General features: G+C 45.4%; 2 protein-coding genes across 2 annotated transcripts in view; both read right to left on the bottom strand.

Moving 5' to 3' along the window:
• The window catches only part of LRRC58 (leucine rich repeat containing 58), a 10,186-nt gene extending 4,380 nt beyond the window's left edge, over positions 1-5,806 (bottom strand). The window contains exons 1-2 of the mRNA XM_075848696.1: positions 4,889-5,806; positions 661-789 (exon numbers count right to left, since the gene is read on the bottom strand). Of these exons, the coding sequence (XP_075704811.1) occupies positions 661-789; positions 4,889-5,334 (575 nt within the window). The 5' untranslated portion in view covers positions 5,335-5,806. The remainder of the gene's footprint in view (positions 1-660; positions 790-4,888) is intronic.
• A 20,534-nt stretch (positions 5,807-26,340) lies between these two features.
• LOC142716415 (follistatin-related protein 1-like) lies at positions 26,341-58,605 on the bottom strand. Its single transcript, XM_075848693.1, has 11 exons — positions 58,539-58,605; positions 56,018-56,163; positions 52,233-52,337; positions 45,482-45,611; positions 45,260-45,292; positions 45,032-45,162; positions 44,367-44,485; positions 37,076-37,188; positions 32,319-32,429; positions 31,434-31,495; positions 26,341-27,650 (listed from the first exon to the last, which is right to left on the bottom strand). Exons 1-11 carry the CDS (start codon positions 58,603-58,605, stop codon positions 27,606-27,608), a joined length of 1,062 nt encoding a protein of 353 aa, XP_075704808.1. The 3' UTR covers positions 26,341-27,605.
• Between the last annotated feature and the right edge of the window lie 13,484 nt (positions 58,606-72,089).

Here is a 72,089-nt window from a genome sequence, read left to right as displayed (position 1 = left end):
CCTGTCCTGTATACCCTCGTTATAATGTCATACCTGGCACTGCCTGATGGTGGCGCTGCCTGTCCTGTATACCCTCGTTATAATGTACAAGTCATACCTGTCACTGCCTGATGGTGGCGCTGCCTGTCCTGTATACCCTCGTTATAATGTACAAGTCATACCTGGCACTGCCTCATGGTGGCGCTGCCTGTCCTGTATCCCCTCGGAGCTTCATGAGCCCTACATTTCTATCAAGGTGGGGGAGGGGTGCTGGGACCCCCACAGATCGCTTCGTCTGGTCTCTATCTTATGCGGGAGACCTCGGGGTCCCTGCTGCTATCAGGCCGGCCATACAGTAGATTGGGACTTATATGTAAGACTATGGCAGGGCCGTCAGCGCTAGTGACACAGTCAGACCGCACACTGACACCTCAGCAGCCCTGTAATACACAGCTCCGGCGGTCTGGTCGCCCTCTAGGTGGCGCTCTTACCATCTAGAAGACTAATATTGACCCAGTTAAGGTCTGTATAATGTATATGGAACGCGCCACCTAGAGGAGGAGGCAGGTATCAGGAAATCACTGGTCTGGTTCTTGAACCCAATGACACGTATTGCGGACTCTGGATGGCGACTTCTGCCCACGTGACCCGCACCTATAGAGGGGGAGGAGGCGGACTTACTGCGCCAGCTGCGGGGGAACGCTCTGTATCCGGTTATCACAAAGCACCAGGCAGCTCAGGTACGGCAGGTTGGCCAGTTCTGGGGGGATGTACGAGATGAAATTCCCCCCCAGGTACAGGAACTCCAGGCTGCAAAAGAAACACAAAATACTGATGAAGAGAAGAGAATCCCACAGAAATGTCTGACGCAGGGGACCCCGGGACTGACCCCCCCCCCCTCCCCCCCAACACACGGAGCTGCCTGGTGCTGGGGGTCTTCAACAACTTATTTTATGCGAATCATGACGTTTAGGGGATTCCTTATTATATATTTTCTGATGCAGAGCTCCAAACCCGCTCTATAGACAGTTACAGGATAACATTACAGATCACTACCTGCAGCCACCACTGAGGGGAGCTCACGACATACAGATATATACAGCTCCCATAGAGTTACATAACATTCTCACAACCTGCAGCCACCACTAGAGGGAGATCGCTACATACAGATATATACAGCTCCCATAGAGTTACATGATAACATTCTGCTTCCTGCAGCCACCACTAGGGGGAGCTCACGACATACAGATATATACAGCTCCCATAGAGTTACATGATAACATTCTCACAACCTGCAGCCACCACTAGAGCTAGATCGCTACATACAGATATATACAGCTCCCATAGAATTACATGATAACATTCTCACAACCTGCAGCCACCACTAGAGGAAGCTCACTACATACAGATATATACAGCTCCTATAGAGTTACATGATAACATTCTGCTGCCTGCTGCCACCACTAGGGGGAGATCACTACATACAGCTATATACAGCTCCCATAGAGTTACATGATGACATTCTGCTGCCTGCAGTTACCACTAGAGGGAGCTCACTACATACAGATATATACAGCTCCCATAGTTACATGATAACATTCTGCTGCCTGCAGTCACCACTAGAGGGAGCTCACTACATACAGATATATACAGCTCCCATAGTTACATGATAACATTCTGCTGCCTGCAGCCACCACTAGAGGGAGCTCACTACATACAGATATATACAGCTCCCATAGTTACATGATAACATTCTGCTGCCTGCAGCCACCACTAGGAGGAGCTCACTACATACTGATATATACAGCTCCCATAGAGTTACATGAAAAGATTCTCACCACCTACAGCCACCAATAGGGGGAGCTCACTACATACAGATATATACAGCTCCCATAGAGTTACATGATAACATTCTGCTGCCTGCAGCAACCACTAGGGGGAGCTCACTACATACAGATATATACAGCTCCCATAGAGTTACATGATAACATTCTGCTGCCTGCTGCCACCACTAGGGGGGAGTTCAGTCCATGTTCTACCTCAATAATAATACTACTACAACTGCAGGGAGATGATGTAACTACTGGATGTCTATACATTGTACACGTCACGTGATGGGGGGGGGGGGGATTAGTTTGTCTCTGATCCAACACTAACAATGAGATGCGTTTAGCGGCCGCTGATGGAGGGGGGGGGGTGTTACTACCTGTATGGGGAGGTCTGTCTGTCCTGTGAGCACCTAGGTGGGGGGCAGATACTTTCCTCATGGCCGCGTCAGTACAGAATTAACGAAACACAAATAAAGGGGAACATAACGTGTGACGGTAAATCACCGAAGCGCTAAAAATCAGACTCCGCCCTTGCGCTATAATAAATCCGAGCCCGTCCTGAACGCGATGTAACGAGTCAGAGATCCAAAAATTACAGAGAAAAAATGACACTTGTTCTGGGAGTGAAATGGTTAAACAGTAGAACGTTCTGGATCAGCTGGAGGAAGATACAAAGTGCCACAATCCTCATCACTTTGGACCCAATGAACCTGGAATCAGCGCAGCGGGGCGGGGGAGGAGCGGAGCGCGGCACGTGTTAACTCTTTCCAGGAAACTCTGCGGAGAACATTCCAGGAAACAAGTTCAGCACATTCCTACATTGTGTCACAAGAAGCAGGAGCAGAGCGCCCCCAGGTGGAGGTCAAGTACAAGCTGCAGTCAATGGCAACGCTACAACTCGGCGATCTAAGGGTATGTTCACACACACTAATTATGGACGTAATTCGGGCGTTTTTGCCCAGAATTACGTCCGAAAAACGCGTCAATTGACGGCGCGTAAATAGACGCCTGCGCCAAAGAAGTGACCTGTCACTTCTTTGGGCGTAATTGGAGCCGTTATTCATTGACTCCAATGAAAAGCAGCGCCAATTACGTCTGTAACTGACGCGGCGTTCAAGCGCCTGCACATGCCGGTACGGCTGAAATGACGGGGATGTTTCCTCCTGAAAACATCCCCGTAATTTCAGCCGTTACGGACGCTGTCGTGTGAACATACCCGAACGGTTACACGCGCTCGGACTGTACGGCGCTGGAGCCCCCCTCATAATGGTCGCCATGGTTCCTCACGGCAGGACAGTCTGGGACAAGCGCCATGGAATCTGTAAGGGGCTCCAACATCACCTCCCGGAGCGGGCAAGAGAGAGCCCTGTGTTATAATCCTGCGGGGCACGGCGGGCAGGAGGAGGGAGCCCTGTGTTATAATCCTGCGGGGCACGGCGGGCAGGAGGAGGGAGCCCTGTGTTATAATCCTGCGGGGCACGGCGGGCAGGAGGAGGGAGCCCTGTGTTATAATCCTGCGGGGCACGGCGGGCAGGAGGAGGGAGCCCTGTGTTATAATCCTGCGGGGCACGGCGGGCAGGAGGAGGGAGCCCTGTGTTATAATCCTGCGGGGCACGGCGGGCAGGAGGAGGGAGCCCTGTGTTATAATCCTGCGGGCAGGAGGGAGCCCTGTGTTATTATCCTGCGGGCAGGAGGGAGCCCTGTGTTATTATCCTGCCGGGCACTGCGGGCAGGAGGGAGCCCTGTGCTATTATCCTGCGGGCAGAAGGGAGCCCTGTGTTATTATCCTGCGGGGCACGGTGGGCAGGAGGGAGCCCAGTATTATTATCCTGCGGGCAGAAGGGAGCCCTGTGTTATTATCCTGCGGGCAGGAGGGAGCCCTGTGTTATTATCCTGCGGGCAGGAGGGAGCCCTGCGGTATTATCCTGCGGGGCACGGCGGGCAGGAGGGAGCCCAGTATTATTATCCTGCGGGCAGGAGGGAGCCCTGTGTTATTATCCTGCGGGGCACGGCGGGCAGGAGGGAGCCCAGTATTATTATCCTGCGGGCAGGAGGGAGCCCTGTGTTATTATCCTGCGGGGTAACACGGCACAGTGTGGACAGGACATAGCGGCCAATGTGCTACATGCTTCATCCAAGGTCCTCCACAGATGCAGTGTCGTCACTGATGAGAAGCGTAGGCGCTCCTTCATAATCATGGATTCAGCTCATCCCTGTGACCGGGTCTAGAATGTGACGTCAATTGTTCTCCACGGGAAAGTCGCCATCAACGCTGCGCCCCAAATATTCCGTTCTTACAACTTTCTTTTCTATAGAGAACAATGTCCCCGTTTAGTCCCAGTCCCTGTCCCTATATTCTGCGCCCTCCCACAATTCCATGTTCTTCCCCATCTGTTCATCCTGAGCCACCGGATTCATGAATAGAATAGCAGAATTCCAGTGGAGACTGACACCACCACAGGCCGAGCTGCAGGAAAGAGACCTGTGGAGGATTCTATGCCTGTCAGGGTGGGAGGAAAGTTGGGTGACAGCCCCGATGACCGCTGGAGCGGCAGATATGAAGACAAATTCACCGGTGCGGCATTAACCCCCCATTATGAGGTGGAGTGTCTCCGGGTGCACACGGGATGGAGAGCGACAGATTGTGCGGCGGACGGCGTGACGGTGAGAACAGGTCCCAGCTCCGCTCACATGGGAAAACAACGTCTGTGAATGCTGGGAGTTGTAGTAGCTGGACATGCAAAACCTGCCGTCACTTTAAGGCGAGACACAAAAAGCGATCGGAATTGTTTGACCCAATAATCGCACCTGGTCCCGCCAGAGAGCGGTCTATATAGTCCTGGCGGCTGCCTGTCCCGATACCGCTTCTTAAAGGGCCACACCCCTCCGACCATACACCGACTCTGGGTTTTTTGGACAGAATAATCGCAGCGAAAAAAAATCTCAACCAGTCCGAGATTCTAGAATATCCATGAGGGACGTTAATGAAGGAGGTCGGAGCATGCTGAGAGTTGTAGTTACACAACAGCCGCCCCTTATACTACATCCCCCATCATTGACCCCGCGAGCTCATACTGCACCTGGTCACGTCCTCGATCTCCGCCGGGATGCTCTTCAGCCGGTTGCCCCCCAGGGACAGGGTCTTCAGGGTCCGGATCTGGAGCAGTTGGGTCGGGAATTCCTCAAACTGGTTCCCGCTGAGGTTGACGACCTCCAGCCTCATGGCGCCCAGATCTTTGGGCAGCGAGAACTCGTCCAGGCGGTTGTTCTTGGCCAGTAGGATCTTGAGCTTGGTCAGCGCCAGGATCTCCTCCCCGATGTAGGCCAGGCCGTTACTGCTGATGTCCAGGAGGTGAAGCTGGGAGAAGTGGGCCACAGAGGGCGGCAGGACCACCAGGCGGTTGTGGGGCAGCAGCAGCTGCAGAACCTCTTGCCTCCGCTCCTCCGTCATCTGCTCCAGGTTCTCCAGGCCCAGGCGGGACAGGTTCAGGGTGCTGTCACCCTCCGCAGGCTCCGGCCCCTCCATGGCTGCTGGGGGACAGTTGTGGGGTAACTATAGCACCAGGGGACAGTCACACAAGTTATGGAGGCTCTGCAGCCGGAGGACCCCACAATGTACCGCCCTCCAGGGGTCTCTATAGTGTCAGGGGCCACAGGTTCCTGGCAGCTCCCCCTCCCAGCATGACCGGGAGACCCTGTAGCTGGCGGCTGCGAACACAATTCCTCCCGGGGCTTCTCTTGTACAGCGCGGGGCCAAAAGTCAGGACAAGCGCCCGGCTGGAAGCTCCGGAGCCACAACACGGACACCGGCCCCGCGATCCCCTCGGCTGCAGCAAAGTCCCCGGAATCTTCAGCAAGTCCACCCGAGCTCAGCCCCGGAACCTGGATACCCGCCGCCGCCTGCACCGCCGGAGCTGAGGCCGCTGGACGGGACCCCGGAACCTGGATATGGGGGAGGGTATAAGAGCCGGTCCGGGACACTGCAGTCATTATACAGGGGAGGGGCGGACGCAATGACGTCAGCGGGGCGGTCACATGGGGAGGAGTGATACAATGTAACAACGTGACGGCCGCAAAACGTTACTCAGCACAATTTCAGCGGTCACCTGACAGATGCCGCTTATCACCCATATAATACTGACAAATGCCGCTTATCACCCGTATAATACTGACAGCTGCCGCTTATCACCTGTATAATACTGACAGCTGCCGCTTATCACCTGTATAATACTGACAGCTGCCGCTTATCACCTGTATAATACTGACAGCTGCCGCTTATCACCTGTATAATACTGACAGCTGCTGCTTATCACCTGTATAATACTGACAGCTGCCGCTTATCACCTGTATAATACTGACAGCTGCCGCTTATCACCTGTATAATACTGACAGCTGCCGCTTATCACCTGTATAATACTGACAGATGCCGCTAATCACCTGTATAATACTGACAGCTGCCGCTTATCACCTGTATAATACTGACAGCTGCCGCTTATCACCTGTATAATACTGACAGCTGCCGCTTATCACCTGTATAATACTGACAGATGCCGCTTATCACCCGTATAATACTGACAGATGCCGCTTATCACCCGTATAATACTGACAGCTGCCGCTTATCACCCATATAGTACTGACAGATGCCGCTTATCACCTGTATAATACTGATACCTGCCACTTATCACCTGTATAATACTGACAGCTGCCGCTTATCACCTGTATAATACTGATACCTGCCACTTATCACCTTTATAATACTGACAGCTGCCGCTTATCACCTGTATAATACTGATACCTGCCACTTATCACCCATATAATACTGACAGATGCCGCTTATCACCCGTATAATACTGACAGCTGCCGCTTATCCCCCGTATAATACTGACAGCTGCCGCTTATCCCCCGTATAATACTGACAGCTGCCGCTTATCACCTGTATAATACTGACAGCTGCCGCTTATCACCTGTATAATACTGACAGCTGCCGCTTATCACCTGTATAATACTGACAGCTGCCGCTTATCACCTGTATAATACTGACAGCTGCCGCTTATCACCTGTATAATACTGACAGATGCCGCTTATCACCAGTATAATACTGACAGCTGCCGCTTATCACCCATATAATACTGACAGATGCCGCTTATCACCCGTATAATACTGACAGCTGCCGCTTATCCCCCGTATAATACTGACAGCTGCCGCTTATCCCCCGTATAATACTGACAGCTGCCGCTTATCACCTGTATAATACTGACAGCTGCCGCTTATCACCTGTATAATACTGACAGCTGCCGCTTATCACCTGTATAATACTGACAGCTGCCGCTTATCACCTGTATAATACTGACAGCTGCCGCTTATCACCTGTATAATACTGACAGCTGCCGCTTATCACCTGTATAATACTGACAGCTGCCGCTTATCACCTGTATAATACTGACAGCTGCCGCTTATCACCTGTATAATACTGACAGCTGCCGCTTATCACCTGTATAATACTGACAGCTGCCGCTTATCACCTGTATAATACTGACAGCTGCCGCTTATCACCTGTATAATACTGACAGCTGCCGCTTATCACCTGTATAATACTGACAGCTGCCGCTTATCACCTGTATAATACTGACAGCTGCCGCTTATCACCTCTATAATACTGACAGCTGCCGCTTATCACCTGTATAATACTGACAGCTGCCGCTTATCACCTTTATAATACTGACAGCTGCCGCTTATCACCTGTATAATACTGACAGCTGCCGCTTATCACCTGTATAATACTGACAGCTGCCGCTTATCACCTGTATAATACTGACAGCTGCCGCTTATCACCTGTATAATACTGACAGCTGCCGCTTATCACCTGTATAATACTGACAGCTGCCGCTTATCACCTGTATAATACTGACAGCTGCCGCTTATCACCTGTATAATACTGACAGCTGCCGCTTATCACCTGTATAATACTGACAGCTGCCGCTTATCACCTGTATAATACTGACAGCTGCCTCTTATCACCTGTATAATACTGACAGCTGCCGCTTATCACCTGTATAATACTGACAGATGCCGCTTATCACCTGTATAATACTGACAGCTGCCGCTTATCACCTGTATAATACTGACAGCTGCCGCTTATCACCTGTATAATACTGACAGCTGCCGCTTATCACCTGTATAATACTGACAGCTGCCGCTTATCACCTGTATAATACTGACAGATGCCGCTTATCACCTGTATAATACTGACAGCTGCCGCTTATCACCTGTATAATACTGACAGCTGCCGCTTATCACCTGTATAATACTGACAGCTGCAGCTTATCACCTGTATAATACTGACAGCTGCCGCTTATCACCTGTATAATACTGACAGCTGCCGCTTATCACCTGTATAATACTGACAGCTGCCGCTTATCACCTGTATAATACTGACAGCTGCCGCTTATCACCTGTATAATACTGACAGATGCCGCTTATCACCTGTATAATACTGACAGCTGCCGCTTATCACCTGTATAATACTGACAGCTGCCGCTTATCACCTGTATAATACTGACAGCTGCAGCTTATCACCTGTATAATACTGACAGCTGCCGCTTATCACCTGTATAATACTGACAGCTGCCGCTTATCACCTGTATAATACTGACAGCTGCCGCTTATCACCTGTATAATACTGACAGATGCCGCTAATCACCTGTATAATACTGACAGCTGCCGCTTATCACCTGTATAATACTGACAGCTGCCGCTTATCACCTGTATAATACTGACAGCTGCCGCTTATCACCTGTATAATACTGACAGATGCCGCTTATCACCCGTATAATACTGACAGATGCCGCTTATCACCCGTATAATACTGACAGCTGCCGCTTATCACCCATATAGTACTGACAGATGCCGCTTATCACCTGTATAATACTGATACCTGCCACTTATCACCTGTATAATACTGACAGCTGCCGCTTATCACCTGTATAATACTGATACCTGCCACTTATCACCTTTATAATACTGACAGCTGCCGCTTATCACCTGTATAATACTGATACCTGCCACTTATCACCCATATAATACTGACAGATGCCGCTTATCACCCGTATAATACTGACAGCTGCCGCTTATCCCCCGTATAATACTGACAGCTGCCGCTTATCCCCCGTATAATACTGACAGCTGCCGCTTATCACCTGTATAATACTGACAGCTGCCGCTTATCACCTGTATAATACTGACAGCTGCCGCTTATCACCTGTATAATACTGACAGCTGCCGCTTATCACCTGTATAATACTGACAGCTGCCGCTTATCACCTGTATAATACTGACAGATGCCGCTTATCACCAGTATAATACTGACAGCTGCCGCTTATCACCCATATAATACTGACAGATGCCGCTTATCACCCGTATAATACTGACAGCTGCCGCTTATCCCCCGTATAATACTGACAGCTGCCGCTTATCCCCCGTATAATACTGACAGCTGCCGCTTATCACCTGTATAATACTGACAGCTGCCGCTTATCACCTGTATAATACTGACAGCTGCCGCTTATCACCTGTATAATACTGACAGCTGCCGCTTATCACCTGTATAATACTGACAGCTGCCGCTTATCACCTGTATAATACTGACAGCTGCCGCTTATCACCTGTATAATACTGACAGCTGCCGCTTATCACCTGTATAATACTGACAGCTGCCGCTTATCACCTGTATAATACTGACAGCTGCCGCTTATCACCTGTATAATACTGACAGCTGCCGCTTATCACCTGTATAATACTGACAGCTGCCGCTTATCACCTGTATAATACTGACAGCTGCCGCTTATCACCTGTATAATACTGACAGCTGCCGCTTATCACCTGTATAATACTGACAGCTGCCGCTTATCACCTCTATAATACTGACAGCTGCCGCTTATCACCTGTATAATACTGACAGCTGCCGCTTATCACCTTTATAATACTGACAGCTGCCGCTTATCACCTGTATAATACTGACAGCTGCCGCTTATCACCTGTATAATACTGACAGCTGCCGCTTATCACCTGTATAATACTGACAGCTGCCGCTTATCACCTGTATAATACTGACAGCTGCCGCTTATCACCTGTATAATACTGACAGCTGCCGCTTATCACCTGTATAATACTGACAGCTGCCGCTTATCACCTGTATAATACTGACAGCTGCCGCTTATCACCTGTATAATACTGACAGCTGCCGCTTATCACCTGTATAATACTGACAGCTGCCTCTTATCACCTGTATAATACTGACAGCTGCCGCTTATCACCTGTATAATACTGACAGATGCCGCTTATCACCTGTATAATACTGACAGCTGCCGCTTATCACCTGTATAATACTGACAGCTGCCGCTTATCACCTGTATAATACTGACAGCTGCCGCTTATCACCTGTATAATACTGACAGCTGCCGCTTATCACCTGTATAATACTGACAGATGCCGCTTATCACCTGTATAATACTGACAGCTGCCGCTTATCACCTGTATAATACTGACAGCTGCCGCTTATCACCTGTATAATACTGACAGCTGCAGCTTATCACCTGTATAATACTGACAGCTGCCGCTTATCACCTGTATAATACTGACAGCTGCCGCTTATCACCTGTATAATACTGACAGCTGCCGCTTATCACCTGTATAATACTGACAGCTGCCGCTTATCACCTGTATAATACTGACAGATGCCGCTTATCACCTGTATAATACTGACAGCTGCCGCTTATCACCTGTATAATACTGACAGCTGCCGCTTATCACCTGTATAATACTGACAGCTGCAGCTTATCACCTGTATAATACTGACAGCTGCCGCTTATCACCTGTATAATACTGACAGCTGCCGCTTATCACCTGTATAATACTGACAGCTGCCGCTTATCACCTGTATAATACTGACAGATGCCGCTAATCACCTGTATAATACTGACAGCTGCCGCTTATCACCTGTATAATACTGACAGCTGCCGCTTATCACCTGTATAATACTGACAGCTGCCGCTTATCACCTGTATAAGGGTATGTGCACAAACAAAATCAAAAACGTCTGAAAATACGGAGCTGTTTTCAAGGGAAAACAGCTCCTGATTTTCAGCCATTTTTTGAGGACGCTTTTGGTGCTGTTTATCTATAGAGTCTATGAAAAATGTCCCAAGAAGTGACATGCACTTCTTTTTCGCGGGTGTTATGGAATAAATATATGTATAATGTATCTGGGGCCCCAAGGAGTGAAATGTTATAGAGGAGAGCATGTGAATGGGTATTTTAGAAAGGGTAAGAGAAGAAATAGTTTGCAGCTGCTCTGCTGTCTCTTTTGAAATTGCGAACAGATGGCGGTCAATCACTTGACCAACCCCCCTAAGCATAAAAGGGAATACCTTGTGTTCCACCAATGGGTTTTATTGAATATACAGATGACTCATATGTTATGGAATGTTTTTGTGTGATGCTATAAAAGCGACCACTACGGTTAAATAAAGTCAGAAGTATTTTGCCTTGAGAAACGTCTCAGTGTATCTGTTACTTCTCCGAGCAGCTCGCCCCCCCCCCCCCCCCACCTGATTTGAACCTGCATGGAGATCAAGGCGTAACGTGACTCAAATTGCGATCACAGAAATTGGCGCCCGAACCAGGGACTTGACCAGAAGGACGGCACCCCACCTAGGGGATCTCCCGGGACTTGAATGGCGACCACCCGGACGAAGGAACGTGCAGACCACAGCTGCAGCAAGGTAAGAAGACTTAATTCTTACAAACTCTGCTCTGCACCTTCCTGTCTGGTAGGTCACCTTCCCGGTAGTACTCCTGAGGAATAGAGGGGCCACATGAGGGTATTTTTAGTGTAAAAATCTGGTCAAGTCTATATGTAATCCTACCCTCAGGATAAAGTGCCTGATCTCCATGGCAGTATTTGTATGAATGTTGTAGGAACCCAGTTTTGTGTCACAAATGCATTTTAGAATAAGGAAATTGTTTTTGGAAAAAACTTCCGATAATCCGGCAAATTACCAGAAACATGTGTACATGCTTCAGGTGACTACGGGGATTATGATAGGCTAAATTTTAGCCTGAAAATCGAAAATTTTGTGCAATCTGATAATCTGGCAAAATACCGAAAATGTGTGTACAGCATTGAGGTACTTGCGGGGATTATCATGCACTGATTTTCAGCTCAAAATTCCAGAATTTTCTGCAATCCGATAATCCGGCATGTCAAATGAACAGCTTGATTTTACGTTTGCCTTATTATTTGGATCAGGAATATTTGTCATATTACTGTTATGGTGTGGAGGATATCTCCTTGAGTGGTGTTTAAAGTGAATAAGAAGAAAGTAAGCTAGTTATAAAAGGAATTTAATTCTCTGGCCAGAGTAGAAGAAGGTTTAAAAGGGTTTTGAGGGGATTAGTGTGGGACTTTCCCTAACAGCCAATAGCCATAGTGTTTGTTAGTGAAGATAAAAACTGAGAGAGAAGGGTAAGAGTCCCCTCCATCATAGCAGGGCTATGGGAAACAGTCACGGCAAACGAGAGTTTGAGGTATGGCATATGGGTGAGCAAGCACCTGTTAAAAGGGTGTAAGCTTACTAGGGGATCGTAAATCCAGAAATTCACCTATCAGGAAAACTACCCCCTACATAACTTAGGGTCTGCTTTTAGGCGACCACTTATAACTAGACAATGGGGAACTGGTGTCCCTATTAAGTACGGAGACTAGAAACGGTCTAAAACAGATGAGAATGGAATTCGTCTGTCAGCTAGAATCTGTAATAAGAGTCAATGGGGAACTTGGTGTTCCTATGACGAGATGAGCACCCACAAGGACTGACAGCCAAACAGGCAGTAGCAGAAAGAGAAGGTAAAAAGGCAACGCAGGGAACAAAAAAATAAATAAATAAATAAAAAAAAAAATAAAAAAATTAATGAAAGCATGTGGTCTAGAATCCCATGGACGGTTAGACGCAGAAAAATGGAATGAATGTTGTGACACAAAACGTGGATGGTTGAAAGATAAAAAGTTACAGGGGAAAGCAGAAGCATGGAGAAAAGTGTCAGAAGAAGTAGTACGAGGAGGTTGTCAGAGGAAATTCATATTTTATAAAGTAAAGTTTAAAGCAAAGGAAGTGATAGAAGTAGTAGCTGTTTTAATGTTGCAAATGACCTTATAGTAAATTCCCATATGGTATAATTTAGAATCAACTAGTGTGACAAGAGAAGGGGGAGGTGGAGAACAGCTGCTAGTGAGATAAGAAATGTCATCTTGTTCTTGAAATGAATGGACACAACATTGAATGCTGATATAGATATTTTGTATGACTTTGTGTCATATTGTATGTATTAGAAAACAGGACCAGCCGACGCCCGGTAATGGCGTCCGTACCTCATGTTGAGTGTGTCCTCATTGTTGGTGGGAAACCCCCTGCGCACTGTTTCCAATGGGAGAGGCTGCCCCCCCCTGCCCCTGATGTGGCCACGCCCGGCCCATCCAAATCAGTATGAAATAATCACCTTGTTAATTTTGTCATTTGTAGTGTCTTTTCTATTTACAGAAGTTCCAGTTTTAGTTCACTGATGAAACAACACGTAATTATAAGATAGAGATGGTGGCCGACAGATTGTACTGTTAAACATTAACGTAGATAATTTCTATACAATGGTGTGATGAATGATTGCAGATACGTATGTTGTTTTGCCGGCATTGAAAGTGTTAAGTTGTGAGAAGTTGTGAGAAGCTGTGAGTGTGTGACCCCCCTCCCTCCCCCCTAAAGTGTGCTGTGTTTGGGAGGAGGAGGAGGGGGGCTGACTGGGTGCAGTCTGCAGGGCTGATGAGACAAAGGGATCTCAATATGCACTGCTGAGATATATATATATCAGTAATGTCTACAAACCGAAATACATTTCTTCTCTTTTGCGCATGCGCTGTTGGTTATAAAAGTTACGATATTTATGTGTTATGATGTGATCAGATTTCATGTGTTTTGATAATTCAGATGTATTAAACTATAGATACGGTGAGACACGGGGTTTTGAAAATGTATGTGCCCCCCACCGTTATACTGTTTATTGGTTTGCAGTAATTAATGTTATCAGAGATAATATTTTCTGTTTAATTGAATAACTAACTACAATTGTTTTATTTTTGATTTCACACATGAGTTATGTCATTGTAAAGATCAAATGTTTGTCAGGAAAAAGTCATTTTTGTTTCAGGCTGTTGTACATTACAGGGGGTTAAATTAGTGTTATGTTGAGATGTAGTTTTGAACTCTGCTACATCACTCTCGCAGAGTCCACAAAGGGGGGAAGGGTGAAGGAACTGATCAGGTACAATTTTGGTTTATGTGTAAGAGACCATCCCCCTCCAGCAAAGTTACACAGGAGGCGAGGTGACATCACTCACACGAGTCTTTATGGATTTAGATGAGGGAGAAGGCAAAACAAAACTTGTATATTACTGCTATTCTAACTCAAGTACAACCTAAGCATTTGTCCACTTCAAGACATTTGAGATTAACCTGTGCTCTTCTTCTTCCTGAGCAGGTTACTTTACACCGCTGTACTACATTGAACGCAGCTACCTTACTGCCTTTGGAGCAAGGGGGAGAAGACGTAGGTAAAGTATGGTCACAATTTTTGCCTGAAACTGATGAACATGATTTTATGGCCCAGGAAACAGTGGGGTTTGCACATGTAAAAGATACCCCACTCCAAAACCCAGACCTAATACTCTTTGTGGATGGTTCAAGGTATTGTGTAGAAGGATCTTTTCTTACAGGATATGCAGTAACCACCGAAGATGTAGTCCTAGAAGCAGCCTCCTTACCAGCGTCCCGCTCAGCACAAGAAGCGGAGCTTAAGGCCCTGGCAGCAGCATGCCAACATGCAGAAGGAAAGACAGCAAATATATACACTGACTCTCCATATGCTTTTGGGATTGCACACGATTATGGCCCCATATGGAAGGCTAGACAATTTTTGACCTCTGCAGGTACACCTGTAAAGAATGCAGACTTTGTAAAATACTTGATGGAGACCCTGATGTTACCCACAGAAGTAGCAGTAGTAAAAATTAAAGCTCACACTAAGGTGAGTTCACCAGAGACAAAAGGGGAAATGCCCTGGCAGACGAAGCGGCAAAGCAAGCATCACAGAAGCTACCCGTGTTAGCAGCCGTATGTCAGATAAAAGATCCAGAGGAAACAAGACCAGCTGTAAGCCCGGAACTACTGCAAAAACTTCAAGGACAAGCAACAGAAGAAGAAAAAGACAAGTGGACGGCCCAAGGAGCAACGCTACGAAAAGATGGCCTCTGGCAGTGCCAGAATAAACTGTGCCTGCCTAAGACAATGTTCCCAATGATGGCCCAGATAACACATGGAGCGACTCACCAATCAAAAACGGCAATGATGGACTTGGTTAACAAAACCTGGTATGCTCCAGGGTTTAGTGTGATGGCCAGCAGTTTTACACAAGGATGCATGATCTGTGCAACACATAATATTGGAAGAACTGTAAAAGTACCACAGAAGCACACACCCAGACCTATATATCCGTTCCAGAGACTACAGATAGACTATATTCAATTACCAAAAGTCGGTACCTATGAGTATGTGCTTGTTTGTATTGATCTCTTTTCAGGATGGCCAGAAGCTTTTCCAGTAACCAAAGCTACAGCCGTAGCCACAGCAAAGAAACTGATCAACGAGGTGGTGTGCAGATATGGAGTTCCAGAGGTGATCAAGAGCGACAGAGGAACTCATTTTACGGGTGAAATCATGAACTATGTGTTGTCAGCTCTAGGCATAAGTCAAGCCCTACATACACCATACCATCCACAGAGCAGTGGGAAGGTTGAGAGACTAAATGGGACTCAAATTGAAAATCCAAAAAGCAATGGTAGAAAACGGGAAACCATGGACCGAGTGTCTACCATTAGCCTTGTTCTCAGTAAGATACACGCCCACAAAAAGAACAGGTCTCAGCCCATATGAGATCTTATTTGGGTCGGCTCCCAGATTAGGATGTTATTTTCCACAGGTGCTCCAAATGCAGTATGGTAGACTAACAGATTATGTGTCAACCCTGAACAAACAAGTGACTAAGGTGTATGCACAAGTCTTTGCTTCCATTCCAGGTCCTGATTCAGTTGACGTATAAGCTAGAACCAGGAGATTGGGTCGTTGTCAAAAGACACGTGAGGAAGAGCCTTGAGCCACGGTTTGATGGTCCTTTTCAAGTCCTACTCGTTACAAGCACCTCAGTGAAGCTCGAAGGAAAGGCAAGCTGGATTCACGCCAGTCATTGTAAAAAGGTTCTTCAGCCAGAAGAATGAAGATCTTTGCGGTTGTTGCGGCGGTTGTTGCGTGTGCTCTTATACAAAAAGGCAGAACTGCTACTCCTGTACACGTAATCAGTACAGAATCACTGGAACAGTTCAGGACAGGGTGGGCGAATGCCACAGTGGATAGAAAGCAGGGTAACTACACCTGTAAGGCCAATGCCCCGTGTTATACTACAAATGTGACTACAACCGAAGGGACTTGGAGAAAAGGACCACATGGAGGGACTGTGTACCTTCACATAGACAAAACAGCCAACATTAGCATACAAGAAGAGACGGCTGTTGTTTTGTTGTTATGAACCAGATTTACAGTATCTACAGAAATGTACAACCAGTAAAAATAGAAATGAAATGATAAATAAGATTTATGAAAGATGCAACAAGGAGAGGCTCAACTCTACGATTGTAATAAAAGAAACTGATGGGATGATATTATGTATGAATAATAGCCAAATAAGAAATAGAAGATATTTTGTATTCTTGATAACAATTTTAAGAGATAGTTTTAAGCCACATATAACAGTACAAAGTCTGGAAAGAATCCCACACACTTGTAAGAGCGCTGTAACCCAACAGCAGAAAGAGAATGTACACTTCAATATTTCCTTCCCTGAATCCCCCAGCTGTCATAGACAAAAAAGAGAATGGTATGACCCGCTATTAGGAGGGGTAGGAACGGGATTAGGAGTATTGAATGGGATACAGTTAGAAACAGTTATGAACAAATGAAACTCAGTGGGAGACGACACATCTACTGCATTAAGGAGAGGTGCCTCATGGTTACCTACTACCTTTGCCATACAACAGAAAGGGTTAGCTATAGATGAACTGTTTCTGAATGTTTTTAATGAAAGTATGCTAACCGAATATACAACATTACAGAATGTATCAACTTTTGTAAATTGGACAGTATGTACGCTTAAAACGATGTGGCGACAAGAACAGATGAATAATTTTAAGAATAAATTGTTTAGTAGTCATGTTAGGCAATGGACAGACATTCTGCCCATAGGAGAGAGAAATGATACGTGGTTATTGTTACAGCCTGAGTATACTGAGTGTACACCTAAATGGTGCGCAGGAAGACTAATAGCATTCAATGTGAAAAATCCTACTCTATTATGCAAATGTATTGTTATGCCAATGGTAATGATTGATCCGGTGACATTATTAGGACAATATTGGATGCCAGAAATAAAAGGAACACACATAGACTCTCAAAATAAGACGAGGAATATAGATTTGTGCCAATTAACAGAGCAAGGATATGTATGTAATCAGCAGTCAGGGATATATGAACCCTGTCTAATGCAGCACCAGGATAATGTATGCGCACTCACTATAATCCCACAAGCTAACCTACAGGTTTATATTGAAGTAGGTCCACAGCATGTATGCTTAATAACTAACAACAAGCAGACCCTTAGCCAGTTTAATCTCACAGGACCATTTTCAGGATGTCTATACAATGTGACGCATTTGACTTGGGGGAACCAAACTATAGTGTTCCTGCCTACTTTAGAAGAAATAATGTCCACTGTATGGGTACCTGAACCTTTGCCCTATGGAAATTTTAGTTTGCCACTGGAAAAGTTAAAACAAGTGTTACAAAAGTCTAAAGATGTAAAGAAATTGATAGCAGCCCATAATGTAACTCTAAGTAAAGTGAAAGTATTGGCTACAATAGCAGCTAAGGAAGTAATAAATTTATCGTCAGCAATAAAAGATGCCAGTGCCCATCACTGGTATGACATATTTACAGGATTTTCCCCCACTGCCACTAAGATACTGCATGTGTTATTCCAACCCTTGATATGTTTCATAATATTGTTTATATTGCTTACATGTTTCAATTGTTATACATTTTGCAAAATAAGGGAAGCATTCAGTCAGAGGCCTATACATTATGATGAAAGAATGTTGTGAGATTACCCCACCTACATACCTGTGTGAATCAAGTGAAGAAATGGATCGAAGCCTTGCTATCAGGAGATAGAAGTAGCATTGGAATTTAGGTGTTGGTAAAATCACAAAAGGAGGGATTGTTATGGAATAAATATATGTATAATGTATCTGGGGCCCCAAGGAGTGAAATGTTATAGAGGAGAGCATGTGAATGGGTATTTTAGAAAGGGTAAGAGAAGAAATAGTTTGCAGCTGCTCTGCTGTCTCTTTTGAAATTGCGAACAGATGGCGGTCAATCACTTGACCAACCCCCCTAAGCATAAAAGGGAATACCTTGTGTTCCACCAATGGGTTTTATTGAATATACAGATGACTCATATGTTATGGAATGTTTTTGTGTGATGCTATAAAAGCGACCACTACGGTTAAATAAAGTCAGAAGTATTTTGCCTTGAGAAACGTCTCAGTGTATCTGTTACTTCTCCGAGCAGCTCGCCCCCCCCCCCCCACCTGATTTGAACCTGCATGGAGATCAAGGCGTAACGTGACTCAAATTGCGATCACACGGGCGTCTTTTTACCTGCCGTTAATTGAAAACGAGGCGTAAAAAAACTTCAAGCAAAAACCGTCTCGCTGGAAAAAGAAGCGACATGCCCTTTCTTCGGGCGTTTATGTCTCTGACCTCCTATTGACAACAATGGGAGGCAGGGAAAGCGTTTTTAGCTGCGTTTTTGTCCGCGGCGCTCAACGGCCGCGGGCGAAAAACACCACGATAAATGCGGCTAACAGCATGCAGGCAGAGCAAAATCTGCCTCAAAATTACAGACGATAGGGCTGTATGTGGGGGGCTATATGTGCAGCACTATCTACAGGGTCTCTATGTGGGGCACTGTCTAAATGGGGGCTCCATGTGCAGTACTATCTACAGGGGGCTATCTACAGGGGGCTATTTACAGGGTCTCTATGTGGGGCACTATCTACAGGGGGCTCTATGGGGGGGCCCTAGCTAGGGAGCACGGTGTGTGTGTGTGTGTGTGTGTGTGTGTGTGTGTGTTTGTGGGACACAGTGTATGGTGATATTATAATCAGGGACAGTGTATGGTGTTGTTATAATCAGGGACAGTGTGTGGTGATATTATAATCGGGGACACAGTGTATGGTGATATTATAATCAGGGACACAGTGTATGGTGCTATTATAATCAGTGACACAGTGTATGGTGCTATTATAATGGGGGACACCGTGTATGGTGCTATTATAATAGGGGACACAGTGTATGGCGCTATTATAATGGGGGACACCGTGTATGGTGCTATTATAATCTTGGACACAGTGTATGGCGCTATTATAATGGGGGACACCGTGTATGGTGCTATTATAATAGGGGACACAGTGTATGGTTATATAATCAGGGACACAGTGCATGGTGATATTATAATCAGGGACACAGTGTATGGTGCTATTATAAATCAGGGACACAGTGTATGGTGCTATTACAATTAGGGACACAGCGTATGGGGATATTATAATCAGGGACACAGTGTATGGTGCTATTATAATCGGGGACACAGTGTATGGTGATATAATCAGGGACACAGTGTATGGTGATATTAAAATCAGGGACAGTGTATGGTGCTATTATAATCAGGGACACAGTGTATGGTGCTATTATAATCAGGGACACAGTGTATGGGGGTATTATAATCAGGGACATAGTGTATGGTGCTATTATAATCGGGGGCAGTGTATGGTGCTATTATAATCAGGGACACAGTGTATGGGGGTATTATAATCAGGGACATAGTGTATGGTGATATTATAATCAGGGACAGTGTATGGTGCTAGTATAATCAGGGACACAGTGTATGGTGCTATTATAATCAGGGACACAGTGTATGGGGGGTATTATAATCAGGGACATAGTGTATGGTGCTATTATAATCGGGAACACAGTGTATGGCGCTATTTGATTTGGGGGTACAGTGTCTGGCACCATGAGAATTTTGTCTTTGTTATAGATGCAGAAATGTTTGAAAAGTGAGAAGCTGAAGATATCTGAGCGGGAAACTGCAGAAATGGGCTGTGATCGGGAGAAGTCATCATAGAGGTCTGGACCGGACGGAGAAGAAAAGAGAAAAAGAACTAGAATCTGAGACGTCACCTGTGAGTCACTTAATGTAAATGTTTATTCTGCCTCTAATCAGCACTGTAGTCACTGTATGATCTGCAGCGAGATGATGGGTGATATGATTTTTTTTTGTGAGGCTGCCAGTGATGTAGAACAGGCTGGGGGGGGGGGGGCTTTACATTTTTGCCTCAAGCAGCAAAAAAGCTAGAATCAGCCCTGCCCATAGCAGTACCCCACCCCCACCGTGCTGGCGTCTGAGTCGAAGTGGAGCTCTGTGCCCGTTACTGATCCATCCACGGGCCCATCTATCCGGTCCGTCAGCAGTCCCTCTCATCTCATCCGTCCATAAAACCTGTGAATAATCCGTCTTCAGATATTTCTTGGCCCAGACGTCTTGTTCGGGGGTGGTCGGGTTTCGGGCTCTTACCTCGGCCGTGTCTCTGACCACCTTGTACTTCTGGCCCCTCCAGGGAGGTCGCAGTTCTGGAATATGGCGGCCCTGGAGGATAATGGGATCCCGGTCGCATCCCGTTCTTTCTTCTCAAATCTTTCCAGTCAATTTGCGTTTTTCCCCCACACGTTTCTTGCGACCCCGATGACGATTTGTAACTAAACGTTTGATGATTTTGTGATCTCCCCCAATATCTTGGCCATTTCCAGAATGCTGCTCGTCCCTCTGAGAGACTTATAACAAGTTTTGACTTTTCAGAGTCCGTTCATTCTCTTTTTTGGCCTATTTTGCCAGCGGAAAACCAGCTGCCTAAGCGCTCGTCCACACACAACGGAATTGCTGCAGAAATCCCATTGAAAAACGCAGACATTCCGCTGTGGCAAAAACGCACCATCAGCGACCAATCAATCAGTGACCAATCAGTGACCAATCAGTGACCAATCAGCAACCAATCAGTGACCAATCAGCGTCATACACTTCTCATTGTTCCAGCCCAGCTTCTTTCACTGCACAATCACACTAACAATGAGAAGGGTATGACGCTGATTGGTCACTGATTGGTTGCTGATTGGTCACTGATTGGTCACTGATTGGTCAGCCTCATACACTTCTGTACAACTCCCACTTGGTCAAAAGTAAACACGCCCAGTTGGTCTTTAAGAAACTCATTAGCATAAATCTAAACTAGCTCATAACTTGCTCAAAAATTATCGTGTTTCAAAATAAAAACCACTGTTGTTCTCTACATTACAGCGCTGATCACATTATATAGGAGATAGGGCACTTATAATCTGGTGACAGCCTCTTTATTACTAGGACCACTGTTCTCTACATTACAGCGCCGATCAGATTATGTAGGAGACAGGGCACTTATAATGTGGTGACAGAGCCTCTTTATTACTAGGACCACTGTTATCTACATTACAGCGCCGGTCACATTATGTAGGAGACAGGACACTTATAATGTGGTGACAGAGCCTCTTTATTACTAGGACCACTGTTATCTACATTACAGCGCCGATCACATTATGTAGGAGACAGGGCACTTATAATGTGGTGACAGCCTCTTTATTACTAGGACCACTGTTATCTACATTACAGCGCCGATCACATTATGTAGGAGACAGGCGGGCACTTATAATGTGGTGACAGAGCCTCTTTATTACTAGGACCACTGTTATCTACATTACAGCGCCGATCACATTATGTAGGAGATAGGAGGGCACTTATAATGTGGCGACAGCCTCTTTATTACTAGGACCACTGTTATCTACATTACAGCACAGATCACATTATGTAGGAGACAAGGCACTTATGTGGTGACAGCCTCTTTATTACTAGGACCACTGTTCTCTACATTACAGCGCCGATCACATGATGTAGGAGATAGGGGGGCACTTATAATGTGGTGACAGCATCTTTATTTCTAGGACCACTGTTCTCTACATTACAGCGCAGATCACATTATATAGGAGATAGGGCACTTATAATCTGGTGACAGCCTCTTTATTACTAGGACCACTGTTCTCTACATTACAGCGCCGATCACATTATGTAGGAGACAGGGCACTTATAATGTGGTGACAGAGCCGCTTTATTACTAGGACCACTGTTATCTACATTACAGCGCCGATCACATTATGTAGGAGACAGGCGGGCACGTATAATGTGGTGACAGAGCCTCTTTATTACTAGGACCACTGTTATCTACATTACAGCGCAGATCACATTATATAGGAGACAGGGCACTTATAATCTGGTGACAGCCTCTTTATTACTAGGACCACTGTTATCTACATTACAGCGCCGATCACATTATGTAGGAGATAGGGGGGCACTTATAATGTGGCGACAGCCTCTTTATTACTAGGACCACTGTTATCTACATTACAGCGCCGATCACATTATGTAGGAGACAGGGGGGCACTTATAATGTGGTGACAGCCTCTTTATTACTAGGACTACTGTTATCTACATTACAGCGCCGATCACATTATGTAGGAGACAAGGCACTTATGTGGTGACAGCTTCTTTATTACTAGGACCACTGTTCTCTACATTACAGCGCCGATCACATGATGTAGGAGATAGGGGGCACTTATAATGTGGTGACAGCATCTTTATTACTAGGACCACTGTTCTCTACATTACAGCGCAGATCACATTATATAGGAGACAGGGCACTTATAATCTGGTGACAGCCTCTTTATTACTAGGACCACTGTTCTCTACATTACAGCGCCGATCACATTATGTAGGAGACAGGACACTTATAATGTGGTGACAGCCTCTTTATTACTAGGACCACTATTATCTACATTACAGCGCCGATCACATTATGTAGGAGACCGGGCACTTATAATCTGGTGACAGCCTCTTTATTACTAGGACCACTGTTCTCTACATTACAGCGCCGATCACATGATGTAGGAGATAGGGGGGCACTTATAATGTGGTGACAGCCTCTTTATTACTAGGACCACTGTTCTCTACATTACAGCGCCGATCACATGATGTAGGAGATAGGGGGGCACTTATAATGTGGTGACAGCATCTTTATTACTAGGACCACTGTCCTCTACATTACAGCGCAGATCACATTATATAGGAGATAGGGCACTTATAATCTGGTGACAGCCTCTTTATTACTAGGACCACTGTTCTCTACATTACAGCGCAGATCACATTATATAGGAGATAGGGCACTTATAATCTGGTGACAGCCTCTTTATTACTAGGACCACTGTTCTCTACATTACAGCGCCGATCACATGATGTAGGAGATAGGGGGGCACTTATAATGTGGTGACAGAGCCGCTTTATTACTAGGACCACTGTTATCTACATTACAGCGCTGATCACATTATGTAGGAGATAGGGGGGCACTTATAATCTGGTGACAGAGTCTCTTTAGCCTTACTGACATACACACAGTCTTACACCTGGATTCCATAATAACCCAGCCATTTTTCTTTACTCGCCGTGACTGGGCTGAACCTGTACTGGATCTGAGCATTCTCATGAATTGAACCCCTCTCAGACCAGTCCGACCTCCAAAAAGGAACCAGCACTTGGACTTTATTGGATTTGTCGGCTTCATATCAGTAGGAAATGTCGTTTTTAACCACAAACAACGAACAGACGAGTGTGAAGCCGGGGAACTCCGCTGTCCTGTGTTATAAAGGTCAATGTCTCGTCCTCTGAGGGCATCCAAACACCTGAACTATTTCACCCCTTGGCGCGCAGGTACATCGGGTGTTCAGGAAGGTTTTTGTAAATGTCCTGACCTTGCAGCTGTTCTCTGTTATCAGCCATTATCACATGATCACGATCCAATACTATAAAAGTGAATACAGCCGGTGGCTTTTATAGTGAAGGTGTTTTATCTGGCAGTATCGGGTCGTGGACGTTACCAGATAATCCCAGATGGGAAGCTACAGGGGAGCGGTTACCCATAGCAACCAATCAGATTACTGATGGCCAGGAGGGAAGCTGCAGAGACTCCTCCTGGCCAACTGCGAGCTGATCAAATGCGTCATACTGCTGCTCCAGCTGCTGAAACTCCTCAGCAAACTGCAGCTCTCAGAAGCGCAGAGACTCCTGCCCGGCCCCAGGCCAGTCAGCAGCTGATAGAGCGCGGCGCGTTCAGCGTCTAATGAGCGGCTTTCCTGCATGATGCCGTCTTCAGTAATCTATGGCCGACTGGTAATAAAACCGCCATGTTGTTAATCATCCGGCTCTGTCACAGTCTTTTCGCTCCGTCTCCTGCCAGTTCAGCTGTTCGCTATGTAGGAAGTTAAAATTGAAATAAACCGTGTGTAACTGCCGGGGTGTATAGGGATATATAGGGGTATATTGGGATGTATAGGGGTATATAGTGATGTATAGGGATATATAGGGGGTATATAGGGTGTATATAGGGTGTATATAGGGGTGTATAGGGGTGCTAGCGATTTACCCAGAAACCAAGACAATACGGGGCATGGAATAGACTCCTGGGCACCTGAACAAATCCAATGAACACACAACCAGACAGCCCGGCATGTTCCATGGGATGGAGTGTTATCCCAGTAGGCCACGGTGGAAGAAGAAACACAGACTTCTGGGTAAGTAGAAGATTTTTTTTTTCCAAGTTGCGTTTTTAGCATCGGAATCGCTGGGAATCCACCGCAAAAAATGCAACAACTGCTGTTTGTTGCAGGATTTACCTCCCTATTGAATTAAATGGGGAAAACCCGAAACAAATAAGCAGCGTGTGAAGGAAATTTGTTTTATCTCATCCACGTTGCAGCTACTGTATTTTCTGTGTATTTTCCGCAGTATTTACACAACGTGTGAACTGACCCACCTCCTTAGTCATCAAAAGTCCATCCAGTATAAATCAGAACATAGTCGAGCTGCGGTATTTAAATTGTACTGAGGGGGAGGAGGGAGATGCAGCTGCAGCTTCGTTCTGTGTCTGTGAGACTGCGCTATGATAGGGGAGGAGGAGATGCAGAGTAGAGACATCTGATTGGCTCAGAACATACAGGTCTCCGACATCACACTGGAAGAGCCCGCCCCCTCAAATATGCAGGAACCAGAGGAAAATACCAAAAATCTGCAGGTTACAACAACCTTCTTGTCCTTCGTCTTGATCGATGATCGCCGGTCTGGACACGTGACTTCTTCACACTGCTTTATGCTTCTCACGGATTAGATAAGGGACATTCTGCAGAAAAGTCACCGAGTCCAGCAGAACCTCTGACCCCCAGTCTGTCCATAACCTGTGACCAACCCTCCCCCTCCTCATCATCACCCAGCAGGTAATCCACAGCCCAGCGCAGAAATGTAACCCTTTTAATTCCAGCCATATTTTGGTATTTATTTATATCATGAGTTTCTTATATGTTGTCAGAAAAGACCTTCATGGGACATTGTTAGTATTATTAATATTTTTACACTACCGGCCGCTGTGATCTGCTGCAGCGGTGACGGGTCTATAAGACCTAGCGACTCCCTCCACTACGCAACTCTAACCCCCAAGATCAGAACACTCTCCTGAAATATTCCGTGCTTCTAGAGAACCCTGCTGCTTCCACTATGTAACTCTCATCCCCATGATCAGAACCCTCTCCTGAAATACTCTGTGCTGCTAGAGAACCCTGCTGCTTCCCCTATGTAACTGTCATCCCCATGATCAGAACCCTCTCCTGAAATACTCTGTGATACTGGTGAACCCTGCTGCTTCCACTTTGTAATTGCCATTGTGTGACCTCCCACAAGATCAGCACACTGCTCTCCTAAAATACTCTGTGCTGCTAAAGAACCCTGCTGCTTCCACTATGCAACTCACCCCCAAGATCAGAACACTGTCCTGAAATACTCTGTGCTGTTAGGAAACCCTGCTGCTTCCACTACTCTCACCCCCAAGATCAGAACTCTCCTGAAATACTCTGTGCTGCTAGAGAACCCTGCTGTTTCCACTATGTAACACTCATCCCCATGATCAGAACACTCTCCTGAAATACTCTGTGCTGATGGGGGACCCTGCTGCTTCCACTTTGTAATTGCCATTGTGTGTCCACCCACAAGATCAGCACACTGTTCTCCTAAAATACTCTGTGCTGCTGGATCCCCTGACTCCTTGCAATGATGATTGAAAAGAATAGCGACACACGCGGATCTTTTACTAGTTTTTTTATTTGGTTGTTAAAGAATAAAAAAATACCAATATAAAAACAAATACGGGGTGAAGTATATGCAAAAAAGGCAGCGCCTGGCACACGGAACCGCGGCGGGCAGCGCGGCGCTCAGACGTGGCGACGCAGGCAGTGAATACAATGATTATCTATATATGAGTGCACTGGTCCTGCAGGGGGCGTCACGGGGGATGGGGGCTTCTACTGGTGATTTCATCTAAAATGTGAACCGTGATTGGTCGCTGGTAAGAGATCCTTAACCCCTTCACCGCTATGAACCATTTCAGGACGATAAAGGAGCCCTCCGGATTACAGTGACCCCCCACACCCCTAAACAATAGATCTGCCCTCCCCCACCAGGGGCGGGTATATGATTGCACGATGACGGAAGCTGAGCGAAGACTCCGCGATCTCAAAATAACGGCTGCGTGACGCCCAAAGCGCGGAACAATACAGGGGGAGTGTCGCTACGGCTACAAGATCAACCTAAATATCAATAACACAGAACATAAAATACAGTCTGGACGCAGGTCCCACAAATCATAGCACCTTAAAGGGGGAGGCCAACGGCGGGTGGTTCATCCTGGCGATGTGCGGACCGGAAACGTTCTGAGGAGCAAGGGGTTAACCGGGCGTTGTGGGCGGCGCTGCGGGGGTCGGCTCCAGGTATCGGGGTCTTTGGTAAAATGTCAGCACTCGGCTTGGTCAGAGTATTTCTAAACGCACCCAGAACCATCGCACTGCGCCAAAGAGGCGCTCAGGAAAGAACGTCACCCAGTCCACGCACATGGCACAGACCACCCGGACCCTCGTACCATCCCGCCTTGTAAACCTGCTGTCTATATACTCCGCCTATATATATACTCCTCCTACGGGCACGTGGATACAGTAATACTATAGGAGGGACACGGCAATAAGGCGCTCAGCAGCCGGAATATTCCTGCAGCGAGACGATGGAGCAAATAATAAGAACAGCAGCCGCCATGTTGCTGGAGTCGCGGCGGGATCGCTGAGCGCTTTACTGCCTCTCATATCAGGGACGGTTCGGGAATCGTGAAGTGGCGGTTTTTTGGTGGGGGTCATATCCACAGCCCTGACCCTCCGTTTGTGTTTGCCCTATGACCTACAAAAGGTTTCATTTTATTTCTCATTGATAAAAGCGAAGAACAGATTCTCCGGCCCGTCCCTATAGACTAAGAAATGGAAGAGGGGGCGGCAGGCCGAGCGGAGGGGGGTCTTCTCCACCTCAGATGTCCTTGCTGCTGACCGGCTTGGATTTCTCAACTGTCTCCTGTAAGAAAGAATAGAAAAGGTAAGAGATCTAAATATCAGGGAGGATCGGTCAGTGTATATATATATATATAATAATATCAGGGAGGATCAGTCAGTATATATATAATAATATCAGGGAGGATCAGTCAGTATATATATATATATAATAATATCAGGGAGGATCAGTCAGTATATATATATATATCAGGGAGGATCGGTCAGTATATATATATCAGGGAGGATCGGTCAGTATATATATATATATCAGGGAGGATCGGTCAGTATATATATCAGGGAGGGTCAGTATATATATATCAGGGAGGATCAGTCAGTATATATATATATATATATATATATATATATATCAGGGAGGATCAGTCAGTATATATATATATATATATATATATATATATATATATATCAGGGAGGATCAGTCAGTATATATATATATATCAGGGAGGATCAGTCAGTATATATATATATCAGGGAGGATCAGTCAGTATATATATATATATATCAGGGAGGATCAGTCAGTATATATATATATATCAGGGAGGATCAGTCAGTATATATATATATATCAGGGAGGATCAGTCAGTATATATATATATATCAGGGAGGATCAGTCAGTATATATATATATATATATATATATATATATCAGGGAGGATCAGTCAGTATATATATATATATATATATATCAGGGAGGATCAGTCAGTATATATATATATATCAGGGAGGATCAGTCAGTATATATATATATCAGGGAGGATCAGTCAGTATATATATATATATATATCAGGGAGGATCAGTCAGTATATATATATATATCAGGGAGGATCAGTCAGTATATATATATATATATCAGGGAGGATCGGTCAGTATATATATATATATATCAGGGAGGATCAGTCAGTATATATATATATATATCAGGGAGGATCAGTCAGTATATATATATATATATCAGGGAGGATCAGTCAGTATATATATATATATATATATATATATATCAGGGAGGATCAGTCAGTATATATATATATATATATATATCAGGGAGGATCAGTCAGTATATATATATATATCAGGGAGGATCAGTCAGTATATATATATATCAGGGAGGATCAGTCAGTATATATATATATATATCAGGGAGGATCAGTCAGTATATATATATATATATATATATATATCAGGGAGGATCAGTCAGTATATATATATATATATATATCAGGGAGGATCAGTCAGTATATATATATATCAGGGAGGATCAGTCAGTATATATATATATATATATATCAGGGAGGATCAGTCAGTATATATATATATATATATCAGGGAGGATCAGTCAGTATATATATATATATATATATATATATATCAGGGAGGATCAGTCAGTATATATATATATATATATATCAGGGAGGATCGGTCAGTATATATATATATATCAGGGAGGATCAGTCAGAATATATATATATATATATCAGGGAGGATCAGTCAGTATATATATATATATATCAGGGAGGATCAGTCAGTATATATATATATATCAGGGAGGATCAGTCAGTATATATATCAGGGAGGATCGGTCAGTATATATATATATCAGGGAGGATCGGTCAGTATATATATATCAGGGAGGATCAGTCAGTATATATATATATATCAGGGAGGATCGGTCAGTATATATATATATATATCAGGGAGGATCGGTCAGTATATATATATATATCAGGGAGGATCAGTCAGTATATATATATATATATATATCAGGGAGGATCGGTCAGTGTATATATATCAGGGAGGATCGGTCAGTATATATATATATATCAGGGAGGATCGGTCAGTATATATATATATATCAGGGAGGATCAGTCAGTATATATATCAGGGAGGATCAGTCAGTATATATATATATCAGGGAGGATCGGTCAGTATATATATATCAGGGAGGATCAGTCAGTATATATATATATATCAGGGAGGATCAGTCAGTATATATATATATATAATAATATCAGGGAGGATCAGTCAGTATATATATATATCAGGGAGGATCAGTCAGTATATATATATATATCAGGGAGGATCAGTCAGTATATATATATATCAGGGAGGATCAGTCAGTATATATATATATATATCAGGGAGGATCAGTCAGTATATATATATATATAATAATATCAGGGAGGATCAGTCAGTATATATATATATCAGGGAGGATCAGTCAGTATATATATATCAGGGAGGATCAGTCAGTATATATATATCAGGGAGGATCAGTCAGTATATATATATATATATCAGGGAGGATCGGTCAGTATATATATATGTATCAGGGAGGGTCAGTAGATTTATATATATATAAGGAAGGATCGGTCAGTATATATATCAGGGAGGATCAGTCAGTATATATATCAGGGAGGATCGGTCAGTATATATATCAGGGAGGATCAGTCAGTATATATATCAGGGAGGATCAGTCAGTATATATATATATCAGGGAGGATCAGTCAGTATATATATATATATCAGGGAGGATCAGTCAGTATATATATATATATATCAGGGAGGATCGGTCAGTATATATATATATATCAGGGAGGGTCAGTAGATTTATATATATATATAAGGAAGGATCGGTCAGTATATATATCAGGGAGGATCAGTCAGTATATATATATATATATATATCAGGGAGGATCGGTCAGTATATATATATATATATATCAGGGAGGATCAGTCAGTATATATATATATATCAGGGAGGATCAGTCAGTATATATATATCAGGGAGGATCGGTCAGTATATATATCAGGGAGGATCAGTCAGTATATATATCAGGGAGGATCAGTCAGTATATATATATATATCAGGGAGGATCAGTCAGTATATATATATATATATCAGGGAGGATCGGTCAGTATATATATATATATATCAGGGAGGATCAGTCAGTATATATATATATATATCAGGGAGGATCGGTCAGTATATATATATATATATCAGGGAGGATCAGTCAGTATATATATATATATCAGGGAGGATCAGTCAGTATATATATATATATATCAGGGAGGATCGGTCAGTATATATATATATATATCAGGGAGGATCAGTCAGTATATATATCAGGGAGGATCAGTCAGTATATATATATATATCAGGGAGGATCAGTCAGTATATATATATATATATCAGGGAGGATCGGTCAGTATATATATATATATATCAGGGAGGATCAGTCAGTATATATATCAGGGAGGATCAGTCAGTATATATATCAGGGAGGATCGGTCAGTATATATATATATATATCAGGGAGGATCAGTCAGTATATATATATATCAGGGAGGATCAGTCAGTATATATATATATATATATCAGGGAGGATCGGTCAGTATATATATATATATATCAGGGAGGGTCAGTAGATTTATATATATATATAAGGAAGGATCAGTCAGTATATATATCAGGGAGGATCAGTCAGTATATATATATATATATCAGGGAGGATCAGTCAGTATATATATATATCAGGGAGGATCAGTCAGTATATATATATATATATATCAGGGAGGATCGGTCAGTATATATATATATATATCAGGGAGGGTCAGTAGATTTATATATATATATAAGGAAGGATCGGTCAGTATATATATCAGGGAGGATCAGTCAGTATATATATCAGGGAGGATCAGTCAGTATATATATATATCAGGGAGGATCAATCAGTATATACATGAGCTGCAAAGCCTGGTATATAGATCAGCAGTTGTGGCTGCGTACCTGGTGCTTCCTTAGCTCGTCCACGTATCGGTTCATATCTCCCTCTGCTTGGCCGTCTTTTCCTGGAAACAGTCAGTAATTTATTAGTGGAGCGGCCGCTAATCAGGAACTTCTACCCTCCATAAATCACATCAGTGCCAGGAAGGGGGCTCTAAAGCCGTGTCACTGTAGATTGTCAGAATCTCACACATTCAAACCTTCCAGTGTCAATGTAGCACCCCATAGTGCACAACACTGGACAGATCACCCCCGCGTATTACATGGACGTGCCCCCCTAAAAGAAAACAACCCCTTTACAGAGAACCAGTCACCTCTCCTGGCATGTCAGGATTAGTACATACCTAAATTACCCATGAGAACAATTCTGGAGCATATCTGTTCCTCTGTTGTTCCTCCTGACATTTATGAATACATTGACAGCTGGGTGTTATCAGTTGGGGGGGTGTCCCTATACAGTCTGAGATTATGAGCACTGATTGGTCAGTGTCAGACTCAGTATCTAGGGACACGCAACTTGGACAAGGGGAAGGACAACACCCAGTTGTCAATATATTTTAAAAAAATTCTAGGAGGAATAACAGAGGAACGGCGCAACATACAGTTCTAAGAAAAGATGCTCCAGAATTTAGTAAAATAGTCGTCCGGAGGTGACAGATCCTTAAAGCAGAATTTATCTCTAGTGCAGATCAGGGGTGTCGTGTGACGTTCTAACAAATCAACACAACTGCCCCCCCTGATCTGCCGCCACATAGAGCCAGTCAGGGGGGGCAGGAGAACGACTGCAGCCGCCGGACTACCCAGACTACAGCGACCGCGGGGAGAAGTGCCGCGTACCTCCAGATATGACTGCAGCGTTACATTATATATTATCTCACTGTCCTTTACCTTCACATGACATGGCGGTGCAAACCCAGTTCCCACAGGCGCAGACGCAGCGATTACACTGAACCTGAGTCTCTGCTCCGTCCTCGTAAGTCTCGTCTTCAAGGGCGCATTCTGTAGAGCAGAAATAGTCAGAGCGTGAATATACAGCGGTCACAGGAGGAGTATACAGCGGTCACGGGGAGAGTATACAGCGGTCACGGGGAGAGTATACAGCGGTCACGGGGAGAGTATACAGCGGTCACGGGGAGAGTATACAGCGGTCACAGGGAGAATATACAGCGGTCACGGGGAGAGTATACAGCGGTCACGGGGAGAATATACAGCGGTCACGGGGAGAGTATACAGCGGTCACGGGGAGAGTATACAGCGGTCACGGGGAGAGTATACAGCGGTCACGGGGAGAGTATACAGCGGTCACGGGGAGAGTATACAGCGGTCACGGGGAGAATATACAGCGGTCACAGGGAGAATATACAGCGGTCACGGGGAGAGTATACAGCGGTCACGGGGAGAGTATACAGCGGTCACGGGGAGAGTATACAGCGGTCACAGGGAGAGTATACAGCGGTCACAGGGAGAGTATACAGCGGTCACAGGGAGAGTATACAGCGGTCACGGGGAGAGTATACAGCGGTCACGGGGAGAGTATACAGCGGTCACGGGGAGAGTATACAGCGGTCACGGGGAGAGTATACAGCGGTCACGGGGAGAGTATACAGCGGTCACGGGGAGAGTATACAGCGGTCACAGGGAGAGTATACAGCGGTCACAGGGAGAGTATACAGCGGTCACGGGGAGAGTATACAGCGGTCACGGGGAGAGTATACAGCGGTCACGGGGAGAGTATACAGCGGTCACGGGGAGAGTATACAGCGGTCACGGGGAGAGTATACAGCGGTCACGGGGAGAGTATACAGCGGTCACGGGGAGAATATACAGCGGTCACAGGGAGAGTATACAGCGGTCACAGGGAGAATATACAGCGGTCACGGGGAGAGTATACAGCGGTCACAGGGAGAATATACAGCGGTCACAGGGAGAATATACAGCGGTCACAGGGAGAATATACAGCGGTCACAGGGAGAATATACAGCGGTCACAGGGAGAATATACAGCGGTCACAGGGAGAGTATACAGCGGTCACAGGGAGAGTATACAGCGGTCACAGGGAGAATATACAGCGGTCACAGGGAGAATATACAGCGGTCACGGGGAGAATATACAGCGGTCACGGGGAGAATATACAGCGGTCACGGGGAGAATATACAGCGGTCACGGGGAGAATATACAGCGGTCACGGGGAGAATATACAGCGGTCACAGGGAGAGTATACAACGGTCACAGGGAGAGTATACAGCGGTCACAGGGAGAGTATACAGCGGTCACAGGGAGAGTATACAGCGGTCACAGGGAGAGTATACAGCGGTCACGGGGAGAGTATACAGCGGTCACGGGGAGAGTATACAACGGTCACGGGGAGAGTATACAGCGGTCACGGGGAGAGTATACAGCGGTCACGGGGAGAGTATACAGCGGTCACGGGGAGAGTATACAGCGGTCACGGGGAGAGTATACAGCGGTCACGGGGAGAGTATACAGCGGTCACGGGGAGAGTATACAGCGGTCACGGGGAGAGTATACAGCGGTCACGGGGAGAATATACAGCGGTCACGGGGAGAATATACAGCGATCACGGGGAGAGTATACAGCGGTCACGGGGAGAGTATACAGCGGTCACGGGGAGAATATACAGCGGTCACGGGGAGAATATACAGCGGTCACGGGGAGAATATACAGCGGTCACAGGGAGAATATACAGCGGTCACAGGGAGAGTATACAGCGGTCACAGGGAGAATATACAGCGGTCACGGGGAGAGTATACAGCGGTCACAGGGAGAATATACAGCGGTCACAGGGAGAATATACAGCGGTCACAGGGAGAATATACAGCGGTCACAGGGAGAATATACAGCGGTCACAGGGAGAATATACAGCGGTCACAGGGAGAGTATACAGCGGTCACAGGGAGAATATACAGCGGTCACAGGGAGAATATACAGCGGTCACAGGGAGTATATACAGCGGTCACGGGGAGAATATACAGCGGTCACGGGGAGAATATACAGCGGTCACGGGGAGAATATACAGCGGTCACAGGGAGAGTATACAACGGTCACAGGGAGAGTATACAGCGGTCACAGGGAGAATATACAGCGGTCACAGGGAGAGTATACAGCGGTCACAGGGAGAGTATACAGCGGTCACAGGAGGAGTATACAGCGGTCACGGGGAGAGTATACAGCGGTCACGGGGAGAGTATACAGCGGTCACGGGGAGAGTATACAGCGGTCACGGGGAGAGTATACAGCGGTCACGGGGAGAATATACAGCGGTCACGGGGAGAGTATACAGCGGTCACAGGAGGAGTATACAGCGGTCACGGGGAGAGTATACAGCGGTCACGGGGAGAGTATACAGCGGTCACGGGGAGAGTATACAGCGGTCACGGGGAGAGTATACAGCGGTCACGGGGAGAATATACAGCGGTCACGGGGAGAGTATACAGCGGTCACGGGGAGAGTATACAGCGGTCACGGGGAGAGTATACAGCGGTCACGGGGAGAGTATACAGCGGTCACGGGGAGAGTATACAGCGGTCACGGGGAGAGTATACAGCGGTCACGGGGAGAGTATACAGCGGTCACGGGGAGAGTATACAGCGGTCACGGGGAGAGTATACAGCGGTCACGGGGAGAGTATACGGCGGTCACGGGGAGAGTATACAGCGGTCACGGGGAGAGTATACAGCGGTCACGGGGAGAGTATACAGCGGTCACGGGGAGAGTATACAGCGGTCACGGGGAGAGTATACAGCGGTCACGGGGAGAGTATACAGCGGTCACGGGGAGAGTATACAGCGGTCACGGGGAGAATATACAGCGATCACGGGGAGAGTATACAGCGGTCACGGGGAGAGTATACAGCGGTCACGGGGAGAATATACAGCGGTCACGGGGAGAATATACAGCGGTCACGGGGAGAATATACAGCGGTCACGGGGAGAATATACAGCGGTCACAGGGAGAGTATACAGCGGTCACGGGGAGAATATACAGCGGTCACGGGGAGAGTATACAGCGGTCACAGGGAGAATATACAGCGGTCACAGGGAGAATATACAGCGGTCACAGGGAGAATATACAGCAGTCACAGGGAGAGTATACAGCGGTCACAGGGAGAATATACAGCGGTCACGGGGAGTATATACAGCGGTCACGGGGAGAATATACAGCGGTCACGGGGAGAATATACAGCGGTCACAGGGAGAGTATACAGCGGTCACAGGGAGAGTATACAGCGGTCACAGGGAGAATATACAGCGGTCACAGGGAGAATATACAGCGGTCACAGGGAGAGTATACAGCGGTCACAGGGAGAATATACAGCGGTCACAGGGAGAATATACAGCGGTCACAGGGAGAATATACAGCGGTCACAGGGAGAATATACAGCGGTCACGGGGAGAATATACAGCGGTCACGGGGAGAATATACAGCGGTCACGGGGAGAGTATACAGCGGTCACAGGGAGAGTATACAGCGGTCACAGGGAGAGTATACAGCGGTCACAGGGAGAATATACAGCGGTCACAGGGAGAATATACAGCGGTCACAGGGAGAATATACAGCGGTCACAGGGAGAATATACAGCGGTCACGGGGAGAATATACAGCGGTCACGGGGAGAATATACAGCGGTCACGGGGAGAATATACAGCGGTCACGGGGAGAATATACAGCGGTCACGGGGAGAATATACAGCGGTCACGGGGAGAATATACAGCGGTCACAGGGAGAATATACAGCGGTCACAGGGAGAATATACAGCGGTCACAGGGAGAATATACAGCGGTCACAGGGAGAATATACAGCGGTCACAGGGAGAATATACAGCGGTCACAGGGAGAATATACAGCGGTCACAGGGAGAATATACAGCGGTCACAGGGAGAATATACAGCGGTCACAGGGAGAATATACAGCGGTCACAGGGAGAATATACAGCGGTCACAGGGAGAATATACAGCGGTCACAGGGAGAATATACAGCGGTCACAGGGAGAGTATACAGCGGTCACGGGGAGAGTATACAGCGGTCACGGGGAGAATATACAGCGGTCACGGGGAGAATATACAGCGGTCACAGGGAGAATATACAGCGGTCACAGGGAGAATATACAGCGGTCACAGGGAGAATATACAGCGGTCACAGGGAGAATATACAGCGGTCACAGGGAGAATATACAGCGGTCACAGGGAGAATATAAAGCGGTCACAGGGAGAATATACAGCGGTCACAGGGGGAATATACAGCGGTCACAGGGAGAATATACAGCGGTCACAGGGAGAATATACAGCGGTCACAGGGAGAATATACAGCGGTCACAGGGAGAATATACAGCGGTCACAGGGAGAATATACAGCGGTCACAGGGAGAATATACAGCGGTCACAGGGAGAGTATACAGCGGTCACAGGGAGAATATACAGCGGTCACAGGGAGAGTATACAGCGGTCACAGGGAGAGTATACAGCGGTCACAGGGAGAGTATATAGCGGTCACAGGGAGAGTATACAGCGGTCACAGGGAGAATATACAGCGGTCACAGGGAGAATATACAGCGGTCACAGGGAGTATATACAGCGGTCACAGGGAGTATATACAGCAGTCACAGGGAGAATATACGGGGTTCCACTTACTTTTCTCTGGGGGGTTATATGTGGGGTTCAGACACTTCAGGAACTCATTGAAGCTCAGTTTCCAGTCGGCGTTCTCGTCTGACAGCTCGATCAGGGCCTCCACACACAGACCTCTGAGAATAAAGGACAAACCACCCAGGTTATTATCTATTCTGTCATGTAATTGTAAAGGTTCTGCCAGACACAGCTTCTGTGTCGACGCCCGTGGTTAATCAGTCTGCACCTGATCCTAGGTCTGCTAGAGTGACTCGATCATCTACCACTCAGGCTGGTAGGCTGAGGAGTGGGAGAACCTATCACAGCCCCACCCTCGGTCTATGTATACCTGCATTTGCTTCTTGTCTTTGCCTGTGATTCTCTCTTGTTTCCTGGCTCTGCTGTTCCTGCTGTTACTATTGACCTCTGATTCAAATTGACCCTGGCTTTACTGACTACTCTCCTGCTCTGCGATTTGTACCTCGTGCACTCCTGGTTTGACTCGGCTCATTCACTACTCCTGTTGCTCACGGTGTTGCCGTGGGTAACTGCCCCATTTCTCTTAGCTTCTGTGTACCCTTGTCTTGTGTTGTCTGTCGTGCACTTATTGAGCGTAGGGACCGTCGCCCAGTTGTACGCCGTCGCCTAGGACGGGCCGTGCGAGTAGGCAGGGACTGAGTGGCGGGTAGATTAGGGCTCACTTCTCCGTCATTACAGTAATATTGTACCCCCTACAGTGTCTTACATAAACCCCCTTATGCCTCATCTTCTGTCATCCACCCAATATACCAAACATCTAGAACGGCGCCAGTGACTTTTTGTCATTGTTTTTGCTGCTTTATTATTGCGGTTTTTTTTGTTGGTAAAAGTTACAAATATATTTTCTTGACATTTTAACAAAACAAAAAACACCCAAAATAATAATAATAAGAAGAGATGCCGCCGCATGCCACAAAGATTTCAATTGAACCCTATTACTGCCTGAATATGTGGCCGCTGCACTGGTCAGATGGCTCATTTTTTGGTTTGACCTCCTCACATTTACAGCCATAACAACGATTACTTCTTATTTTTACATGGGCGCAGCTGCATGAGATCTGGTTTTGTAATTTGCGGACTGTCGTTTTTCTAGGCTCCATTTTGCTTACACCTATAGTGGTTTTCCATGACCGGGCAGCTGATTAATTATCCACAGGATAGGTCATCAGTATATGATCGGTGCGGGTCCGATACACAGACCCCGCACCGATCAGCTGCTCCGACTGCCTCCGGGCGCCAGATGTTATGGAGGGTACACAGTAGTTGGAGCAGGAAGCAGTTGGCTCCGTGCACTGCAGCTCAACCGCTATTCTGTGACCGGCGCCATCTGCTTCCGGCATGGACGTCCGGTGCCCGGAGGAAGCTGCAGCAGCTGATAGGTGCGGGGTCTCGGCTTCGGACCCGCACCAATCATATACCGATGACCTAGCGTGTGGATAGGTCATCAGTTGTCTGTTCGTGGACAACTCCTTTAAGTAAGTGTTTAAGTTATTATGGCTTCAATTCAGAAAAAAAAACAAATGCACCATTTTTATTTTCGCAATTTACCGATTATCATAACTGATAAGTTCACTGTATTGTATGGGCTGTTCTGGTTACGGGGAGACCGGCTATGATTATGTTATTTACAGTTTTCTGATGTTTATGGACAAAAATTGTGTTTTTGCGCCATTGTTTTAAGTAACTTTTCAAAAAAAACTAACTTTTTTACTTTTCTTCTTTTTTCTACCTGTGGCCGATATATATATATAATTGCAGGGAGAATATACAGCAGTCAGAGTTCTCCACTAGGATTCTCTAGGTATTATGCTAGTACGGCATTAACATTATAGTCTGGGCAATCTTGCCCTTTTCCAACATGGCGATGATTGCTTCAGTGTCTGATGATGCCGCGCCTCTGCTGTGCACACGTGGTGAAGTAATCAGGTACTCTGGGCACATGTGCTTGAGTGTTCATTTACTTCGCCTGTATGTGCAGGAATGTCATCCTGTGATTGGAGCATGTGATCGCGTTCCCTCCTCTATATACTCAGGACTCCTCACTTACTGTTACCCCTTGAAAAACCTGACGGTGAAACGTACGGCGGGGGTGTCTTGGTGTGGTCTGTGAGTGACTCGTTTAGGGGCAGACATGCAGAATATGGGTTGGTATTTGACGTGGATCTGATCCTGACTTTATATACTTTTTATATCTTGGATCAGTCTCTCTGACACGGTGTCCAGTGCGTACACATTTAGTATACCGGTAACTATTGAGGTATTCTTGTAGTGTTTGATTCCATGGATGTCTAATATGATATATTTCTTGCTCCTAGATGTCACTACCACATTTTTATTATGTGTTGTTTTATATTGTATGTGATGGTCTATGTATTGGTTAGTGCTTTACTTGTACTATGTATGGTTGTGTTCAGATGGCACTGGTTTCTTTGGGTGCTCGAGGTAGGGTCCCAACCCGGGTGTAGGTTAAGAATTTGTACTCGGCACACCTTGCTTGTGTTACAAAAATATATATTTTTATTATGGATGCCAGAGGCTGCATGTGCGACGTCGACGTTTCGGTCAGACAGACCTTCGTCGGGCACTGAGCCGTGCTGGGGACTGGATCGGTACAAAATATGATGCGTATATAGCGCTGCTGTGGTCAGTAACCGGCGGCTTACCGCTCTGTGTTGAGCGCCAACACAGAGCGGTAAGCCGCCGGTTACTGACCACAGCAGCGCTATATACGCATCATATTTTGTACCGATCCAGTCCCCAGCACGGCTCAGTGCCCGACGAAGGTCTGTCTGACCGAAACGTCGACGTCGCACATGCAGCCTCTGGCATCCATAATAAAAATATATATTTTTGTAACACAAGCAAGGTGTGCCGAGTACAAATTCTTAACTTACTTGTACTATGGTTATCTACACTTCTAGTATTGTTGTCTATGTTTTCATAGGTATTATATATATATATATTACAGTACATTATGCTTGTGAAGAATACTATTGAAGTTATTAGGGCAGAAAAATCTCATAGACAGTAGTGCAGCCTGTGGTCACTATTAGTGTTTCTGCCTCCCATAGACAGTAGTGCAGCCTGTGGTCACTATTAGTGTTTCTACCTCTCAGACAGTAGTGCAGTCTGTGGTCACTATTAGTGTTTCTACCTCTCATAGACAGTAGTGCAGCCTGTGGTCACTATTAGTGTTTCTTCCTCCCATAGACAGTAGTGCAGCCTGTGGTCACTATTAGTGTTTCTTCCTCCCATAGACAGTAGTGCAGCCTGTGGTCACTATTAGTGTTTCTACCTCTCATAGACAGTAGTGCAGTCTGTGGTCACTATTAGTGTTTCTACCTCTCATAGACAGTAGTGCAGCCTGTGGTCACTATTAGTGTTTCTGCCTCCCATAGACAGTAGTGCAGCCTGTGGTCACTATTAGTGTTTCTGCCTCTCATAGACAGTAGTGCAGCCTGTGGTCACTATTAGTGTTTCTTCCTCCCATAGACAGTAGTGCAGCCTGTGGTCACTATTAGTGTTTCTACCTCTCAGACAGTAGTGCAGTCTGTGGTCACTATTAGTGTTTCTACCTCTCATAGACAGTAGTGCAGCCTGTGGTCACTATTAGTGTTTCTTCCTCCCATAGACAGTAGTGCAGCCTGTGGTCACTATTAGTGTTTCTTCCTCCCATAGACAGTAGTGCAGCCTGTGGTCACTATTAGTGTTTCTACCTCTCATAGACAGTAGTGCAGTCTGTGGTCACTATTAGTGTTTCTACCTCTCATAGACAGTAGTGCAGCCTGTGGTCACTATTAGTGTTTCTGCCTCCCATAGACAGTAGTGCAGCCTGTGGTCACTATTAGTGTTTCTGCCTCTCATAGACAGTAGTGCAGCCTGTGGTCACTATTAGTGTTTCTTCCTCCCATAGACAGTAGTGCAGCCTGTGGTCACTATTAGTGTTTCTACCTCTCATAGACAGTAGTGCAGTCTGTGGTCACTATTAGTGTTTCTTCCTCCCATAGACAGTAGTGCAGTCTGTGGTCACTATTAGTGTTTCTTCCTCCCATAGACAGTAGTGCAGCCTGTGGTCACTATTAGTGTTTCTTCCTCTCATAGACAGTAGTGCAGCCTGTGGTCACTATTAGTGTTTCTACCTCTCATAGACAGTAGTGCAGCCTGTGGTCACTATTAGTGTTTCTACCTCTCATAGACAGTAGTGCAGCCTGTGGTCACTATTAGTGTTTCTTCCTCCCATAGACAGTAGTGCAGCCTGTGGTCACTATTAGTATTTCTACCTCCCATAGACAGTATTGCAGCCTGTGGTTACTATTAGTGTTTCTGCCTCCCATAGACAGTAGTGCAGCCTGTGGTCACTATTAGTGTTTCTTCCTCCCATAGACAGTAGTGCAGCCTGTGGTCACTATTAGTGTTTCTTCCTCCCATAGACAGTAGTGCAGCCTGTGGTCACTATTAGTGTTTCTACATCCCATAGACAGTAGTGCAGCCTGTGGTCACTATTAGTGTTTCAACCTCCCATAGACAGTAGTGCAGCCTGTGGTCACTATTAGTGTTTCTGCCTCCCATAGACAGTAGTGCAGCCTGTGGTCACTATTAGTGTTTCTGCCTCTCATAGACAGTAGTGCAGCCTGTGGTCACTATTAGTGTTTCTTCCTCCCATAGACAGTAGTGCAGCCTGTGGTCACTATTAGTGTTTCTACCTCTCATAGACAGTAGTGCAGTCTGTGGTCACTATTAGTGTTTCTGCCTCTCATAGACAGTAGTGCAGTCTGTGGTCACTATTAGTGTTTCTGCCTCTCATAGACAGTAGTGCAGCCTGTGGTCACTATTAGTGTTTCTCCCTCCCATAGACAGTAGTGCAGCCTGTGGTCACTATTAGTGTTTCTGCCTCTCATAGACAGTAGTGCAGTCTGTGGTCACTATTAGTGTTTCTGCCTCTCATAGACAGTAGTGCCGCCTGTGGTCACTATTAGTATTTCTTCCTCCCATAGACAGTAGTGCAGCCTGTGGTCACTATTAGAGTTTCTGCCTCCCATAGACAGTAGTGCAGCCTGTGGTCACTATTAGAGTTTCTGCCTCCCATAGACAGTAGTGCAGCTGCCTGTGGTCACTATTAGTGTTTCTACCTGCCATAGACAGCAGTGCAGCCTGTGGTCACTATTAGTGTTTCTGCCTCCCATAGACAGCAGTGCAGCCTGTGGTCACTATTAGTGTTTCTGCCTCTCATAGACAGTAGTGCAGCCTGTGGTCACTATTAGTGTTTCTACCTCCCATAGACAGTAGTGCAGCCTGTGGTCACTATTAGTGTTTCTACCTCCCATAGACAGTAGTGCAGCCTGTGGTCACTATTAGTGTTTCTGCCTCCCATAGACAGTAGTGCAGCCTGTGGTCACTATTAGTGTTTCTGCCTCCCATAGACAGTATTGCAGCCTGTGGTTACTATTAGTGTTTCTACCTCCCATAGACAGTAGTGCAGCCTGTGGTCACTATTAGTGTTTCTGCCTCCCATAGACAGTAGTGCAGCCTGTGGTCACCATTAGTGTTTCTGCCTCTCATAGACAGTAGTGCAGTCTGTGGTCACTATTAGTAATTCTTCCTCCCATAGACAGTAGTGCAGTCTGTGGTCACTATTAGTGTTTCTTCCTCCCATAGACAGCAGTGCAGCCTGTGGTCACTATTAGTGTTTCTACCTCCCATAGACAGTAGTGCAGCCTGTGGTCACTATTAGTGTTTCTGCCTCCCATAGACAGTAGTGCAGCCTGTGGTCACTATTAGTGTTTCTGCCTCCCATAGACAGTATTGCAGCCTGTGGTTACTATTAGTGTTTCTACCTCCCATAGACAGTAGTGCAGCCTGTGGTCACTATTAGTGTTTCTGCCTCCCATAGACAGTAGTGCAGCCTGTGGTCACTATTAGTGTTTCTGCCTCCCCTAGACAGTATTGCAGCCTGTGGTCACTATTAGTGATTCTACCTCCCATAGACAGCAGTGCAGCCTGTGGTCACTATTAGTGTTTCTGCCTCCCATAGACAGTAGTGCAGCCTGTGGTCACCATTAGTGTTTCTGCCTCCCATAGACAGTAGTGAAGCCTGTGGTCACTATTAGTGTTTCTGCCTCCCATAGACAGTAGTGAAGCCTGTGGTCACTATTAGTGTTTCTGCCTCCCATAGACAGTAGTGCAGCCTGTGGTCACCATTAGTGTTTCTTCCTCCCATATACAGTAGTGCAGCCTGTGGTCACTATTAGTGTTTCTTCCTCCCATAGACAGTAGTGCAGCCTGTGGTCACTATTAGTGTTTCTGCCTCCCATAGACAGTAGTGCAGCCTGTGGTCACTATTAGTGTTTCTTCCTCACATAGACAGTAGTGCAGCCTGTGGTCACTATTAGTGTTTCTACCTCCCATAGACAGCAGTGCAGCCTGTGGTCACTATTAGTGTTTCTGCCTCTCATAGACAGCAGTGCAGCCTGTGGTCACTATTAGTGTTTCTTCCTCCCATAGACAGTAGTGCAGCCTGTGGTCACTATTAGTGTTTCTACCTCTCATAGACAGTAGTGCAGTCTGTGGTCACTATTAGTGTTTCTGCCTCCCATAGACAGTAGTGCAGCCTGTGGTCACTATTAGTGTTTCTTCCTCCCATAGACAGCAGTGCAGCCTGTGGTCACTATTAGTGTTTCTTCCTCCCATAGACAGCAGTGCAGCCTGTGGTCACTATTAGTGTTTCTTCCTCCCATAGACAGTAGTGCAGCCTGTGGTTACTATTAGTGTTTCTTCCTCCCATAGACAGCAGTGCAGCCTGTGGTCACTATTAGTGTTTCTTCCTCCCATAGACAGTAGTGCAGCCTGTGGTCACTATTAGTGTTTCTGCCTCCCATAGACAGTAGTGCAGCCTGTGGTCACTATTAGTGTTTCTGCCTCCCATAGACAGTAGTGCAGCCTGTGATTGGAAAAACAACACAGCGGGTCAGATTGCAGCGCTTTGTCGTTTTTTCTATTGTTCTGTGTATACATAAAATGCTAATTCAGAGCAGTGGTGCCAGGCAGCTCCAGTGGGCCCCGGCATCAGCCCTACATTTGCGGGTGCTGACGCCGGTCCTGTGCCACATGCGGCTCCTCATTAGTGTGTGGTCTCAGTGTGGGGACAGTCTGATGTAACTACTATTCAGGGTCGTCAATGGTCAGACGCCAAGACGCCATGTACTGCGGTAATGGTGCTTGGCGCGGTCCTGCGGGAGGACAGGGACATATAGCGGCTGTAAACACATAAGGCTCTCACTTCAGGATCTTGTTGGTCTCCTGGTCCATGTAGGTGGTCATGTTAATGGCCGTCTGGTTCTGTTCTAAGAATTTCAGGAACTCGGAGGAGTCCAGGCGGGAGTCGCCATCGTCGTAGCTCTGGCGGCAGAAAACACACATTTATTTCATCAGGATTATTAAATAAAATGCAGATTTACAACACACGGAAAATTCCTCTAATCCAGCAAGATTCCGGAGAAAGGGGTCCTAACAAGTCTCCTAGATAGAGTAATCGATAAAAATGTAACAGAAAGGTCCAGGACAAGAGTCGAATCATTCCATGTGATTCGCTGCTGGAGACTAGATAGGCAGGACTAGGCCACTGACCATAGCAGAGGGAAGAGAGTATATACATTATTATCAGAGGTAGGAGTATATACATTATTATCAGAGGTAGGAGTATATACATTATTATCAGAGGTAGGAGTATATATACATTATTATCAGAGGAAAGAGCTGTAATACTGCTGGAGACTAGATAGGCAGGACTACATCATTGACACTAGCAGATATTAGGACGGTTTACACACACTCTGCTCTATTGTTTCTACTGTATAAAGCTCCCGACCTCTCGTCATCCTTCAGTAGACAGTCATAGTCCCTGTAATAAAAGCGGAAGGATTAGGATTTCATGACAGTTCTTACCTTGAAGTATTTTTCCAGGATCTCGCTGTAGTTGTTTCCCTTGGAGAACCAGCCGTCGGGGATGATCTCCGTCTGCAGCCACTGGATGACGCGTCTACGCAGCTCATCGCGGTCAGACTGGTAACACACGACTGTGCACAGCAAGGACGCAATAATAAGGGAGTGGGTGAGCGATGAGTTATTATGGACAATGACAGCAGATATATTATAAAGAGGCAGGAGCGGTACCTGGGCTGGCGGCAGGAGCGTCCGATGTCTTCTCTGCTCAAGAAAATAAGAGACAATCATTTATAAAGGGAGTGATGATCTGCAGACTTACGATGTTAGCCGATATGAGGACCACGTACAGGATTAATAACATTTACAATCTGTCATCTGCCCAGATAGAATAATATCCCCTATAATAACACAACATGTTCATAGTGACTGCAGCGCCGGAGCCTTCTGTACCTTTGCAGTGTCCATCGTAGTCCACCTGGATCTTGGAGCCGGTCAGGCAGGCGTCGCGGTGGAGCTCGCAGTGATTAAGGTAAGTCTTGCCATTGCTGCCGCAAACCGGTCTCTTGTGGGACTTACATTTCTAAAAAAGGAACCGAAAACAATGTCAATTACTCTAAACTTCTAAAAGAAAATCTATGTACAATACAACTATACAATACAATGGTCTAAACACTCAGAACTATATACCAGACCCGGGAGAAGATCCCTGTATTATATACCGGACCCGGGAGAAGATCCCTGTATTATACACCAGACCCAGGAGAAGATCCCTGTATTATATACCAGACCCGGGAGAAGATCCCTGTATTATATACCGGACCCGGGAGAAGATCCCTGTATTATACACCAGACCCAGGAGAAGATCCCTGTATTATATACCAGACCCGGGAGAAGATCCCTGTATTATACAGCAGACCGGGAGAAGATCCCTGTATTATATACCGGACCCGGGAGAAGATCCCTGTATTATATACCGGACCCGGGAGAAGATCTATATATTATACACCAGACCCAGGAGAAGATCCCTGTATTATATACCAGACCCGGGAGAAGATCCCTGTATTATACAGCAGACCGGGAGAAGATCCCTGTATTATATACCGGACCCGGGAGAAGATCCCTGTATTATATACCAGACCCGGGAGAAGATCCCTGTATTATATACCGGACCCGGGAGAAGATCCCTGTATTATACACCAGACCCAGGAGAAGATCCCTGTATTATACACCAGACCCGGGAGAAGATCCCTGTATTATATACCAGACCCGGGAGAAGATCCCTGTATTATACACCAGACCCGGGAGAAGATCCCTGTATTATATACCAGACCCGGGAGAAGATCCCTGTATTATACACCAGACCCGTGAGAAGATCCCTGTATTATACACCAGACCCGGGAGAAGATCCCTGTATTATATACCAGACCCGGGAGAAGATCCCTGTATTATATACCAGACCCGGGTGAAGATCCCTGTATTATACAGCAGACCGGGAGAAGATCCCTGTATTATATACCGGACCCGGGAGAAGATCCCTGTATTATACACCAGACCCAGGAGAAGATCCCTGTATTATATACCAGACCCGGGAGAAGATCCCTGTATTATATACCGGACCCGGGAGAAGATCCCTGTATTATATACCGGACCCGGGAGAAGATCCCTGTATTATACACCAGACCCAGGAGAAGATCCCTGTATTATATACCAGACCCGGGAGAAGATCCCTGTATTATATACCGGACCCGGGAGAAGATCCCTGTATTATATACCAGACCCGGGAGAAGATCCCTGTATTATATACCGGACCCGGGAGAAGATCCCTGTATTATATACCAGACCCGGGAGAAGATCCATATATTATATACCAGACCCGGGAGAAGATCCCTGTATTATATACCAGACCCGGGTGAAGATCCCTGTATTATATACCAGACCCGGGAGAAGATCCCTGTATTATATACCGGACCCGGGTGAAGATCCCTGTATTATACAGCAGACCGGGAGAAGATCCCTGTATTATATACCGGACCCGGGAGAAGATCCCTGTATTATATACCAGACCCGGGAGAAGATCCCTGTATTATATACCAGACCCGGGTGAAGATCCCTGTATTATACAGCAGACCGGGAGAAGATCCCTGTATTATATACCGGACCCGGGAGAAGATCCCTGTATTATATACCGGACCCGGGAGAAGATCCCTGTATTATACACCAGACCCAGGAGAAGATCCCTGTATTATACACCAGACCCGGGAGAAGATCCCTGTATTATATACCGGACCCGGGAGAAGATCCCTGTATTATACACCAGACCGGGAGAAGATCCCTGTATTATATACCAGACCCGGGAGAAGATCCCTGTATTATATACCAGACCCAGGAGAAGATCCCTGTATTATACACCAGACCGGGAGAAGATCCCTGTATTATATACCAGACCCAGGAAAAGATCCCTGTATTATACACCAGACCCGGGAGAAGATCCCTGTATTATATACCGGACCCGGGAGAAGATCCCTGTATTATACACCAGACCCGGGAGAAGATCCATATATTATATACCGGACCCGGGAGAAGATCCCTGTATTGTATACCAGACCCAGGAGAAGATCCATTTATTATATACCGGACCCGGGAGAAGATCCCTGTATTATACACCAGACCCGGGAGAAGATCCATGTATTATATACCAGACCCAGGAGAAGATCCATTTATTATATACCAGACCCGGGAGAAGATCCATATATTATATACTAGGCCCGGGAGAAGATCCCTGTATTATACACCAGACCCAGGAGAAGATCCCTGTATTATACACCAGACCCGGGAGAAGATCCCTGTATTATACACCAGACCCGGGAGAAGATCCCTGTATTATACACCAGACCCGGGAGAAGATCCCTGTATTATACACCAGACCCGGGAGAAGATCCCTGTATTATACACCAGACCCGGGAGAAGATCCCTGTATTATACACCAGACCCGGGAGAAGATCCATGTATTATACACCAGACCCAGGAGAAGATCCATTTATTATATACCGGACCCGTGAGAAGATCCCTGTATTATACACCAGACCCGGGAGAAGATCCCTGTATTATATACCAGACCCGGGAGAAGATCCATATATTATATACCAGACCCGGGAGAAGATCCCTGTATTATACACCAGACCCGGGAGAAGATCCCTGTATTATATACCAGACCCGGGAGAAGATCCCCGTATTATACACCAGACCAGGGAGAAGATCCCTGTATTATATACCAGACCCGGGAGAAGATCCCTGTATTATATACCAGACCCGGGAAAAGATCCCTGTATTATATACCAGACCCGGGAGAAGATCCCTGTATTATATACCGGACCCGGGAGAAGATCCCTGTATTATATACCAGACCCGGGAGAAGATCCATATATTATATACCGGACCCGGGAGAAGATCCCTGTATTATATACCAGACCCGGGAGAAGATCCATATATTATATACCGGACCCGGGAGAAGATCCCTGTATTATACACCAGACCCGGGAGAAAATCCCTGTATTATACACCAGACCCGGGAGAAGATCCCTGTATTATATACCAGACCCGGGAGAAGATCCCTGTATTATATACCAGACCCGGGAGAAGATCCCTGTATTATACACCAGACCCGGGAGAAGATCCCTGTATTATATACCGGACCCGGGAGAAGATCCCTGTATTATACACCAGACCCGGGAGAAGATCCCTGTATTATACACCAGACCCGGGAGAAGATCCCTGTATTATACACCAGACCCGGGAGAAGATCCCTGTATTATATACCAGACCCGGGAGAAGATCCCTGTATTATACACCAGACCCGGGAGAAGATCCCTGTATTATACACCAGACCCGGGAGAAGATCCCTGTATTATACACCAGACCCGGGAGAAGATCCCTGTATTATACACCAGACCCGGGAGAAGATCCATGTATTATACACCAGACCCAGGAGAAGATCCATTTATTATATACCGGACCCGTGAGAAGATCCCTGTATTATACACCAGACCCGGGAGAAGATCCCTGTATTATATACCAGACCCGGGAGAAGATCCATATATTATATACCAGACCCGGGAGAAGATCCCTGTATTATACACCAGACCCGGGAGAAGATCCCTGTATTATATACCAGACCCGGGAGAAGATCCCCGTATTATACACCAGACCAGGGAGAAGATCCCTGTATTATATACCAGACCCGGGAGAAGATCCCTGTATTATATACCAGACCCGGGAAAAGATCCCTGTATTATATACCAGACCCGGGAGAAGATCCCTGTATTATATACCGGACCCGGGAGAAGATCCCTGTATTATATACCAGACCCGGGAGAAGATCCATATATTATATACCGGACCCGGGAGAAGATCCCTGTATTATATACCAGACCCGGGAGAAGATCCATATATTATATACCGGACCCGGGAGAAGATCCCTGTATTATACACCAGACCCGGGAGAAAATCCCTGTATTATACACCAGACCCGGGAGAAGATCCCTGTATTATATACCAGACCCGGGAGAAGATCCCTGTATTATATACCAGACCCGGGAGAAGATCCCTGTATTATACACCAGACCCGGGAGAAGATCCCTGTATTATATACCGGACCCGGGAGAAGATCCCTGTATTATACACCAGACCCGGGAGAAGATCCCTGTATTATACACCAGACCCGGGAGAAGATCCCTGTATTATACACCAGACCCGGGAGAAGATCCCTGTATTATATACCAGACCCGGGAGAAGATCCCTGTATTATACACCAGACCCGGGAGAAGATCCCTGTATTATACACCAGACCCGGGAGAAGATCCCTGTATTATACACCAGACCCGGGAGAAGATCCCTGTATTATACACCAGACCCGGGAGAAGATCCATGTATTATACACCAGACCCAGGAGAAGATCCATTTATTATATACCGGACCCGTGAGAAGATCCCTGTATTATACACCAGACCCGGGAGAAGATCCCTGTATTATATACCAGACCCGGGAGAAGATCCATATATTATATACCAGACCCGGGAGAAGATCCCTGTATTATACACCAGACCCGGGAGAAGATCCCTGTATTATATACCAGACCCGGGAGAAGATCCCCGTATTATACACCAGACCAGGGAGAAGATCCCTGTATTATATACCAGACCCGGGAGAAGATCCCTGTATTATATACCAGACCCGGGAAAAGATCCCTGTATTATATACCAGACCCGGGAGAAGATCCCTGTATTATATACCGGACCCGGGAGAAGATCCCTGTATTATATACCAGACCCGGGAGAAGATCCATATATTATATACCGGACCCGGGAGAAGATCCCTGTATTATATACCAGACCCGGGAGAAGATCCATATATTATATACCGGACCCGGGAGAAGATCCCTGTATTATACACCAGACCCGGGAGAAAATCCCTGTATTATACACCAGACCCGGGAGAAGATCCCTGTATTATATACCAGACCCGGGAGAAGATCCCTGTATTATATACCAGACCCGGGAGAAGATCCCTGTATTATACACCAGACCCGGGAGAAGATCCCTGTATTATATACCGGACCCGGGAGAAGATCCCTGTATTATACACCAGACCCGGGAGAAGATCCCTGTATTATACACCAGACCCGGGAAAAGATCCCTGTATTATACACCAGACCCGGGAAAAGATCCCTGTATTATATACCAGACCCGGGAGAAGATCCATATATTATATACCGGACCCGGGAGAAGATCCCTGTATTATATACCAGACCCAGGAGAAGATCCCTGTATTATATACCAGACCCGGGAAAAGATCCCTGTATTATATACCAGACCCGGGAGAAGATCCCTGTATTATATACCGGACCCGGGAGAAGATCCCTGTATTATATACCAGACCCGGGAAAAGATCCCTGTATTATATACCAGACCCGGGAAAAGATCCCTGTATTATATACCGGACCCGGGAGAAGATCCCTGTATTATACACTAGACCCGGGAAAAGATCCCTGTATTATATACCAGACCCGGGAGAAGATCCCTGTATTATATACCGGACCCGGGAGAAGATCCCTGTATTATACACCAGACCCGGGAGAAGATCCCTGTATTATACACCAGACCCGGGAGAAGATCCCTGTATTATATACCGGACCCGGGAGAAGATCCCTGTATTATATACCAGACCCGGGTGAAGATCCCTGTATTATACACCAGACCCGGGAGAAGATCCCTGTATTATACAGCAGACCGGGAGAAGATCCCTGTATTATATACCAGACCCGGGAGAAGATCCCTGTATTATATACTAGACCCGGGAGAAGATCCCTGTATTATATACCAGACCCAGGAGAAGATCCCTGTACTATATACCAGACCCAGGAGAAGATCCCTGTATTATATACCAGACCCGGGTGAAGATCCCTGTATTATATACCAGACCCGGGAGAAGATCCCTGTATTATACACCAGACCGGGAGAAGATCCCTGTATTATACACCAGACCGGGGAGAAGATCCCTGTATTATACACCAGACCCGGGAGAAGATCCCTGTATTATATACCAGACCCGGGTGAAGATCCCTGTATTATACACCAGACCCGGGAGAAGATCCCTGTATTATACAGCAGACCGGGAGAAGATCCCTGTATTATATACCAGACCCGGGAGAAGATCCCTGTATTATATACCAGACCCGGGAGAAGATCCCTGTATTATACACCAGACCCGGGAGAAGATCCCTGTATTATACACCGGACCCGGGAGAAGATCCCTGTATTATACACCGGACCCGGGAGAAGATCCCTGTATTATACACCGGACCCGGGAAAAGATCCCTGTATTATACACCGGACCCGGGAGAAGAGCCCTGTATTATACACCGGACCCGGGAGAAGAGCCCTGTATTATATACTAGACCCGGGAGAAGATCCCTGTACTATATACCAGACCCAGGAGAAGATCCCTGTATTATATACCAGACCCGGGTGAAGATCCCTGTATTATATACCAGACCCGGGAGAAGATCCCTGTATTATACACCAGACCGGGAGAAGATCCCTGTATTATACACCAGACCGGGGAGAAGATCCCTGTATTATACACCAGACCTGGGAGGAGATCCCTGTATTTTATACCCATATCCCGGGTTATGCTGATTTCTCACCTCTATACACAGGCAGGTGGGATCTCCCTTCTCGGTCACCGCGCACTCTCTTCCAGCGCCGCAGAACACATTGGCGCACACCTTCGACTTGCTTTTTGGTTCTTCCTGTTTGAAGAGAGAAATACAATGAGAAGAGAACGGACCTTCATCTGGAGGATATTATTTCTATTATTATTGGGGTGCAGTAGCGGCTGGCGTGACCCTGTAAAGTGGAACCAGGGGAGAGAATCCTGCGTTATATTCATATTATCGACCAGTCTGAGGGGCTGCAGTACTATGAGCAGCCTGTGGGTGGCAGTATAGGAGGCAGGAAGGGACCGCACCGACCTCCGGGAACTACAAGGACTCGCAGCATTTCCCGGTATTGAAGAATCTCATCACATCCTGTACAGAATATCCGGGACATATGGCGGTGATCTTGGGGGCTCTCATACACCCCCCCCCCCCTTCCCCAGATCCTGTATTCTATCGGGAGGGGAGATACAATTGTATCCAGTGAATCCTCCGTCAGCTAAACAAAGCACAAAAGCGATACACTGCAACAAACCCACTGAAGTTTATGGAATTTACGGAAACAACCAAGCACCGGGACTACCCAAGATTACAGACATAAACCTATAGGTACATGCAGGAAAAAGGTCTAAATGATATACATATTAATATATGCTATATTGCAGCCTATATATAAAGGCTAGACCTCGATGAAACCAAGTGACTCTTGGTGTGTTGCCCTAAATAACTAGTATAAACCTAAAAGCGTATAGGGCACAATTAACACAAGTAGATAGGAAAAATAGAACAATTTTATTGAGAAAATACAACATTAAAAGATGGGTCGTACTGAGCAAAAGCACAGAGACGTCTGACACTTGCAGAGAACATACAAACACAAGGGGATACCTGACAATGTCAAAAATATATATTCTTGATCTGGGTGCAAATGGCCTGATCACATTGATAATTTTGTTATGCGTTATGTGTGGATAGGGTGTAAATTTAACCAGCACATGGGTTATCAACAATGAATGAACAACTATGGTCCAGAAATGACAATGATGTGCTAGCAATACAGGATACAGGCAAGTTAGGTGGAAAAAAACCAAAGCAAAGAAGCATGTAACATACCCATTGTGGTCCTCTGCTTGGAGAGAACGTCAGTCCCGACGCGCGTTTAGGCGAAATGCCTTCGTCCGGGGGTGTCGTCTCTCCAGCAGGAAGCTCCTCATTTAAAGTGTGTGGCCAACCAATCATAAGCGTATCTGACATCACATGGGACCGTAGGTGTGTGTACAATGGCGTCAAGTGCCGGGGGCGGGGACGCCCGTCATTCACCTCCGAACGCGCGTCATCAAGGGGGCGTGACCCAGCGGCGACTGACGCCGAAGAGACACGCCCACCCCAATAGAGACGCGCAGGACTGGGGGAAGCGGGGGCTCCTTCCCGACTCAAGCGCACAGGTAAACACTACTAAAATTGAGGTATCCCATGAGATGTTGTAAACACAGGACCGGGTGGCAAAGAGGAGAAAGAGAGTGTAACAGAGGATTTAGCATGAGTCAGTAAATCCTCATATATTGAATTGGATGCGGTGGATATAGATATGTTTAAAAAGTAAAAGATGTATGTTGCTATATAGCTCCGAAGGTAATATTTAGACAGCAGATTATAATGATGTATACCATATACCGATCTTTGCCGTATAGTACATAAATAGGTGTGTCATACTGACGACCAATTGTAGGTCTCGTATATATATATATCGATCATGGCCGTATAACAACATGTACAAGGTCATAACGAACCAGGCACATATATATCCAAAACACTATGTGTAGATTAAAAATGTATATATATGACTTGTTGTAAAAATATGTAAAGACATTGAAGTAATAAATATAAGTATAAATACTATGTGAAAAGAGTTTTTCTTTTTATTGTATTTGCTCTTTTTTGCCTCTTCTCATGTCTATATAGTATATACATAAAATTGAAGATTAAAAAGTGAGGGGCAAAAAAGGTGAAAATGTATGATATGTCGATATGATGTTGAGTTTTGACATAAATAGAGTGCAAAAAATGTGTATATATATATAGGGAAGTGCATGTGCAAACATATAATGTATATGTTATGATTCTAAAATATATATCATGATGATTGTGAAGCGTATATGTGTGAAGTATGTAGATAAAAAGTGATAATATTACAGAGACTGAATGAGCGGCCCTAGTCAGGGATGATGGGAGTGATACATTGTGAGTGAGATTAGATTGTCAGCTCCTGGGGTCAGGGATGATGGGAGTGATACATTGTGAGGGAGATTAGATTGTCAGCTCCTGGGGTCAGGGATGATGGGAGTGATACATTGTGAGTGAGATTAGATTGTCAGCTCTTGTTCTCAGGGATGATGGGAGTGATACATTGTGAGTGAGATTAGATTGTCAGCTCCTGGGGTCAGGGATGATGGGAGTGATACATTGTGTGTGAGATTAGATTGTCAGCTCCTGGGGTCAGGGATGATGGGAGTGATACATTGTGAGTGAGATTAGATTGTCAGCTCCTGGGGTCAGGGATGATGGGAGTGATACATTGTGAGGGAGATTAGATTGTCAGCTCCTGGGGTCAGGGATGATGGGAGTGATACATTGTGAGGGAGATTAGATTGTCAGCTCCTGGGGTCAGGGATGATGGGAGTGATACATTGTGAGTGAGATTAGATTGTCAGCTCTTGTTCTCAGGGATGATGGGAGTGATACATTGTGAGTGAGATTAGATTGTCAGCTCCTGGGGTCAGGGATGATGGGAGTGATACATTGTGTGTGAGATTAGATTGTCAGCTCCTGGGGTCAGGGATGATGGGAGTGATACATTGTGAGGGAGATTAGATTGTCAGCTCCTGGGGTCAGGGATGATGGGAGTGATACATTGTGAGTGAGATTAGATTGTCAGCTCTTGTTCTCAGGGATGATGGGAGTGATACATTGTGAGTGAGATTAGATTGTCAGCTCCTGGGGTCAGGGATGATGGGAGTGATACATTGTGTGTGAGATTAGATTGTCAGCTCCTGGGGTCAGGGATGATGGGAGTGATACATTGTGTGTGAGATTATATTGTCAGCTCCTGGGGTCAGGGATGATGGGAGTGATACATTGTGTGTGAGATTAGATTGTCAGCTCCTGGGGTCAGGGATGTTGGGAGTGATACATTGTGTGTGAGATTAGATTGTCAGCTCCTGGGGTCAGGGATGATGGGAGTGATACATTGTGTGTGAGATTAGATTGTCAGCTCCTGTTCTCAGGGATGATGGGAGTGATACATTGTGTGTGAGATTAGATTGTCAGCTCCTGTTCTCAGGGATGATGGGAGTGATACATTGTGACTGTGATTAGATTGTCAGCTCTTGGGGTCAGGGATGATGGGAGTGATACATTGTGTGTGAGATTAGATTGTCAGCTCCTGGGGTCAGGGATGATGGGAGTGATACATTGTGTGTGAGATTAGATTGTCAGCTCCTGTTCTCAGGGATGATGGGAGTGATACATTGTGTGTGAGATTAGATTGTCAGCTCCTGGGGTCAGGGATGATGGGAGTGATACATTGTGTGTGAGATTAGATTGTCAGCTCCTGTCCTCAGGGATGATGGGAGTGATACATTGTGAGTGAGATTAGATTGTCAGCTCCTGGGGTCAGGGATGATGGGAGTGATACGTTGTATCACATTTTTTCTTTCTTAAGTTTATTGTTCTTGAAAATAAACTTTTGCCATTGCTGTGCGGAGCTGCGTTACCGTAACCGTGTGCCGCCCATTATAGCGATGGCGCCGTGCTGGGCGGTCTCCCTGGCCTCGGATACAGGGATCGGTCTCTCCATATTCTCCTCGGGGTCTAAAGAATTCCCAGGAATCTCTAATGTGTTCCAGCTGCAAATACAACCCTGGGAAGCGGGGGGGGATGTGGACCAATCACAGCGCTCCATGTAGACAACATCTGACCAATCACAAGCTGCCAGCTGCACCAGCAGAGGAAGCAGACATTAACCCCTGCACTGCTATGACTGAATGGAGAGGGAGGGGGGGGAATGTACCAAACAGAGGAGCTGTACAAATCCCCCCTATACATGGAGGTCACGTAGAAGAACCCCGGCTGTGCGTAGAAATTAGGGGAGCGATGGAACTAGGGGCAGAAACAAGGGCCGGTGACCCTGTCAGTCCTGAGCTTCTAATAAAGAGGGAGCGTTATAAGAGGAGCGGCTGATGTCACTCACACATATATATATATAGCACTGGAGATACGGGACAGAAAGTAGTCATCATGGGGGAGGGGAGGTTTCTGCACTTCATGTCACTCATCATATTCAATGGCTGATAACAGGGAGCAATAGATTGGGTTTGCGCAGCTAATGTGGACTTTGCCGTCAGTGTCACTTAATAAATAGTTTGATGACACCGCGGTAAAAGCTTCACCCAAACATATAAAATTCAGCATAAAACCATTAATGGAGGCGCTGCCCAAGGCCCTGGATCGGATTGGGGACAGCGAGGGGCATAGCGAGGCTTTCCTTCACACAGGCCAAACATTTGGTTTATTACCCCAGCGTTGTATCTAACTACCCCAGCCCAGGCAGCGTGGCTCGCCAGTCTAATAAATGCCCACATAATACTGGCGCCATGCTGTGCCCACACTAATCCCTCCACCATATGGAGAACACATACAGTGCCCAGATAATACCACAGCCAGAGGCCTGACATAAGGAGGAAGGGTGGAGCGGGTTATTGCCCCTTGTGCCCATACTGCTGCCTTACACAGACCAATAACAGCCAAAGCTCTGGGTCAAAAACTACACCCCAGCTACCACCTCACAGCCGATGACATCACAGGACGCCATATAAGATGATGACATCACAGGACGCCGTATAAGATGATGACATCACAGGACGCCATATAAGATGATGACATCACAGGACGCCATATAAGATGATGACATCACAGGACGCCATATAAGATGATGACATCACAGGACGCCATATAAGATGATGACATCACAGGACGCCATATAAGATGATGAGATCACAGGACACCATATAAGATGATGACATCACAGGACGCCATATAAGATGATGAGATCACAGGACACCATATAAGATGATGACATCACAGGACGCCATATAAGATGATGACATCACAGGACGCCATATAAGATGATGACATCACAGGACTCTTTATAAGATGATGACATCACAGGACGCCATATAAGATGATGACATCACAGGACGCCATATAAGATGATGACATCACAGGACGCCATATAAGATGATGAGATCACAGGACACCATATAAGATGATGACATCACAGGACGCCATATAAGATGATGACATCACACTATAATAGAGTATAATAATGTTATGACATCATCAGACAGTTCTCTCATGCAAGTCCCACTGTTAATATCTCTGTTCTCTCAGGTTGCCGGGGAGATTTCGGCCCCTCCAGACATAGGGGTCCGGGTAGGACTACAACCCCTTACCAGGGACACAAGCCTGAGGGTCCCTATGTTATCTATAGGAGGATAGACTTGTTACATTGTTTACACAGCTAACCCCCCCCCCCCCCCATGTAGAGAGGTGATGGGGGGGGGGGGGCGGGGACACAGTCCAGACCCCCGTGACACATGTCAGCAGACACTGGAGCACAGTCCTGTGGACGCCGGTGAAGGAGACGCAGTCTGCGCCGACACAATGAACCAGACATGAGATCATGGAAAACGTATAAGAAGCGGGAACCACCGCGGAAATGGAGAGTTAACTGTTTACTGCCCGATCCGGGAAGAAAAAACGGGACATTGCGAATTATCTGACGTCGATAATATTACAGATAGCGGGTAAAATCGCCAGAAATCATCCTGACCATGAAGTGACACTGCACATACAAAGTGACCGAGCGGCTGCGCAATAACCAGAGGAAAACAAAACCGACCATAGAACTGAAGCCCAGCAATGGAGGACACTTCTAGGACGTCCACCGATCACGCTGCCGATGTCCAAGCGATGGTGACCGGCCGCGCCTGGCGTTATCTGCTGACGCATTCCACGCCATGGAGTATTAGAATAGAACATAATCGTCCCTCAATCTAAAGAGCGTATGACGTCTCCACCGTGGCGGGGTCGCCGGTGTCTAGACGTGGGGGGAGGGGTAACCATGAGCTACAGAGCTGTGGATACAAGATTGTTACTAAGTATCAGAAAGTAACAATGTATCATCTGATCCAACCAATAACGAGCTCTGTAATCATTATAACGAGATGACTTCACCCCCCGCACTCTCAGGAGCCTGAGGAAGCTGGGTGGCCATGTCTGTGGTGGTCTTCATGGCAGCCATATTGCCTGTCACCCAGCTTTCCCAGAGGCAGATAATGTACAGTCACTTGAAGCTTCTGGTCCTCCACCATGTGCGATGTATAACACTGGGACCCCTGCAGCCCCCATAGCTGCACCCCTGCGTATAATCACCACAAGCTGGGGGGGGGGGGGGGGGTCACTGGATAATATTACATGTCAGTCCACCGTACAATGGGGGTGTATTAAAGTCGGTGCTCCCCCCACGTTACACAGCGAGCGCTGTGATGACTCCGTCCTGGGGAAAACTTAGAGTTGTGATATAATGTGGTCTAATGAACTGAAGGAACATTGTTCCAAGAGCTGACAATCTAATTCTGGTCTGGACAGTCGGGAGATTATCCAGACCTCACACTACTGCCAAAAGGTTCACTATGGGGGAAGGTTGTAAAGGGGGCCCCAAAGTTATAAACCGACCTCAGTATTCTGAAGCATTAGGGCTAAATGGACACAGTCTCCGGTGGTCCCTAGAAGAGAGGATGAGGCCAGGGGTCCCGTCATGCGACTTTTCGGCTCTGAATGGTTATATTGTATAATTACAGCCAATAACCATAAAGCTCAGCTATTATGATACAGAGCTCCAAATCCCCTGCTTCGACATAGCGTTACATTATAACATTCTCACTACGTGCAGTCACCACTAGGGGGAGCTCACTACATACAGATATATAAAGCTCCCATAGAGTTACGTGATAACATTCTGCTGCCTGCAGCCACCACTAGGGGGAGCTCACTACATACAGATATCTACAGCTCCCATAGAGTTACATGATAAGATTCTGCTGCCTGCAGTCACCTCTAGGGGGCGATCACTACATACAGATATAAACAGCTCCCATAGAGTTACATGATAACATTCTGCTGCCTGCAGCCACCACTAGGGAGCTCACTACATATAGATATCTACAGCTCCCATAGAGTTACATGATAACATTGTGCTGCCTGCAGTCACCACTAGGAAAGCTCTCTACATACAGTGGTGACTGCAGGCAGCAGAATGTTATCATGTAACTCTATGGGAGCTGTATATATCTGTATGTAGTGAGCTCCCCCTAGTCGTGACTGCAGGCAGCAGAATGTTATCATGTAACTCTATGGGAGCTGTGTATATCTGTATGTAGTGAGCTCCCTCTAGTGGTGGCTGCAGGCAGCAGAATGTTATCATGTAACTCTATGGGAGCTGTATATATCTGTATGTAGAGAGCTCCCTCTAGTGGTGGCTGCAGGCAGCAGAATCCTATCATGTAACTCTATGGGAGCTGTAGATATCTGTATGTAGTGAGCTCCCTCTAGTGGTGGCTGCAGGCAGCAGAATCCTATCATGTAACTCTATGGGAGCTGTATATATCTGTATGTAGTGAGCTCCCCCTAGTGGTGGCTGCAGGAAGCAGAATGTTATCATGTAACTCTATGGGAGCTGTATATATCTGTATGTAGTGAGCTCCCTCTAGTGGTGGCTGCAGGCAGCAGAATGTTATCATGTAACTCTATGGGAGTGGAATATATCTGTATGTAGTGAGCTCCCTCTAGTGGTGGCTGCAGGTAGTGAGAATGTTATCATGTAACTCTATGGGAGCTGTATATATCTGTATGTAGTGAGCTCCCCCTAGTGGTGGCTGCAGGCAGCAGAATCCTATCATGTAACTCTATGGGAGCTGTAGATATCTGTATGTAGTGAGCTCCCTCTAGTGGTGGCTGCAGGCAGCAGAATCCTATCATGTAACTCTATGGGAGCTGTATATATCTGTATGTAGTGAGCTCCCCCTAGTGGTGGCTGCAGGAAGCAGAATGTTATCATGTAACTCTATGGGAGCTGTATATATCTGTATGTAGTGAGCTCCCTCTAGTGGTGGCTGCAGGCAGCAGAATGTTATCATGTACCTCTATGGGAGCTGTATATATCTGTATGTAGTGAGCTCCCTCTAGTGGTGACTGCAGGCAGCAGAATGTTTTCATGTAACTCTATGGGAGCTGTATATATCTGTATGTAGTGAGCTCCCTCAAGTGGTGGCTGCAGGCAGCAGAATGTGATCATGTAACTCTATGGGAGCTGTATATATCTATATGTAGTGAGCTCCCCCTAGTGGTGGCTGCAGGCAGCAGAATGTTATCATGTAACTCTATGGGAGCTGTATATATCTGTATGTAGTGAGCTCCCTCTAGTGGTGGCTGCAGGTAGTGAGAATGTTATCATGTAACTCTATGGGAGCTGTATATATCTGTATGTAGTGAGCTCCCTCTAGTGGTGGCTGCAGGGGATTTGGTGGCTGCAGGGGATTTGGAGCTTTGTTACAGAATTTCTGAGCTAAGGTGAAGGCACCTGATTCGCTGGTTGTTATCAATGGATATTCCTTTGATGAGCGGAGATCGTGACGCGTGTGGCCGCCATTACTCCAATCACACAAGCTACAACATAAACAGGAAATGACACAATGTCTGATCCCAGGAGCCGCCGCCATCTGTCCGCGCCGCGTTCCTTCTCCAACATTTGGTTGTGTTTAAAATGCCTCAGACTCCGAGTAACCCCTTCACTCCCATGAGGACAGGAATCGGGCTGTAGATGAAAGTATCGTCACAATGGACGACGACCGAAAAAGTACAATTGTCACCGCAACGTTTCCTAAATGACGCGATTCGCGTAGACGGCGTGGGAGGGGTTAATAATGCATTGCTCTCTGCTGTATCGCATTGTAGGAGAAGCCAGTTTTCCTATATCTGACTGCTGTAACAGACGCCAAAAGGATGTGACTGGAGTATCAGACATCATGTAGCAGCAGAACAGTGACTGCAGCTTTGGATGTGACTGGAGTATCGGACATCATGTAGCAGCAGAACAGTGACTGCTGCTTTGGATGTGACTGGAGTATCGGACATCATGTAGCAGCAGAACAGTGACTGCAGCTTTGGATGTGACTGGAGTATCAGACATCATGTAGCAGCAGAACAGTGACTGCAGCTTTGGATGTGACTGGAGTATCAGACATCATGTAGTAGCAGAACTGTGACTGCAGCTTTGGATGTGACTGGAGTATTGGACATCATGTAGCAGCAGAACTGTGACTGCAGCTTTGGATGTGACTGCAGTATCAGACATCATGTAGCAGCAGAACTGTGACTGCAGCTTTGGATGTGACTGGAGTATCAGACATCATGTAGTAGCAGAACTGTGACTGCAGCTTTGGATGTGACTGGAGTATTGGACATCATGTAGCAGCAGAACTGTGACTGCAGCTTTGGATGTGACTGGAGTATAGGGCATGAGATCACAGCAGGATTGTGACCGGAGCTCTGGATGTGACCACAGTATGATGTGCAGTAGTTTCGGCGCCACCTGACATGAAAGGGTTGCTGTACCCGGAGGTGAAGTTATTCTTTTGTGACTGAGGCCGGATAATAGCAGGAATAGGGGGACTTGTCCCTACACGTCTCCTCCGGTCCCTGTGGCGGCCCTGTAGGACTACAAGTCACAGCAGGCCCTGCAGCAATGTGCAGTTCTCATGATGTCAGGGCTGGAGAATGTGACCCCATCTGTGTAGCCAAAACATCCAGCGCGCTCCACTTGTGGGCAGAGGCCCCGTCAGGGGGAGAGCGCTCTGGGAGATACGGGACCGGGATATAACAGGTTAATGGAAAGTCAGAATAATATTTATATAATCATCACATTCTGATGTCTCAACCAGAAGATTATACAGAGATGAGCGGCGCCACGCTGCTTATCTCCCCCTGATCACAGATCCTTCTCCTGTGCCAGACACTGACGGACATGTAACGCTTCCTCCACACCTAAAAAGAGGTTGTGCAGCAGCTGCAATTTGTATCATACAGTTCTGTGCCCAGGCGGCTGCCGGAGGGAGGACGGGAGGCTCCTGCTTACACCCGGTCCCCTCAGAGTCCTATATATATGTATATATACCCAGCCCTGCCTCCTGCTATATAAACAACTCCAGGGTCACCGGTAATATTCTTATAAAGTACGGTGGACCGACCAATGACCTCCCAAATATCACTCAGCTGTTTCAGAGTACTTAATACATTCTAGGTTTCCCTGTTATCAGCCATTTTAGTCTGGGGAGAAGCTGAATACAAAGATCTGTAATGATTGACCTCCCCTCCCCCATGATCACTACCCAAGTGCTGAGATATGGGAGTTATATCACTGCTGTACTATTATATCCTCCAGACCTTACATCTATATATGTGACTGATATCAGCCGCTCCTCTTATATCACTGCTGTACTATTATATCCTCCAGTCCTTACATCTATATATGTGACTGATATCAGCCGCTCCTCTGATAACACTGCTGTACTATTATACCCTCCAGTCCTTACATCTATATATGTGACTGATATCAGCCGCTCCTCCTATATCACTGCTGTATTATTATATCCTCCAGTCCTTACATCTATATATGTGACTGATATCTGCCGCTCCTCTTATATCACTGCTGTACTATTATATCCTCCAGTCCTTACATCTATATATGTGACTGATATCAGCCGCTCCTCTTATATCACTGCTGTACTATTATATCCTCCAGTCCTTACATCTATATATGTGACTGATATCGGCCGCTCCTCTTATATCACTGCTGTACTATTATATCCTCCAGTCCTTACATCTATATATGTGACGGATATCAGCCGCTCCTCTTATATCACTGCTGTACTATTATATCCTCCAGTCCTTACATCTATATATGTGACTGATATCAGCCGCTCCTCTTATATCACTGCTGTACTATTATATCCTCCAGTCCTTACATCTATATATGTGATTGATATCAGCCGCTCCTCTTATATCACTGCTGTACTATTATATCCTCCAGTCCTTACATCTATATATGTGACTGATATCAGCCGCTCCTCTTATATCACTGCTGTACTATTATATCCTCCAGTCCTTACATCTATATATGTGACTGATATCAGCCGCTCCTCTTATATCACTGCTGTACTATTATATCCTCCAGTCCTTACATCTATATATGTGACTGATATCGGCCGCTCCTCTTATATCACTGCTGTACTATTATATCCTCCAGTCCTTACATCTATATATGTGACGGATATCAGCCGCTCCTCTTATATCACTGCTGTACTATTATATCCTCCAGTCCTTACATCTATATATGTGATTGATATCAGCCGCTCCTCTTATATCACTGCTGTACTATTATATCCTCCAGTCCTTACATCTATATATGTGACTGATATCAGCCGCTCCTCTTATATCACTGCTGTACTATTATATCCTCCAGTCCTTACATCTATATATGTGACTGATATCAGCCGCTCCTCTTATATCACTGCTGTACTATTATACCCTCCAGTCCTTACATCTATATATGTGACTGATATCAGCCGCTCCTCTTATATCACTGCTGTACTATTATATACTCCAGTCCTTACATCTATACATGTGACTGATATCAGCCGCTCCTCTTATATCACTGCTGTACTATTATATCCTCCAGTCCTTACATCTATATATGTGACTGATATCAGCCGCTCCTCTTATATCACTGCTGTACTATTATATCCTCCAGTCCTTACATCTATATATGTGACTGATAGCAGCCGCTCCTCTTATATCACTGTTGTACTATTATATCCTCCAGTCCTTACATCTATATATGTGACTGATATCAGCCGCTCCTCTTATATCACTGCTGTACTATTATATCCTCCAGTCCTTACATCTATATATGTGACTGATATCAGCCGCTCCTCTTATATCACTGCTGTACTATTATATCCTCCAGTCCTTACATCTATATATGTGACTGATATCAGCCGCTCCTCTTATAACACTGCTGTACTATTATATCCTCCAGTCCTTACATCTATATATGTGACTGATATCACCCGCTCCTCTTATAACACTGTTGTACTATTATATCCTCCAGTCCTTACATCTATATATGTGACTGATATCAGCCGCACCTCTTATATCACTGCTGTACTATTATATCCTCCAGTCCTTACATCTATATATGTGACTGATATCAGCCGCTCCTCTTATATCACTGCTGTACTATTATATCCTCCAGTCCTTACATCTATATATGTGACTGATATCAGCCGCTCCTCTTATATCACTGCTGTACTATTATATCCTCCAGTCCTTACATCTATATATGTGACTGATATCAGCCGCACCTCTTATATCACTGCTGTACTATTATATCCTCCAGTCCTTACATCTATATATGTGACTGATATCAGCCGCACCTCTTATATCACTGCTGTACTATTATATCCTCCAGTCCTTACATCTATATATGTGACTGATATCAGCCGCTCCTCTTATATCACTGCTGTACTATTATATCCTCCAGTCCTTACATCTATATATGTGACGGATATCAGCCGCTCCTCTTATATCACTGCTGTATTATTATATCCTCCAGTCCTTACATCTATATATGTGACTGATATCAGCCGCTCCTCTTATATCACTGCTGTACTATTATATCCTCCAGTCCTTACATCTATATATGTGACTGATATCAGCCGCTCCTCTTATATCACTGCTGTATTATTATATCCTCCAGTCCTTACATCTATATATGTGACTGATATCAGCCGCTCCTCTTATATCACTGCTGTACTATTATATCCTCCAGTCCTTACATCTATATATGTGACTGATATCAGCCGCTCCTCTTATATCACTGCTGTACTATTATACCCTCCAGTCCTTACATCTATATATGTGACTGATATCCGCCGCTCCTCTCATATCACTGCTGTACTATTATATCCTCCAGTCCTTACATCTATATATGTGACTGATATCAGCCGCTCCTCTTATATCACTGCTGTACTATTATATCCTCCAGTCCTTACATCTATATATGTGACTGATATCAGCCGCTCCTCCTATATCACTGCTGTACTATTATATCCTCCAGTCCTTACATCTATATATGTGACTGATATCAGCCGCTCCTCCTATATCACTGCTGTACTATTATATCCTCCAGTCCTTACATCTATATATGTGACTGATATCAGCCGCTCCTCTTATATCACTGCTGTACTATTATATCCTCCAGTCCTTACATCTATATATATGTGACTGATATCAGCCGCTCCTCTTATATCTCAGCTGTACTATTATATCCTCCAGTCCTTACATCTATATATGTGACTGATATCAGCCGCTCCTCTTATATCACTGCTGTACTATTATATCCTCCAGTCCTTACATCTATATATGTGACTGATATCAGCCGCTCCTCTTATATCACTGCTGTACTATTATATCCTCCATTCCTTACATCTATATATGTGACTGATATCAGCCGCTCCTCTTATATCACTGCTGTACTATTATATCCTCCAGTCCTTACATCTATATATGTGACTGATATCAGCCGCTCCTCTTATATCACTGCTGTACTATTATATCCTCCAGTCCTTACATCTATATATGTGATATCTGCCGCTCCTCTTATATCACTGCTGTACCATTATACCCTCCAGTCCTTACATCTTTATATGTGACTGATATCAGCCGCTCCTCTTATATCACTGCTGTATTATTATACCCTCCAGTCCTTACATCTATATATGTGACTGATATCAGCCTCTCCTCTTATATCACTGCTGTACTATTATATCCTCCAGTCCTTACATGTATATATGTGTGACTGATATCAGCCGCTCCTCTTATATCACTGCTGTACTATTATATCCTCCAGTCCTTACATCTATATATGTGACTGATATCAGCCGCTCCTCTTATATCACTGCTGTACTATTATATCCTCCAGGCCTTACATCTATATGTGACTGATATCAGCCGCTCCTCTTATATCACTGCTGTACTATTATATCCTCCTGTCCTTACATCTATATATGTGACTGATATCAGCCGCTCCTCTTATATCACTGCTGTACTATTATACCCTCCAGTCCTTACATCTATATATGTGACTGATATCAGCCGCTCCTCTTATACCACTGCTGTACTATTATATCCTCCAGTCCTTACATCTATATATGTGATATCAGCCGCTCCTCTTATATCACTGCTGTACTATTATATCCTCCACTCCTTACATCTATATATGTGACTGATATCAGCCTCTCCTCTTATATCACTGCTGTACTATTATATCCTCCAGTCCTTACATCTATATGTGACTGATATCAGCCGCTCCTCTTATATCACTGCTGTACTATTATATCCTCCTGTCCTTACATCTATATATGTGACTGATATCAGCCGCTCCTCTTATACCACTGCTGTACTATTATATCCTCCAGTCCTTACATCTATATATGTGACTGATATCAGCCGCTCCTCTTATATCACTGCTGTACTATTATATCCTCCAGTCCTTACATCTATATATGTGACTGATATCAGCCGCTCCTCTTATATCACTGCTGTACTATTATATCCTCCACTCCTTACATCTATATATGTGACTGATATCAGCCTCTCCTCTTATATCACTGCTGTACTATTATATCCTCCAGTCCTTACATCTATATGTGACTGATATCAGCCGCTCCTCTTATATCACTGCTGTACTATTATATCCTCCTGTCCTTACATCTATATATGTGACTGATATCAGCCGCTCCTCTTATACCACTGCTGTACTATTATATCCTCCAGTCCTTACATCTATATATGTGACTGATATCAGCCGCTCCTCTTATATCACTGCTGTACTATTATATCCTCCAGTCCTTACATCTATATATGTGACTGATATCAGCCGCTCCTCTTATATCACTGCTGTATTATTATATCCCCCAGTCCTTACATCTATATATGTGACTGATATCAGCCGCTCCTCTTATATCACTGCTGTACTATTATATCCTCCAGTCCTTACATCTATATATGTGACTGATATCAGCCGCTCCTCTTATATCACTGCTGTACTATTATATCCTCCAGTCCTTACATCTATATGTGACTAATATCAGCCGCTCCTCTTATATAACTGCTGTACTCTTATATCCTCCAGTCCTTACATCTATATATGTGATATCAGCCGCTCCTCTTATATCACTGCTGTACTATTATATCCTCCTGTCCTTACATCTATATGTGACTGATATCAGCCGCTCCTCTTATACCACTGCTGTACTATTATATCCTCCAGTCCTTACATCTATATATGTGACTGATATCAGCCGCTCCTCTTATATCACTGCTGTACTATTATATCCTCCAGTCCTTACATCTATATATGTGTCTGATATCAGCCGCTCCTCTTATATCACTGCTGTATTATTATATCCTCCAGTCCTTACATCTATATATGTGACTGATATCAGCCGCTCCTCTTATATCACTGCTGTACTATTATATCCTCCAGTCCTTACATCTATATATGTGACTGATATCAGCCGCTCCTCTTATATCACTGCTGTACTATTATATCCTCCAGTCCTTACATCTATATATGTGACTGATATCAGCCGCTCCTCTTATAACACTGCTGTACTTCTATATCCTCCAGTCCTTACATCTATATATGTGACTGATATCAGCCACTCCTCTTATATCACTCCAGTACTATTACACCCTCCAGTCCTTACATCTATATATGTGACTGATATCAGCCGCTCCTCTTATATCACTGCTGTACTATTATATCCTCCAGTCCTTACATCTATATTTGTGATATCAGCCGCTCCTCTTATAACACTGCTGTACTATTATATCCTCCAGTCCTTACATCTATATATGTGATTGATATCAGCCGCTCCTCTTATATCACTGCTGTACTATTATATCCTCCAGTCCTTACATCTATATATGTGACTGATATCAGCCGCTCCTCTTATATCACTGCTGTACTATTATATCCTCCAGTCCTTACATCTATACATGTGACTGATATCAGCCGCTCCTCTTATATCACTGCTGTATTATTATACCCTCCAGTCCTTACATCTATATATGTGATTGATATCAGCCGCTCCTCTTATATCACTGCTGTACTATTATATCCTCCAGTCCTTACATCTATATATGTGACTGATATCAGCCGCTCCTCTTATATCACTGCTGTACTATTATATCCTCCAGTCCTTACATCTATATATGTGACTGATATCAGCCGCTCCTCTTATATCACTGCTGTACTATTATACCCTCCAGTCCTTACATCTATATATGTGACTGATATCAGCCGCTCCTCTTATATCACTGCTGTACTATTATATACTCCAGTCCTTACATCTATACATGTGACTGATATCAGCCGCTCCTCTTATATCACTGCTGTACTATTATATCCTCCAGTCCTTACATCTATATATGTGACTGATATCAGCCGCTCCTCTTATATCACTGCTGTACTATTATATCCTCCAGTCCTTACATCTATATATGTGACTGATATCAGCCGCTCCTCTTATATCACTGCTGTACTATTATATCCTCCAGTCCTTACATCTATATATGTGACTGATATCAGCCGCTCCTCTTATATCACTGCTGTACTATTATATCCTCCAGTCCTTACATCTATACATGTGACTGATATCAGCCGCTCCTCTTATATCACTGCTGTATTATTATACCCTCCAGTCCTTACATCTATATATGTGATTGATATCAGCCGCTCCTCTTATATCACTGCTGTACTATTATATCCTCCAGTCCTTACATCTATATATGTGACTGATATCAGCCGCTCCTCTTATATCACTGCTGTACTATTATATCCTCCAGTCCTTACATCTATATATGTGACTGATATCAGCCGCTCCTCTTATATCACTGCTGTACTATTATATCCTCCAGTCCTTACATCTATATATGTGACTGATATCAGCCGCTCCTCTTATATCACTGCTGTACTATTATATCCTCCAGTCCTTACATCTATATATGTGACTGATATCCGTCGCTCCTCTTATATCACTGCTGTACTATTATATCCTCCAGTCCTTACATCTATATATGTGACTGATATCAGCCGCTCCTCTTATATCACTGCTGTACTATTATATCCTCCAGTCCTTACATCTATATATGTGACTGATATCAGCCGCTCCTCTTATATCACTGCTGTACTATTATATCCTCCAGTCCTTACATCTATATATATGTGACTGATATCATCCGCTCCTCTTATATCACTGCTGTATTATTATATCCTCCAGTCCTTACATCTATATATGTGACTGATATCAGCCGCTCCTCTTATATCACTGCTGTACTATTATATCCTCCAGTCCTTACATCTATATATGTGACTGATATCAGCCGCTCCTCCTATATCACTGCTGTACTATTATATCCTCCAGTCCTTACATCTATATATGTGACTGATATCAGCCGCTCCTCTTATATCACTGCTGTACTATTATATCCTCCAGTCCTTACATCTATATATATGTGACTGATATCAGCCGCTCCTCTTATATCTCAGCTGTACTATTATATCCTCCAGTCCTTACATCTATATATGTGACTGATATCAGCCGCTCCTCTTATATCACTGCTGTACTATTATATCCTCCAGTCCTTACATCTATATATGTGACTGATATCAGCCGCTCCTCTTATATCACTGCTGTACTATTATATCCTCCATTCCTTACATCTATATATGTGACTGATATCAGCCGCTCCTCTTATATCACTGCTGTACTATTATATCCTCCAGTCCTTACATCTATATATGTGACTGATATCAGCCGCTCCTCTTATATCACTGCTGTACTATTATATCCTCCAGTCCTTACATCTATATATGTGATATCTGCCGCTCCTCTTATATCACTGCTGTACCATTATACCCTCCAGTCCTTACATCTTTATATGTGACTGATATCAGCCGCTCCTCTTATATCACTGCTGTATTATTATACCCTCCAGTCCTTACATCTATATATGTGACTGATATCAGCCTCTCCTCTTATATCACTGCTGTACTATTATATCCTCCAGTCCTTACATGTATATATGTGTGACTGATATCAGCCGCTCCTCTTATATCACTGCTGTACTATTATATCCTCCAGTCCTTACATCTATATATGTGACTGATATCAGCCGCTCCTCTTATATCACTGCTGTACTATTATATCCTCCAGGCCTTACATCTATATGTGACTGATATCAGCCGCTCCTCTTATATCACTGCTGTACTATTATATCCTCCTGTCCTTACATCTATATATGTGACTGATATCAGCCGCTCCTCTTATATCACTGCTGTACTATTATACCCTCCAGTCCTTACATCTATATATGTGACTGATATCAGCCGCTCCTCTTATACCACTGCTGTACTATTATATCCTCCAGTCCTTACATCTATATATGTGATATCAGCCTTTCCTCTTATATCACTGCTGTACTATTATATCCTCCACTCCTTACATCTATATATGTGACTGATATCAGCCTCTCCTCTTATATCACTGCTGTACTATTATATCCTCCAGTCCTTACATCTATATGTGACTGATATCAGCCGCTCCTCTTATATCACTGCTGTACTATTATATCCTCCTGTCCTTACATCTATATATGTGACTGATATCAGCCGCTCCTCTTATACCACTGCTGTACTATTATATCCTCCAGTCCTTACATCTATATATGTGACTGATATCAGCCGCTCCTCTTATATCACTGCTGTACTATTATATCCTCCAGTCCTTACATCTATATATGTGACTGATATCAGCCGCTCCTCTTATATCACTGCTGTACTATTATATCCTCCACTCCTTACATCTATATATGTGACTGATATCAGCCTCTCCTCTTATATCACTGCTGTACTATTATATCCTCCAGTCCTTACATCTATATGTGACTGATATCAGCCGCTCCTCTTATATCACTGCTGTACTATTATATCCTCCTGTCCTTACATCTATATATGTGACTGATATCAGCCGCTCCTCTTATACCACTGCTGTACTATTATATCCTCCAGTCCTTACATCTATATATGTGACTGATATCAGCCGCTCCTCTTATATCACTGCTGTACTATTATATCCTCCAGTCCTTACATCTATATATGTGACTGATATCAGCCGCTCCTCTTATATCACTGCTGTATTATTATATCCCCCAGTCCTTACATCTATATATGTGACTGATATCAGCCGCTCCTCTTATATCACTGCTGTACTATTATATCCTCCAGTCCTTACATCTATATATGTGACTGATATCAGCCGCTCCTCTTATATCACTGCTGTACTATTATATCCTCCAGTCCTTACATCTATATGTGACTAATATCAGCCGCTCCTCTTATATAACTGCTGTACTATTATATCCTCCAGTCCTTACATCTATATATGTGATATCAGCCGCTCCTCTTATATCACTGCTGTACTATTATATCCTCCTGTCCTTACATCTATATGTGACTGATATCAGCCGCTCCTCTTATACCACTGCTGTACTATTATATCCTCCAGTCCTTACATCTATATATGTGACTGATATCAGCCGCTC

Source organism: Rhinoderma darwinii, unplaced genomic scaffold (genome assembly GCF_050947455.1).
Source record: "Rhinoderma darwinii isolate aRhiDar2 unplaced genomic scaffold, aRhiDar2.hap1 Scaffold_449, whole genome shotgun sequence".
Taxonomy (NCBI): domain Eukaryota; kingdom Metazoa; phylum Chordata; class Amphibia; order Anura; family Rhinodermatidae; genus Rhinoderma; species Rhinoderma darwinii.
Note: the sequence above shows the minus strand (reverse complement) of the source record. Positions and strands in the feature narration are given on the sequence as shown.

What these genes read in the sequence shown, in the direction of transcription:
- LOC142716415 (XM_075848693.1), bottom strand. Translation starts at nt 58,605, where the DNA reads ATGGCTGCCATGAAGACCACCACAGACATGGCCACCCAGCTTCCTCAG. An exon ending in CCACCTGCCTGTGTATAGAG is followed by an intron (nt 45,612 to 52,232) that starts GTGAGAAATCAG and finishes TTCCTTTTTTAG; the next exon opens with AAATGTAAGTCCCACAAGAG. An exon ending in ATATAACCCCCCAGAGAAAA is followed by an intron (nt 32,430 to 37,075) that starts GTAAGTGGAACC and finishes TCTGCTCTACAG; the next exon opens with AATGCGCCCTTGAAGACGAG.